This window comes from Sorex araneus, chromosome X (assembly GCF_027595985.1).
Source record: "Sorex araneus isolate mSorAra2 chromosome X, mSorAra2.pri, whole genome shotgun sequence".
In the NCBI taxonomy this organism is placed as follows: Eukaryota; Metazoa; Chordata; class Mammalia; order Eulipotyphla; family Soricidae; genus Sorex; species Sorex araneus.
The window spans coordinates 188,156,467-188,228,555 of NC_073313.1; the positions used below are offsets into that span (position 1 = coordinate 188,156,467).

Here is a 72,089-nt window from a genome sequence, read left to right on the forward strand (position 1 = left end):
AATTTCAGATAACAGAATTTCAGGTCACAACTTGTACCAATATTTAAAGTGAATCAGTAATTATTACCAGTAATATGAACACAGATTAGCCAGTAGGTTTAACAGAGCATAGAATTTGCAAAGGTAATGATCCTATAAGGTTAACTTTATCTCGACTAATGTGTACAGGAAGTAAGTTATGATTATAGAATATTCTTTGGAAATAAATGGACCTGAATAAAATTCTGACTCTGAAAAAAAAAATATACTGCTTAATCTTAGCAGAAGTCTCTGAGATATTTCTTTTGGATAGGAAGAATATAAATTGTTACAATCAAAGCCACAAATAAAAAGTCTTAAACATGCTCTTAACCTTTGATCCAGCAGCTCTGTTCACCAGAATATAAGCTAAGAAAGAAATGTGAAATGCAGATATTTATGTTTATATGGTTTATCACAATAATATAACTAGCAAAGAAAAGAAACAACCTAGCAATTTAAGCAAATTAAAGTTTGGTTATGCTTTTGTATGGAGAAAGACTGTGATATAATGGTGCTAGTGAGAATGCAGCATTCCAAATAACACGTTCAGTAAAATTTCAATAAGATATAGCCAATCTCCACAAATGCAAAGAGAAGACAAGAAGCAAGTGTCCCTTAACATGCGACAGCTTCTGATGTATCATTAGGGTTTGTAATTTTTTTCTCTTCTATTTGATGTTTTCCACATAATCATAAATTGCTTTGATGGGGAAAATTTAATTTGAAATTTAAAATCTACCTCTCTAAAATCTACATAATTGTGCCTGTACAAATTCACAGCTGGAAGAGAGTCACTGCAAAGGAGGAATCTTCACACTAGCTCCCAAATGAACCCAAGCACTTCCCAGGGACTAATTCTACCTAGCAGTATTGGAAAGAAAAGAAAAACTTTCCAAAACTTGACATATTCACCTATTGCTTAGGGACACTTAATAGCTTATACAAGTCATATATTATACACGTATGGCAGAGCTGAGTCCAGAAGTCCTGACTTGCACTAGTTTTTGTCACTTTTCCTAGCCTTACATTTCCCACTTTTAATGTTGACTTTTGACAATGCGGGATTCCCCATAATAAAATAGTGGGTCACTTTATTTAAAAATGGTATTTCATTTGAACCATTATTCTTAAAGCCTTTATTTTTTAGAAACAATACAGGAGTTTAGGCATTTTCCTTGTGTCCAGAGGACTCTTGTTTAATCCCAGCTTCATATTGTCCCTTAAACACTGCTGGAAGCATCCCTGAAACAGTAGCTCCCGAGCACTGCCAGATATGAGTCAATACACACACAAATATCTACCTACCTGAGAGCACATTATCAGTAACCAAAAGAATTCCAAAGAGGATTTTCTCCTTTATTACAAAGAACAAAAGTAGAGTTCACCTTTGTTTTGCATAAGGTAGCCATTCCAGAATCAGTGTACTCCCAACAGTGAGAGCAAACTTTCCCATGCTCCTTCTAGGAACTACTTACTCAAGTCAGGTGATCCCTGTGGAATTCCTGCTTTTGCTATAAAATAGTATGGTGTTATGCATTAAGCGTGATTTGGTATGATTTAGCAGGCTTCTTTGAGGGACTGGAAATACTCTACAATGTTTCTATATAAACTGATAATAATTCCTTCCTCACTTTATGCAATTTCTGTACCCTCTTCAACTGAGTACTTTTTACTCTATTAATAAGTATCAAGTGCAGGAAGAGGCTGTAATAACACATTTATGTGCTTTAATGTCAGACTTCTAACATATAATCTATCTTTATATAATTCTTTTACTTCTGAAACTAGACCTCTCCCTTAAAATTGAAACTTCCCTGGTTAACTCAAAACATATAAATCATCCTCAACTTACAAAACCACTACTCACTATTAAACACTATTTACTTTCTTTGGAGAAAAGAAAAGTATGAGATCCATACTATAAATCAACTGTTTTATGAGGGACAGGAGAACCATATCATTAAGTAACTTCTATGTGTAGACTAAGAATAGCAATTATACCATTAATGATTGCTAGTCTAATGTATTACAACCTAACTTTGAAGTTTGTCTCAATTTCATAAATCAGAAAATTGAAACACAGAGATGTTAGGTCAAAGCTAAAGGTTATCCAGTCTAGAAGACTGAAAAGACACAAATCCAGATGGAGACTAAAATCTTCAGTTACTTGAGATGCCATGAAGCAGTCACACCTGCCTGACTGAGGCCTGATACTTTAGTTGTACAGGGGCCAGATACTTTAGTTATATAGTCAATGTATAGTCAATGTCACTTTCTTCTTACATATGACCTTGCTAGTTTATAGAGCAATTTACCTTTGCAGTTTAGACAGAAAATTAGTCATCAATTCCATAAGAAATTCTTCTTACACTTTGGTACTTTTGACTTGTCCTAACCAGAAAAGTTAATTGAATGAACCCCTTATGAATATGTGTAAAGACTAGTCAGCTATAAGTGAGTTTTTGAGAAACTTTTCATTAATAAGGTACAATGATTTGGTTATCTGGGGAAGAGGAAGTTCCTTTAGTTTTTTTCCAGCACCCGGTTGCACTTCAGATCATTTAAGCTGCTTTTTGGGCTCCAAACACAAGGGATTGTCCCTATCATTTACCAATCACTTATATCACTTGTCATCCTGTTGATCTTCGATTTTCTCAAGTGAGTGCCAGTAATGTCTCTATCCGTCCCTGTTGCGTGCTAGTGTAGCCCAATGATATCTGCTTGCTCCAGGAACAGGAAGAGAATCAAACCTTTCAGTCAGGGTTTTGACGAAGAAGTCTGACCATTTCATTGGTGGGCAGCCATGCAGTTTTTTGACATCCCGTGGAATCTAGTCGGTAACAGCTCTAGTCCAGTGGTCATCTTTGAATTGCATTACGTGTCTGGCCCATCTGATTTTTGATGCCTTGGCAAACAAGACAGTGTCCCTGATTCTTGACCGTCGAAGGAGGTTGGAACTCCAGATTCCTTCTCTCACTTGAGTGAAACATGATACTCCTAGCATGGCTCTTTTGATTCCTCTTTGGGAAACCCAAATAGCGTTCTCATCCGGTTTGTGTAGGGCCCAGGTCTCTGAGGCATATATGTTAGTGCAGGAAGAATGGTGGAGTAAGAATGGTGGAGTAGAAAAGATGTGCCCAGAGCCGGAGGTTCTTTGTCCTCTTAGACACTTTGACGCTCTTGAATGCGTTCCATTCTGCTCTCTTCCTCCTGCGCAGTTCTGGTGCCAAGTCATTCCTCATGCTGAGTTCTCAACCCAGGTACACAGAACTGCTGCATTCAGAGATGTTAGTTCCATTGAGAGCAAATGGAACGTCAGGGACTAGTTCATTTTTCATGAACATTGTTTTGCTGAGATTCAGCAGCAGTCCGAACTTTCCACACTTGCAGTCAAAGTCGGCCAGCATTTTTGCCACTTGGCTAATTTTGGTGTTATTAAAATGATGTCATCAGCAAAGCAGAGGTGGTGTAGTTGCCAACCGTCTATCGTCACTCCCATTCCTTCCCATTCCAGTTGTCACATGATGTTCTTGAGGGTGGCACTGAAGAGTTTTGGTGAAATGGTGTCACCCTGCCGACCCCTCTCTTCCTTGTAGAACGGTGAGATTCTGGTGTTGAATCCATAATAGAGCTCGTGGAGGATCTTGATGTACTGAGCTTAAACACCCTATTTGGCTAGGGCTTCAGTTTCAACAGAATCAATGGCCTTCTTTACATCTATGAACGTTAGACAGAGCAGCATCTTGAATTCTCATGAAACTTCAATGAGCTTGGTCACTGTGTGGATATAATTGATCGTGCTGAATCCTTTTTGGAACCCGGCTTGCTCGCATGGTTGTCCTTCGTGTAGTGTTCTGCCTATTCTATTCAGTGAACAACCAATATGCATTAAAAAACAATATGACCAATATATGCATTAAAAAACAAAAAAGTTGACCTATTAAAATAATCACAGTTAGCTTCTATTAAAGTGATTGTTAGCTTCTTTTTTTTTCTATCAGTTTTATAGACTTTGTTTTATAGACTTTGCCTCACCAAGCTCTGGAACGTGAGTTTTCTGTCTCTATTTTATAGACAGGAAACCAAGGTATGTGAGTTTTCTGTTTCTATTTTGTAGATCAGGAAACCTTCCTTAAAAGTTTCCACATCTGGGGCTGGAGCAATAGCACAGCGGGTAGGGCATTTGCCTTGCACACGGCCGACCCAGGTTCGATTCCCAGCATCCCATATGGTCCCCTGAGCACCGCCAGGGGTAACTCCTGAGTGCAGAGCCAGGAGTAACCCCTGTGCATTGCCAGGTGTGACCCAAAAACAACAAAAAAAAGTTTCCACATCTGGCCAAAGGCACTCTGTGAACTAGTTCATTTCAAATCAACATGTGTTTATGTCAGATAGGAAGTTTAAATAAAGATCTGTTAAGTTAATGACAGGTTCCTCATTGCTAAAATGTTTGTAAAGTTATGAGCTTGTCCCAGGTGTGTCAAGCAAAGAGTCCTAATAAGGATGCTAGGAGTTTGTCCACTCTGGGTAGAGCCGGGCAGAAAGTTTGTATTGCACACCTCTAGGGGGCAGCCTTGCACTGAGGTCCGCAAATAATATTTGCACTGTAAATAATGTTTGTGATACAGACAATTGGAACTGGGACCTCCCTCACACACCCTCCTCCTCTGCCTGCTCTCCCTGAACTGTTGAGTAGAATCCCATACAAGTCCGACAGGATGGAACAGACTCGGCAAATGCAGGGTGCCCTGGGACTGGGATTTGAAACAAGGGTGACACTCTCCACCCTCTGTCTTTCTCCCAGGATTGGATTGGAATGGAGCAAGGGAGGAACATAATAATGCTACATATAACATAGCACTTTTTGTGGGCATTGTGGGTGGAATATATTTAACTAACCAAACTGCCAAAAATCTATGTCCTGTTTTAATTGACTAAAGTGTACACTCGCAAACTCCACTCTGGGAGCCTCACAAAAAGGGGATCCAACACATTGCAAGACTTTTGCCCAGAAATTCTTTTTATTTTCTTTTTTTGGTTTTGTTTTGGTGTTGTTTTGTTGTTATTGTTTGCTTGTTTGTGGGCCACGCCCACTGGTGCTCAGGGTTTGCTCCTTATTCTGTGCTCAGGGAACACTCTGGGCAGTGGTCTGGGGACCATATAGGGTGCTGGACTTCAAATGCATGTCGGCTGCTAGCAAGGCAAGAACCTTATATTCAGTACTACCCCTCTTCCCTCAGAATCCTTTTTTTTTTTTCTAAGAATCATTTGCTAAATGTTAGCCCAGGCATGGGGACACGGGGGCCCTGAGGGGCCAGCACTGTGGCGGGAGCTCTTCCCCAGCCAGAGACCGCAGGGCTATGGAGCAGTCAAGCAGCCACCAAGGTTCAAAGACTTGTCTGTCCCAATGCGATTACGGTGGCGTCCCTGGCATTGCTGGGGCCAGCTTTCCTATCACCACATTTGGGAGTTTCTCAAATACAGGGGAAATTCTCAACCAAGTTCTCTATATCTGCTATTTGCAGATGGAAACAGAACAGAGCGGGCGGGAGCAAAAAAAAAAAAAAAAGTGATTCTTACGCAGCGAAGTTGGAGCAAAGAAGAGTTCAGAAGTGGGCGGGTATGTGTGTTTAAAAAAAAAAAAAGGAGGGGTGGAAACCCCACCAGCCCGGGCTGCAGAAAAACATAAATGAAGTCTGCCTATCTCGGCCGAGTCCCTCCCCTCGGCCCCCGCCAGACCCGAGTGACACAGGTGCCGCTTCCTCCCGCTGCCGCGCGTCAGGGCGGCCAGCGCGACCCTTGCCACTCCGAGGGAGCCCCCCTGGCGTCCTCCCGGGCCGGCGCCCGGCACGGTCTGCGATGAGCGGTTCCAGCGGCACGCCGCCGCCGCCCGGACTAGGTGAGTGTGCGGCGGGGGGCAGCGGCGCGCGCGCCCGGGGGTCGGGGAGCCCCAGGCCTGGCGGACCCCAACCGGGGCGCAGGGTCGAAGCCGAGCCAGGGCGGTCCGGGTCTCTGGGACGGTGCCCGGATTTGGCCGGACCAGATGAGCGCTGGGTGCTCAGAACCGGGACGCCAGCCCCGTCCCTGGGTCTCTGGATCTCGGTGTCCCCTGGGTCCTTGGGTGTCTGGGTGTCTGGGTGTCTGGGCTCCAGGTCCTGAGTACCCCGCACCCCCCCGGATCGCGCCGCCCGGACCGTGTGCGCGGCTCCACTCCGGCCGGCCGGGACAGGGCCGCGGGCCAGCTCGTCCGTGCAGCCGCCTGTCCGCTCGCTTTCTGTTTCTTTGTGTGGCGGCTGGGAAGGCTGGAAGGGTCCGGGGCAAGAAAGTTTTCGCGCTGAAAGAATCGAGAATGAAGGCGCGATCTTCTAGGAGAGTCGGTTCCCGCGGTCCGGAGAGAAGAAAAGCGCGCAACAAGTTGTTTTCTGGGCAGCGGGGTTGGAACGCGGGGCTCACTGTGAGGCTGACTTTTCCCCCTACTCCACACCCCCCACCCGCCCGTCTCAGAGCCCAAAGCCCCCAGGCCCGAGGCTAGGCAGGTCTCAGGAGGATCTGTGCGCCCTGACCCTTTTGGTGGTTTGTTACTCTTCATGGTTTTCTTTTTAAAAACTAGCACATGTTTTCTGGCTGGCAGGAAATCACATACCATGAGATTCTTTGTGAGAATGTTTCAAAACATGAGTGGGCCTCCCTCTGTCCTTCCGCTACCATGTTCTGTAGCAAAAAGAACTAACGTTTTGTAAAGAAAAACTATATATACATATATATTTATATATACAAATATATACAATATATACATACATATATGTATATATTCCCACCCTGGCTGGAGCGATAGCACAGCAGGTAGGGCATTTGCCTTGCACGCAGCTGAGCCGGGTTCAATTTTTCTGTCCTTCTCAGAGAGCCCGGCTCGCTACCGAGAGTATCCCACCCGAAGGGTAGAGCCTTGAAAGCTACCCGTGGCATATTAGATATGCCAAAAACAGTAACAAGTCTCACAGTGGAGATGTTACTGATGCCCGCTCGAGCAAATCAATGAACAATGGGAGGACAATGACAGTGCCCACCCTACACAGCTCCTTCATTACAAACTGTCACCCAGGGGAGAAGAAAACCTAAGTCTAGAACATAATCAAGTTAAGCAATTAATATGGTAATTTTGTTGACACCAACACATGTTACATTTGGGGGTCTAAAATGCAGGTAGTTGTGAGCCTCACCTGGCAAACCTGAGTGTGGGTCTTTATTCCCACGTAATGGGCTCTGAGTGTGCAAAGTTCATGTGCCCTGAACGTGCAGAGACAGGACGCAGGGGAGCGAGGGCCTCCCTGCTTGTTTGGGGATCTTATGGCCCAGTATTAGCCAAGCGCCAGAGGCAAGCCAACATCTCTTAGCTCCAGTTTCATCATCTACAAAATGGGAATAACAGGATGTTCCTGCTTGGGTTGTAAAAATGAAGCACGTAAAAATTGAGCACGGAAAAAATGCCCAAGCACAGAGACGAGCACATACAAAGTATTCTTTAAATGTCAGATGACTGTAGCGATGGAACAGCTTATGGGGTGCTTGCCTTGCACACTGCCAACCCAGGTTCAGTTAGACCCTACATGATTCCCTTTGCACCACCAAGAGTTATTCCTAAGCCCAGAGCCAGGAATAATCCCTGAGCACAGCCAGATGGAGTCTTCAAAAGTAAATGAAACAAAGGTCAGGCATATCTATACTCAGTTACATGAGACCATGATTCTATGAGCTCATAGACCTTATTGTGTGTGTACACATACGCATGTGTGCATGCTGTTGCATGCACATGTGTGTGGGTGTCGGGGAGAGTATGTCAGGGTTGCAAGGACAGAGCCGTTGCTATCATCTTATGCAAGCCTGAAGCCACTCTCCTATCCAGAGAAGCTCTCCTACCCACCCCAGAACCTTGTCCCCACCCCCACCCCTTAGCGTTCTCCATCCCAATTTCAGACTTTGATCAATAACTGTGAACGCCTCCCTTCCAGAACTGATGGGGACAAAGCATTTCACACCGGATTACCCCCGAGAAATTGATTTATGGCAGGATCTCTTCTGTGAGAAAGTTGTGTGCCCTCTTGCTTGCTGCTAATGTAGGCAGGATGTGTCTATATCCTGTCTCAGTTTACATGGTTGCTCCTCAGAACCAGAGCTTAGAGGAGCCGAGGTTCTCTCTGCCAGGCCTGCCTTACCCAGCTGGACTCAGCCTACTCTCATAAGCCTGCAAGCCACAGCTATTTTGAATGAGTCATGCACGGAAATCTATCAGGGCCTTGCCCTTGGATGGAAGGGGTCAAAGCTCAGTGAGAAAGGAGATGGCCAGGTTTGGCAGCTTTGGATAGAATTGTCTCTGGCAGAAGCAGAAAGGATTGCATTCTATCCCAGATGAAATTCTATCTCAGCCATTGCTTAACCCCTCCAGATATCAGTGGTGTTGAGAATCACAAGGCTTTGGCATAGGCAGCAGCTAGGCTTTTCCAAGGGTGCCTGCAGTTGGGCTGCTATTTCTGAGGATTGTGGTGCACCCTGGGAAATAGGGAGGTGGGGTACGAGGCCTTCTGAGTTGGCAATGGGAGCACTTTCACTCATCTACAATGAGTGGGAGGAGGCCTCTCACAGGCTGGAGGAGTTTGGGCAAGTCAGTCCATTTGTGTCTTTGGTTGACAGATATATACACGCTAATTGCCCTTCTGATGTCCCAACCAAAACACCGTTCTGAACCCAAGTGAACCCAACGGGCTAACAATAAAACAAACAAATGAATTTGAACAAAGAACAACGAGTTAAAGTAAGACAACATCACACCTCCAGAACAGTAACTTTATTGACATATAAGAATTCTTCCAGAAGTTTATAGGTATACATGATTATTTTTTATTTTACATAGTGAAGCATAGTTTATATTTTCTACTTTGTTTTGCCATTTTTCATAAGGCTGTATCTTAAAAATTATGCCTGATCACCATATGCAGGCTAAGTCATTCATCTCAGAGTATGGCTGTTATGAATATATGAATAAATTGGCAATTTGATTTAGCTAATTCCCCCACAATTGGACGCTCAGGTTGTGTACAATCATTGTTTGATTTCTTTTTTTTAAACCAGACTCAGCACTGCTATGACAACTCTAGTAAAGTAGAATTTTACATGCTTATGTTTTTGTACCTTTAGGATAAATCCACACACAAAGCTCCAAATTTAATTTCTGAGACACTGAATTTGTCCATTTGAAATGTCAGTCACTGCCGATGATTTGCCCTCCAATATGCACATGAATTTCTGACACCATTTGCCAATGAGAGTTCTTACCCCCACTTTCTCACTCACACACTCACAGTGTTGTCTTTGTGTTGGCCCATCCTGATTGCAACAGTAAGTAAAGTCATTTCTGAAAGTGTCTTTGTAATTACCACTGAAGCTGGTCATGTTTTGGGATCTCCCTAAGGTATTGTGTTTCTTTTTTTGGAAAGTACCTTTAAATGGCCTTGGCCCTTTCTCATTTCATCAGTTCCTGTCCCCAAAGAGGAAATGTGCCCAGAAATTAATGGTGTACCCTCCTTCTCCTGGCTGGCTAGAGGTAGAACAGGCTGGAGAACACTAAGTGCTGAAGTCAGGCCTGGGTTTGAACCCCATTCCTCTAGGGAGTCTGTAGAGCCCCACTTTTCTCGTCTGTCTGTGGGGATAAAATACTAGTTGCTCCACAGAGATCACGTGATGAATGAATGCACAAGAGCCTGGCATGGTGCCCAGCATTGGTGGTATTGGTGGTTGGGTTCCTTAACAGAATTTATCAAAGCAAACCTGGCCTGCAGGTGCTGGTAATCTCTATTTTCCTTGAAAACAGCTGGTGCTTTTGCTTGTCTAATGTAACAACAGCAGCAACAGTACTGAGGTGCTAAGCCCTGCGGTGGCCGGTGAATGGGTCACCCTTTCACAATCTGGCACCATTAGGCATTTTTCCATACAAGTTTACAGTTGGAATATTGAGCCTTGGGGGGAATGATCTACCGTCAGGCACCCAGATCCTGAGGGCACCGCCAAGCCATGAGCACAAGCTGTCGGACTCCAGGGCTGGCAGAGCTGCGATAAGGCCTTTTGCTGGCATCTGCCCTTTCTGTCACTTACCCACAGTGAGGACCGGGCCCAGGAAGTCACCCCTGTGGTTTCTTACTCAGAGACCATGTGAAGCACAGGTGTTCAGACCCCGTCAAGCAGTCAAGCACCCAACAGCTCTGCAGGTGAGCCTGTGCCACCCTCAGTTCACTGCTGCCCAACACATCAGGCTCCCTTTTTGTTCCCTTTTTTGTTTTTTGGGTCACACCCGGCGATGCACAGGGATTATTTCTGGCTCTGCACTCAGGAATTACCCCTGGCGGTGCTCAGGGGACCATATGGGATGCTGGGAATCGAACCCGGGTTGGCCGCGTGCAATGCAAATGCCCTACCCGCTGTGCTATCGCTCCAGCCCCCACCAGGCTCCCTTTTCTAATCTCAGGCACAACTCTCATAGGCCGTCTAGAGCTTGGGTTGTTTCTTACGACTTTCTCTCATAGACCCTCCTCATGCTAGTATCATCCTGAGTCTCCAGCTTCATCTTTTCAACCACCTCTGATCTGTCTGGGTACCCACCACCAACACACACGCACATGTACATGTGCACATACATACTCACACACATCCTGCTCTGTCTAGTTCTTATCTGCTTGCTAGACAAGATTGAGTTTGTGCACACACACACACACACACACACACACACACACACACACACACACACACACCTTCCCCACTGCTTGGGCCCTCCCTGAACACTGACAAATTGTCCACTGTGGTCCTGACAGATTCCTTGATCTGCCTGATTTCTGGAATTGATCTAGACTTCTTCCAACTGTGACCCTGTCTGTCCCCCGCACTCCCCGGCACAGGAAGTGACCCTGTATAGAAGACCAGAGGGCAGCATTCCCAGGCCCATGTCCATCTTAAACCCAAAAGCACCTTTTTAGACTCATGCTCTCACTAGTTCTCAATCCAGAACTTTGCATATACATGGAAATCCAGGAAGCATAAATTAAAATGGATAGTAAGTCAAACCAAAAACAAACTTTAAGGACACAGTGATGGGCTCCAGTCCTCTCCATCTGGCTCTTTTCACCCTCCAGCACTGAATCATATTTAATATCCTTCCCACCCCCATTCCCACCTCCCTCCTTCCCTAGGATTTTCTGTGCAAGATCACTGTACAATCTGCACTGCTGAGGAAATTATGGTTCCTGTCCTCTATTATTATAAGTTTTAAGTTTTGTATGTTCTTCCAGAACAAATGTTAGCGTCCAAAATCTTATCCAACAATAAATGTTTCCTCCCAACATTAAGAGGGACAGTAGTTAACAGTTCTGAGACACAGGATCCTGAAAAGACTGAGAACTAATCCTAGGACAGTGGAACCATGCTTTACCCCTTATCTGTGCATTAAAAAGTAGTTTCTTTTCTCCTAGGGAAAGGAAGGGAAGAAGGGAGGGAGGGAGGGAGGGTGAGAGGGAGGGAGGGAAAGCAGGGAGGAAGAGAAGGAGGGAAGAAGGAAGGAAGGAAGGAAGGAAGGAAGGAAGGAAGGAAGGAAGGAAGGAAGGAAGGAAGGAAGGAAGGAAGGAAGGAAGGAAGGAAGGAAGGAAGGAAGGAAGGAAGGAAGGGAGGGAGGGAGGGAGGGCATACTGAAAGGCAAAATAAAATCAAATCAGACTATCCCCACAGCCCAAAAAATATGATTTTAAAGAGACAGGGCAAACTTCCAGACAAAGCCGGTCAGGAGAATGATCAGACAAACCAGGATTAATAATATTTTAAGACACCGAATACAGTGTTTCTCTTGTTTCTCTTGTTTCCCTTCTCTAGCAACCCCCTTTGGTAGTTGAAGCCTGACCTCTCTTATTGACAGAAGCCTCTAGCATAATATTTGGGGCTTGGTAGATATATGTAAGCTCCTTCCAGGTCTCTGAGGAAAGAGAGCCAATGTGAGCAGTTGTTTGTGGAGGGAAACGCTGACCAGTTAACTGCACTGGCCCCACCACACTCTCAGAGAAGCCTCGCCTCTGGTTAGTGAGCTGCTGCTGGCTGGCACAGCCTTGCACAGGGCACACTTAGGGCTCCTTGGACTTTCTCCTGCCTTCAAATGTGACGTCCCTGGCCCTGAACCCAAGAATGGGTCACATCTTATCAGTAACTGTGTGCGTATGTATTCTCAGCAGTCTTAAAGGGAAGAAGAATATGTTTTTGCCAGATGAAACCCAGATAAAGCCGTCATGACTTCCTGCCTTTTGTGTGTTGGGCCTCCATTTGTGACTTCCGAATTCACCCACTCTTGCCAGAACAGAACACAGACTTGAGCAAGCAGAGGCTTCAAGGCCAGTTTCGCCTCCTATATTTAAAAAGAATTGGTTAGCCCCAGTACACTTTGTGTTGATTTACTAGCAAGAAAGAAGTTAGATTAGAACACCGGGTTTCTAGTTTAAGGATTTGTTTTGAACCTGAACCCATTCTGCTGGGTTGCGCCTCTTTGTTTAGCTCATCATCCAGAACGAGGCTGGCTTCTAGGGCATAATGTCCCTGATGTCAGAGAGGGCCCATCCCTTAGAAGGCCCCTCACATATGCCTGTAGCTATCCTGAAGGTCTTAATATTTGAACGAGGACCTCACATTTTCATTGTGCACCATGGCCTACAGTTTTAAAGCTAGTCTTAAGCAGTAAAGAGAGATAACGATTATTTCTCCCTCGGGGACTTGTTCTAAGGATTAATGATATTATTATAGATAAAAATTATGAGTGTAGTGCCTGGTTCGTGTTAAAAGCTGCCACATACTGAGTGTTTGATTCCCTGGCTCCTGAATGATGCTGGCACCCTCCCTACCACCCAGCTCCCCTCTAATCTTAGTCTTATCTGTTTGCCCACTTGGAAACAGAACCTAAGGACTGGGTAGGACTATGTACCAAATTCTCTTGAATGATAGCAAAGACTTAAGACCCAGGAGGGATTTTAATAGCGTCTTAAAAGCATTTTGGAATCTGATCCCTCTGAATAATGAGATCCGACTCTAACATACTGGTGTGGTATGGAGGGAAGCTGACCAGAGGACACATATGGCCTAGGCCCATTATCTGTCACACTAGCAGTGTGGCTTGGAACAAATCTAGCCACTGCTGCTTACCTAGCTGCGGGTGGCCCATCCCATCTCACCTGAACACCAGTCCCTTAAGAAAAGGTATTTCAACTGCCTTGTACTTGAACTGGCAGGAAGGAGTGGGGAAAAGGATGAAGGGAGAAGGGAAGGGAGAAAGGGAGGGGTAGACAAAGAACATGCAGGTCCAGCCTGGGTAGGGAAAGGCTGATTTCCTGAGAAGACTATTGCCCCAGTATTCACCTGTGTCCTCTTCCAATTCTGTGAAAGACCCTGGTTGTCCTTGGTGAATAATCTGCTCTTAGCCCAGCTCATTGATCTCTGTCCTTTCAGTGCTCCTTATGTACCCCAAGTGGTGATTGTGTGGAACCCCTGCTCTTCTCACCTTGTGTGCTCCACCTTTCCGTGTCCCCTTTCATCAGTCATTTCTCTGTTTCCCTTGATGCCGCCGTCTGTTCAAGCTCCCCAGCAGGACACTCTCAGACGCTGAGGCTTCCCCGCCTCCCGAGGACGCTGCCTTCTCACTCCTTCCAGCTACAACCCCAGGCACAGGGCCTGCCTGTGGAGCACTGTCCCTTGGTGCTTCTGACCAGGCCTCAGTCCTCACTCTTCTCAATAGTCCTCTTAGGCTGCTGCCAAAGGTCTCGTGTTAGTAGCATTGATTTCAACCATGGCTGAAAATCTTGACAAGGCCTTTTATTATTTTTCGTCAATTGTTTTATTCCATTTCTACCAATTCTACACACTATTCTGGCCTGCTCTGCTCCTAAGGTGACTGGCTCGCAGACTCTGAGCACAGCAAGCAGCCTTCACTTAGCGCAGGTTATCTCTGCCCCTCTGCAGCAGCCCTCGGAAGCTATTTTTGTCTCCATTTTGCATGTGTTGAAACTGAAACATGAAACTAAGAGGCAGTGTGACGTACAGAGAACCACAGCTACCCCCTCATCCATACTTCCTGAAAGTTTTCTGGGACGAGCCTAGCCTGGACATTAGGCACAGGATTTAGGGCCCACAGTGAATGTAGAGAATCGCAAAATATATTTGCTTCTCTCTATATATTTTGAGAATATATATATTCTCTTCACTCAGGAATTACTCCTGGTGGTGCTTGGGGGACCATATGGGATGCAGGGGATCGAACCTGGGTCAGCCACATGTAAGACAAATGCCCTACCCGCTGTGCTATCACTTCAGACCCTATTTGCTTCTTTTAAAATGTCACTGTCTGTCACTGTCATCTCGTTGCTCATCGATTTGCTCAAGCGGGCACCAGTAACATCTCCATTGTGAGACTTATTGTTACTGGTTTTGGCATATTAAATACACCACGGGTAGTTTGCCAGGCTCTGCCGTGTGGGAGGGATACTCTCGGTAGCTTGCTGGGCCTTCAGAGAGGGACGGAGGAATCGAACCTGGGTCAGTCACATAAAAGGCAAACGCCCTACCCGCTGTGCTATCACTCCAGTCTTATTTTAAAATAAGAAGGAAAAAAAACCAAATGAGCTTCCTGAGATTAAGTGTTACCACTGTAACACTTTCTGCTGTTACCACTGTAAAAGGCAAGTTTTGCTGTTTTGCAGAAGGTAGGTCCCATGAAAGACTAGATGGATGTCTATGAGGGTCAGGCTGTGGCAGTGGCTCAGCGTTGCCAAGGCTGGGGGTCTGGAGAAGGTAGGGATGCCCACGGTTCCTGTGCTGCCATTGTTGACTCTGCCCCTTGTGCTCTAACCTCCTCCACATGGCTATCCACCCTCTGGTCCTCACACGTCCCCCCAGCAGTCTGCCATGACATGCCAGGGACCTGGGCAGGGAATTGCAGTCCAGCAATCTGCCTGCCTTTGACCTCTGTCCTCCAGTAATTCAGTCCAATTTCAAAGCCCTGAGGTGCCAAATTCTCTCTCTCTCTCTTTCTTTCTCTTTCTCCCTCTTTCTTTCTCTCTCTCTCTCTCTCTCTCTCTCTCTCTCTCTCTCTCTCTCTCTCTCTCTCTCTCTCTCTCTCTCTCTCTCTCTCTCTCTCCCCCTCCCTGTCTCCCTTTCTCTCTCTCTCCCCCTCAACACTGCTTTTCTCTTACTATCTTGGCTTTGTCCATCTTAAAATGAGACTAATATTAGCTTTCGAGGTTTAAATATAATGTTTTATTCCTTGTTTTATAATTACAGAAGGAATTTATTTTTTAAATCTTTTTAATGTTTTGGTTTTGGGGGCATACCTGGTGGTACTCAGGAGCTTCACCTGGGTCTGTGCTTGGGCTCATGATGGTTTTTGAGGAACCATGTAATGTTGGGGATCAAACCCAGGTCTCCCACACACAGAGCATGCATTCATCTCATTGTGCTATCTTTCTGAGTTCAGCAACTTATTTTTATTGTTGAATTATATATTTATATAAGACCACGATTAAGGACATAGAAATCTTCTCTCTAGGACAGAGGTGACTTTGAAGTACTCAGAGGTTAAGCAGATGGCTGCCTAAAGACAGTTCCGAGGGAGATGCAAGCTGATAGAATGGTGGGAATTTCCCCTGGTAAAGTAGGCCATCCAGGGGCTGGAGTGTTAGCACAGTGGGTAAGGTGCTTGCCTTGCACTCAGCTGACCTGGGTTTAATGCTGGCTTCTCATTTGGTCAACCAAGCCGTGCCTGGAGTGATCCCTGAGTGCAGAGCCAGGAGTAAACCCTACGCACTACTGGGTGTAGCCCAAATATGAAAAACAAAACAGCAACAACAAAAAGGCCATCCAGTGAGTGAAACAGAAAGAAGAAAGGGAACGCCTGCCGGGGTACATGGTCACTCTGTGTCTGGGTGCAGAGAGTAGGATGTGGGTCCAACCATGGGTGCAAAGTGTGGGTGGTGGTGAACAGCACTTGGCAAATGCCTCTTCAGTTCTATTCCACACCCAAGGGGAAGGATTTTCTTGGGACCCAGTGAATCCTAACATTACATGAATGTCAAAAATCACTAATTCCAGTTTAGAAATATAGACACTGAGATTCAAAGAGGTTGTTGTCTCAGAGAAGCACTGGAACCCTCCAGCCTTAAGTGGGGACAACGGGCAAGGGGTACAGCAACCTGAGCCATCAGAAGGGGCTGCCCATAACCGCCTTTCTGCCAAGTTATCTGTGGTACTGAGGTGACCTCCAAAGAAAAGCCTTTCTTACTCCCCCTCCCCCGACTCCATCACATGTGCTACTGCCGCCCTACTCGCTGGCCCCCACCTGGTAACCAGCAGCTGCCAATGAAATGCTCACAGAGACACACTGGGCCACTTGTTGACGGGGTGAGTTCTGCCAGCCAAGACCAACCTACACACAGGTCCCACGTTCCCCCTGGAATCAATGAGCAGCTGCCTCTCGGGGTCACCAGAAAGGCACAGGGAGAGAATCCTGCCCCCATCAATTCCTGGCCAATTCCTGGAATGCCTCCACCATAGAAGGCCCCCCGGGATGGCTGCTGTGTCTTTTGTTAAATATCACCAGTCATTGGGACTATTATTCCTGGGGGCTTTGCCTTGTTCTGACCCCTTTAAACTCATTTCTTCTCTTCAAGCAAGAGTTACTACTCTCTCTTTGGATAGGGAAATGAGGTGAATCACACCGAAGAGAAGTGATTTATTAGAACTCACCCAGCCAGGTACAGTTTAAGCCTCTCATTCCTCTGGGGTGAACATATCTGCACCACAAACTCAACCATTGTGTTCTTAAGAGGAAGTGAGGATTGGAGTGATGTTGAGGAGTCAATACCAAGACTGCAGATGGCTGAGAGAAAAACTATGAAACTGGACCTTCCCCACCTCCAACTCTTCTTTACAAGAGTGCCCATGCATCATGTATGTACAGAAGGCCACACCCCCCCTGTGGGTAAGCAGCTGCTTTCCACTTACCTGCATTCCACAGCAACAGGCCAGTGTCATGGCAGGTTTAAGAGAAGCAAGTGAAAATTTAATCTGACCTGCACCGAGGCAGACAGATATGAAATCCATGGGTCCTACCTGTATCCCAGAGATAGCTTGAAGCAAATGTAAGAACTACGACTACCACTGTCTGGTCTCACGCATGTTTATGTTATGTTTTTTCTATGCCATCATTTCCCAGGCATGCTCCAATTTCTCTGCCTCAATCTAGAAGGTATGCCATCTGTCTGGCCATTGGCAATATCCTCCTTATCTAAAGATATCACCCAAGGTCAATGTGATGTGGAGATCAGATCATTCTACCTATGGCATTTTGCATAGACCATGCATCAAGTCTTTCAATCAAGATAACAATCTATTAGAAAGTCAATGAATAAAGCTAACTGTTGCCCTGATAAGTCATATTGGAGATACATAAATGTTCCAGTAGTTAATTCATAACCAGTTCCCAGATTTGACCCCTATGCACACTCCTTTTTGCTTCCAGACTATCACATGATCTGGGATCTTTTACCAAGTATCAAGTTTTCCACTACCTCTTGTGTAAGAAGTCTCTTGAGCCTGCAGCCTTTCCATGCAATTTTAATAAATTTGGTCCACCATGGTACAATCTGATGCATCTTTATTTTAACTCAAGGGACACATCTTTTGTGCAAGTGTCTGCCCAAGAAACACAGGGCACATGTCTCCTTCCGCTTAGTTGAAATGGACAAGGGCCTGGTCAAAGGATACTGAAGTGTGTATATGTGTGTGTGTGTGTATGTGTCTGTCTGTCTGTGTGTGTGTCTCTGTGTGTGAGATTTCTGCCCTCAGAAGCATAATTGAGCTGTTAGGGCAGCAAGACATAAGGGAAATTTATCACAAGACTTTGGGTATCAAAACAATTTCCAATGTCTTATTGTGATTAAATTTAAGTAGCTAAATAATTATCTGGACATTAAAAAATGTTACCATGTATCCCTGAGATGTACATTGATATCTGATATTAGCCAGATATAATGATCTGATAACTAATATTCAATTATGATGATTTTCTACTTTACTGGGCTTAGTTTTATCTTGATAAGAGTTTATGCTTAAAGCAACAAGTTGTCAAAGATATGTGTTGCTCCTTGATAAGATTCGAACTCCATGTTGATTGTGGAGAATATACAACTCTGAGGAATGAGTTAAATGAAGAAAGGTCACAAGAATATAAAAAGGGAAAAATGCCAATGATCTGAGTGCCAGCTGTGTGCAGGACTGATCCTTCTTGGTAACTACTAGCACTGTTGGTTAGCGGTTCTCATTCATCTCAGGCCAGCATCTCTCTCTGTAAGTGACCCGAGGGGCAGCACCCTAGGCTTAGGAAGCAGAGCATGGCCATGAGCGGCTAGGTTGTGATTCAAACCCAGGTGGTCCACCCCTGCACAGTTCCACCATTCATGAACATAAGAAACAGGGAGTCCCACTGGTAAAACAAGGTTTTCTTTCACAGAATGAGTAAAAGAAAATTGATTCAAATGGGCTTTTTAAGCTACATTTATTTATATCAGCCTTTGGTGATTACCCCTAGGTCATTTCCCAGTTAAGAACGGAGAGATTTCTAACAAGACTTTTCTTTTAAGCTATTTTTAAATGATTCATGTAAGAGCGATGCTGCCTGTCACTCAATAAAAAAACAAACAATGTTGGAAAAATTCAAATGCTTTGATGGTCCCACAGTCAAAGCCAGAGGGATCCATGGTTTTTCCTTTAAAGTTCAGACAGTCACCCTGGAATCCTCTTTTCCACTCATGGGCATTTCTGGGTGTTTTATTTTCTGAAGCTTTGGTCTCAATTTTCTTTACTGTCCTTTTCTCCTGCTCTCTGAGGCATCATTATCTCAGTTCCTGGCCCTAGTTTCCTCTCCTTGCCCCAGGCCTGTGAGGACAGAGGCTGACTGTCTGGGCAGCCAAAAGCCTGACCTCTCACTGCCCTGCCTCCTGAACCCTTCGTGGTCCTTGTCATTCTCTTTAGTGTCTTTCACTGAGAGGGATCCTCCCCAGGGAGAAATCAGGAGGAATGGAGGGAAGCAACATGAGAATTCTTTGTCTCTGTTCATAGTCTCCTGAGCTTCCAGGTCCCTTCTGGGAGTTTCCTTAAAAACAGTAAGTCCTTTGGCATGCTTGGTCCATGCCCTTCCATGTAGCCTTACCATGGCCGCTTGGACTTTTGTCCTGTTCTGGGACCCAGTCTCTTGGGAGTCGAAGACTCCTGAGGTCTCCTCTGAGACAGGGTTTTAACAATGTGAGCAATCACTCAGAGCAGATCTCAGAGCCCGGTCAGGGAGATCCCAGACAGTCATTACTACCGTGCGTCGCCTTGTCCTGGAGCAGGTTTAACTCCAACATAGGACCCCACCTCCTCTCCCCGACACCCCCTCACCAGCTGCTCTCTGGACTCCACTGCTCACCGCAGAGGACACACTTGGAATAGTGATTTCATATCTTTAGGCCTCCAATTCCTTAATGCCTATGTCCACACCAGCTTATGAGTATTCAAGATAAGATGAGCCAGTGTGTGGCTGATGTTGTAGATGTGGCCACAGTACTCGACAGCCGGCTAGCAAGGAACAGGAGCATTGCATGGGTTAAAAGTCTAGGCTTCAGTTGGGACAGACCTGGGTTCAGACACAGCTCAGTCACTCAACAGCTCCATTCCCACAAGTACTTTCCATGAGAAGATGCAGGTAGAGACCCAGTCCTAGTGTGGAGCAAATGCCCAGTTGGTGTTGATCTGGAGGGAAGAGAGAAACTCGACGGCACAGAGGCTAAGTGTGTGGCAAACTAAGACCTGCAGGGCCAATTGAACCCAGGCATGTTTGAGTGGACAGCAGCTGTGCTCATTTGTTTACATAATGTCTTTCATGGGACAGTGACAGAGGCCATCTGGTCCACAAAGCCTTAACTATTTACTAAAGCACTTTAGCTAAAATATTTGCCAACTTTTATTTATTTATTTATTTTGGCCAACTTAAGTCAATAATAGAAGCTCTAATGGCTGCACTTAGAGCTAGAAGCCACCTGCCCCATTACACCTTCCTCCAGGAACACCACATCATCATGGTTGATGAGAAGCCACAGAAAACAGACCTGCAGGAAATATCAGGATCCAGGCAGCAGTCAGAAAGGCCCTTTACATGGTCATACAGGAGATACTTTATTCCAGTTACTTGATCTACCTCAGTCCTTGGTCATCAGTCCTAGATGACCAAGGGATGCTCCAAGTAAAAAGATTTGTCTCCAAATACCAGTGATAGGCCATGTGTACTCAACCAGATCTTACTGAAACTTCTCTCCCAAATCAGGAAATTATTAGCCCATATTAAATATTTGGAGAGGAGACTCATGGAAGCAGTGTATCCACATTTGAATAGTGATAAGACAGTGGGTCCGCAGCTATGCCTGAGTCTATGCTAGGCCCCTTTGCCATCGGTGCCAAGTCTGTGGCCCCAGAGTCAGATACTTTGAAAGTGTGTTGAGTACCAAGTGTATGTCAGAGTCTAGTCAAACCTTGGAGAGCTGACCCAGCCAGCTATCAGAAATCCCCAGGGATCTGCATTCTATGGAAGAGGGAAAGTGATCACAAGGTACGAAAACACAAGGGAAGGTGGTATGGTTAAAATCAGACAACTGGTTAATGTCTTCTGAACAACATAAATGGTGAATTGGCACACTCTAGCTATTTAAATGCAGCTGCTGTAGGCAGAAGGCTTTGTCCATCTTTTTTTCAGCAGCATCTCAACATTTCCTAGTGGGTTTGAAAACAAACTCAGGAGAAAAGTGTACAACAGAAGGTACCATGTGCTAGTAAGAACAATGAAGTCAGGAAGAGAGAGAGGGAAGCTGAAGATAGAGATGCTGTTTGCAAGAGCATGGCCAGAGAAGTTTATACTGAGAGGGTGGAGAAGGGAGGGGGCAGGATATTTGAGAGAAGACAGCAGGGAGAACACCTCTTGTGCAAAGGCCCTGAGGCAGATGCAGCCCTGGCTTGACAAAGGACCACTCAGGAGCCAGCCCAGCTGAACAAGAAGTGGGAATCATCTTTAGATATTGTGAAACAAGTGAGGATGGTTGACTTAGAAGTGACGGAATAATCTCCCACACCTGTTGAAGTCACAGAAATCCCAGCATCCTCCTGAGTTTAGGAGCTCTGCCCTCCAGAATGCTCAGAACTGTGTCCTTTAGCATCTCAGCTCTACTCTTGGTAGGGGCTGAGAACAAAGCGTGGGTGGGACATGACAGATAGCAGGTGCTGAGGAAACTACGGGACCTAGAAGAGGCCGTAGAGACTGGAGAGAGATTACAGGGAGTAAGATTCTTGCCTTGAATGAGCCTGACGCAGGTTTGATCTCCAGCACCCCAAATGGTCCCTAAGCTCTGCCAAGAATAGGCTCTGAGCAGAGTCGAATATGGGCCTCAAACAAGCAACAACAAAAAGAAAGTGGTAGCAAAAAGTACCTGAAATGGAAAGTGAGGGAAGGGAGGGGAGGAGCTTAGTGTATTTTTTACTTTTTTAGTTTGGGGGCCATACCCTGCAGTGCTCAAGGGTTACTTCTAGGTCTCCTCACAGTGCTCAAGAGTTATTTCTGACTCTGCACTCAGGAATCACTCCTGACAGGCTCAGGGGATCATATGGGCCGTGGGGGATTGAATTAGGGTCAGCCATGTGCAAGGCAGGTGCCTTGACCTCTGTACTATTTCTCCAGTCCTAATTTTCAGACTTTAAAGATAGATGTCTTAGTTGTTATACATGTGCACACATGTTCATGAGCTCATGCACATGCTTGTGCATACACACACATACACATACACATGCACACACACGCACACAGACACACACTTATTTCCAAAACCTCTATGAAGAGATGTAGTACAGAGATTAAGGCACTGATCCCGAGTCAATCCCTAGAGCATTTGCCAGAAGCACACCTATAAAATTGCTAGTTGCTTCTCTGGTTGAAATTTTTATGCAATGCAAAGCTCATGATGTGCTCTGCAGAAAAGGAGTGAATATGAGGGGGTCCTTGTCCACGACACTTTTAGTCCACAAAGCATTTAGATCCCTTGGGAACAGCTAGGAATGACGACACCTAAGTCAGCGTCTGCAGAGCTAGAGGATGTCCATGGTCCCCCACACCTAAAATTCTGGGAGTGAGGGAGTGGGGGGGATAGCCCAGCAGATTGTAGCACAGGCATGTGAACAAAGGGAGTATGTAGCCCGTGCTCCTGGTGTCCAGCTACAGTCTGGCTGGAGAAGGAGTCCTGACAACATGCTCGGCCTCACCTAACCATTCCTAGAGAAATGAAAATAGAACCTGGAAATGAAGGCTCTATATCCTCCTGAAATCAGAGGGCCCAAGAGACCAGTGCAGTCTTGAGCAGCTCAAATGAGACAGAACCCAGGATTTTATCTCCTCAGTCTCTCCCATGTCAGATACACAAGTAAATGCGACTTCTCCCACACACACAAAAAAAAGACCCATGAACCATCAGGCACATAAGAATGGAAGGATATCTGGCAGACTCTGCATGCTTATAGGTGCACACCATTCTGCTCAGTCTGATGAGCAGGCGAGGGGCCCAATAAAGCACTGAAACCCAGAAGGGGCGGTGCTTCTGCACTGTCTCCTCACCTCTCCGAATCTAGCTTAAGTGGCAGGTTTTCATTTCTATTTAGCCGTTCTGTTTGAAGTCGGGCCCCAAGGCATGATTCTGTGCTGGCAACTGTTCCTGTGAACCTAAACACATGACAGTCCTTATCTTGCTCTTCCCCTGGTGGCCTGGGGCGGGAGGCTGCGGGTGAAGAGGGTGAGGACTGTCTGCGCACCGGAAGCTGCGCAGTCTGCCTCGGCACCCTGGGAGGAGAGCACAACTAGGACGGGTTTGGAGGAGTCTGGGTCCTCCTGCCACTTTGTGTGTGTTCTGGAAAGGGTATAAAGTGACTGTCCCAAGAACAGACTAATAGCACACAGCAGAGCCTGTATGATGATGAGTCAGATAGAATCTGGTTTCACAACCTCTGCAACAAAAATGCAGGCAGCACAAAACGCCTCTATGTTTTATGTGCGACCATGTGAGGTAGAAAAATGGCTTCTTGCTTAAGCAATATGTGATTTTCCAATGAGTGTGCAGGCATGTGTGTGCGCACACACGCACACACATGCATACATACATGTACGCACGCATGCCTGGACATACACACATGCTTTACTGGTACCAACCTCTGAGAATTTGCCTCTAACTTCAGTGCCAGTTTCTGTTGAGTGCTAGAGCCTGCTTGAGGACTCTCAACAGCTCCTTAGACACATTGACACTCTTAGCCGAGCCTCCTTCTGCAGCACAGAGCTTGGCTTCAAAGGGGTGTGAGATTGGGGCTGGGGGACGTGGAGCATTGGTGCCCGGGTGCCAGCTTGGCTGTGTCTAAGTGGAAGGAATTTCTGTTTCTTCAAGGTCCTTTTCCCTCCTCTTTTATTTGAGTAGATGGAAATGTGTCCTTCACCCAGACCTGCCTCTGACCAGCTTCTGAGAAAGCTTTATCTTATTTATCTGACAGCTGCAGAGGGATCTGGGCCTTGTGCTGGGCGGGCCTGGTGCCGATAAGGGGGCCCTGAGCATCCTAGCAGCTCTCTCAGACCATCCTCAGAAACAGGCACAGTTTGACCCAGGAGGCTTCTTGGCTTTCTGAGGACCAAAGCAGGCCTCCTGCAATAATATCTAATGGAAATTGATTTGTTTGGCAAGGAGGATTGTTGAAGAAGACGATGATGCAGAATATTGGGTCTCCAAAGGTGATACTAGAAAGCACCTTTCCTGGGCACAGAAAGATTTTGTTTTCTCTTTGAGTCCATTGAAAACTCCCCAAAGATGAGAATGGCCTGCCTGCTCTCTCTTTAGGCAAGGGTAGACTGGGTGAGCTGAGTGTGCCTTTGAGCAGATAACTTAGCCTCTCTAACCTTACTTATCTCATCTGTAAAATGGGCTAATCATCCCTGTTGCATGGAGGCCCTGTAGCCTGCACCCTGCCAGGGGCACAGGAGGGTGGGCTGCCACCACCTGGTTCAGTCCCACCCTGGGATGCACAGCCTGGATCTGGCAGAGAGGGAACAAGAAGTGAGTGCTCAGCAGTAGACCAGTAGTCTCTGGTCTGGACTTAAATCCTGGCAAGGTCCTGGGGAGGTGACTGTTTGGCTAGTCCTCAGTCTTCTCATGTGTAAAATAGGAATGAAACTGCTACAGGGCTGCCAGGGCTGCCAGGGAAATGCCAGTCAGTGAATGAGTACTTGTGATTTGCAGTTATTTTCAGGAGAGCAGGATTTGACAGTTGAGTGTGAGAGGATGGACAGGGTACGCCCTCCCCCGAGCTTGGAGCACATAGCAGCCAGCTGACTCCCCTCTGCCCCAGGTCTGATGTGCACTTATGATGTGCTGACTGCCCTCTGCCCAGGCTCTGATGCCGTGGATGCTCCCAAACCACACCGTCAGCAACTTTCCTTGCAGAGAGAGTTAGATGCAGGTTCCCTCAACCTGGGCCTATGACAGGTGCCTTTCTTTAAAGATACACCAATCAGAAGTTCCACAGGGGCCAGCAGGGAGGGTCTGGTCTGCTCATTCACATGAGCCCTGATCATTCCCGTGGTTCCTTCAAGGTAAACCTCGTTGGAAAAGTTGCCAGGCAGGCCACAAGCCCCAGCAGTCACTGGAGCTGATAAACCAGGAAGAGCCAGAGAGAAGAGCGACCAAAGGGAGGGCAGCCAGGCAGCCTGGCTGTCTGCCCATGAGAGCCGGCACCTGAGGACTGCTGGGGATGGCTCCTCGCTTTTCTTTCCTGGAATCAGTCAAGGCATCATCTGCAAAACTCCAAGGGTCAGAATAGGGGTGTACACAGAAGTTCCTGGCTGTGTGAGGAAGTAATTGCAAGATGTGATTTTAGCAGCAAGCAGCTGCTAAGTGTCCAATTCACATAGTTTAGTGACGATTGCAAACGCCTACTTTCAATGGAACTTCTCTGGGTATTTATTTCTGCTGTATTTCAGTCTTTGGCTGAGAGGAACTCACTCAAAAAACTTTCGGTGGCCATTTTGTGCAGGATACTTGGTTGCAAGATATCCAGACATGCAGAGGAAGATACCACAACTTTCCCCGTATTCCGAAGCATGTTGACTTTTATTTGATGAGCATTGACACAGTAGACTGAAATCACATCCTCCCAAGAGGCCAGAACAGATATCACCTAGGGGTGGCCAGGAACTGGTGTGGGGGTCAAAGTGTGTATATTCAGCAGAGAGGCCCAGCGGGCATTTTGGCAGAGTGAAGGGTATGAATAGAACCTAGAGCAATGAAATTGAATTGGAAGTCACAGGAATCTCCTGGAGACAGGAGTGTGAAGGTATAAAATGACACTGGGAGAGTTCCGCTGGCTTGAGTCTGTGCTCTGAACTCAGACCTGGCACATTCCAATGCATTCCTTCAGGTGTGTGCATGCAGGACCTCCCAGTGTGTGGACACAGCACTTTGGTGCCATAGAGATAACAGAACTGCTTCCCAGTATGGCTGTGTAAGCTGTTGAAGAGCGGGGCTGTCTGTGCTGCTGGCACGTGAAGCTTAGAATATGCTTTTAGTCAAAATTTTGCTGTTTATCTGAAATTCCGATATAACTGGTTCCTTGTGTTTTGTCTGGCCACCCGAGGAAAAATGGGAGCTAGCGTGGGTGTTTTTGTGTAGGGTCCCCTGTGATTTGCAGCTGAAGTTTAGAACTAGGAGCAAAGAAGTTCCAGCTGGGAGCTCCTTCCTTCACCAGTTACTCAAGTTCCAGACTAAAAAACTCTTTATTCTGGGAAGACTGAGATTTCCTATCTAAAACCACAGCCGCAAAAAAGCTTTACAAGATTCTCTCCGTATTCTGGAAGCCTTCCACTATGCTGGAAAACCTATATTTTTAGCCAGATCTTAAAATCGAAAACACATCCTAGTTCTTAAGATTTTAAGTAATGTCTTATGACATTACTATATAATTATTGTGTAATAATTGTGGAAGTGATTCAGTGACTGGATGTATTTTTATATGAAATAATGAATCTGTATCCATTAACACTCCTACCTCTGCATTTTTATCATCTCCTTTAAAAAAAATCTTTTTAAAAAACTCAATCACTGTGAATCTTACAGTCTTCTGCTGTGTGAATCACACCCCTGCTAGGACCTCAGACCCTTACTGTGGGCTTCCTGCATTATCTGGCTTTGTTGCCTTGTCTAGTCTGTCTGCTTCATACCCACACCCACCTCTCCATTTCCATTATTTTCTGTACTGTGTTGAGCTGATTGATCCTTTACAGTGGTTGCCAAATTCTCTTCTAAACTTGCTTTTCTCTTCATTCTTGTTGTGTGTCAACATTTCTAAAGAATCTCTTTTATAATCTTTCACTTTCACTTCCAAATAGAAAAGACCCAGTTTTTTTTTCTTTTTTTCTGTATAATTCAACTGGGCTGGAGCGATAGCACAGCAGGTAGGGCGTTTGCCTTGCACGAGGCCAATCTGGGTTCGAGTCCTCCGCCCCTCTTGGAGAGCCCGGCAAGCTACCGAGAGTACTTCGCCCATGGCGTATTCAATATGCCAAAAACAGTTAACAACAAGTCTCACAATGGAGATGTTACTGGTGCTTGCTCAAGCAAATCGGTGAGCAATGGGATGACAGTGATACAGTGATAATTCAATTAATCAATTGCGGGCTTACCTGACTGTGCTCAGGGACTGTTCCTGGCTCTGCGCTCAGGAGCGACCCCTGCCCGTGCTCCGGAGACCATATGCAATATCAAGGTTTCAAACCAGAGCAAGTATCTCCATCCCTATACTATCTCTCTGACCCAGAAGACTCCATTCTAATCTGATCTTTAAGACTTTTCATTGCTCATTATTTATCAAAAAGATGAATAACAAATTTTATCAATTTTTTAAAAGTAGATATGATGAACAAATATAAGACAAAGAAAAGGTAGGGAGAAGAATAAACTCAAGATATGTTACAGATATAGTCATTCAGGTTTTTTTCTTCTTTCCCATAAAACCAAATCTTTTGTATTTTCCAAAATTATTTGAAAGATATGAAATTTAAAACTTGCATGTTTCCATTAGGAATTACCCTGGCTTGGTGCTGGAACTTTGGTGGCATGTGAACCAGAAAATCCAATCAAGATGTTAAGATATATCCTTCAAATTCTGCAGTACTGAAAATTAATGACAATAAGTACAAAAGGGAACAGCACAAGAGTGACTGTTTTAAGTGTACTCTAGCAACTTGAGACTTCTCAAAGCCTCTCCCCTGGGCATGCATGTTCCCAGAGGCTGCTCCAAGAATACAGCTTTGAGGAAATGACTAGTGTACACTGTGTTATTGAGATGAACAGAACTGCATATGGGACTAACTAAAATTACAGGCGCTATACAACTTCTGATACTCTGCAGGAAATGTTACAGAAAATATTCTCATCTTGGGACGGCCTAACAAAGTCTTCCGAGTTCCCTTGTTTGTTTATTTTAAACTGTTACTGATGGAGGAGAATGAAATCATCTCTGCTACTAAGGACACAGTCACTTGACATCTTGACTGTTTTTAAACTATTTGGTCTATCTGGGAAGTTTGTCATCTTGACCACTCAAATACAGCTATTCCTATAGCTTATGTCTTTTTTTTTTTGGTAACTTTTTTTCACTCTGTTATTTAGTATGCTTAAGAAATTAGCACATCAGTTTGACAGAACAATAAATTATGTTTGTACTTTCCCTTCTCCCCCTAAGATTATGGATGAGATTCAAAACTGCTCTTGAATTCTACGGTCGCTGATGAGGAAAGCTAGACAAAGCCCACTGTCCTTGGCTACATTAAAATGGCAGGAGTGTGTCCTTAGTACCTCTGGCCATTAGACAATGATCAGCTGACGGGCTTTAACTCGACCACCTACAGAATTCTGGAGTGAAGTGAAGTTTGTTGGCTTTCCTTTGATTAGTCTCCAGGGCATTTATCACTTTCAATGAAAGCAGCATTTAATTTAGATGTCAGTTGATTTGTGTCATGGGATTTCGACGGATGGGACGAAGAGTTATGCATGTGTTTGTGGCTTCTTTGCTTTTAAAAGATTAATGTTGGGGAAGTATAAATCACAAGGCCTGATCAGGGGGCTGGGATGACAAAAATAGAAGCACGCCATGATGGATTGAGCCTTACTAGAGAAGATCTTCAACAGCCCAGGAAAGGGGGGAGGGGTGTGCTGTGAGGAAACCTGGCTTCTTCTCCCCGAGCAAATAGGACAGAGGCTTGAGCTGAGCACAGGAAGCTTCCTGGCTCTGTTACCAAACTTGAAAAAAAAAAAAGTTGGTGAATTGGTGACTTCTTGGAGTCACTATGATTTTCAGAGAACAGTGGAGAAAGCAGGACTTAAGAATCTCAATTATCCTAAAAGAGAAATAATCATAACCTGTCCCCCAGCCCCAGGTTGTAGGAACTGCCCTTCCTGTGCTTGTGTGTGCACCTTTGCGTGAGTCCATGTGTGTCTATGTGTCTCTCTGTGGGTTTGAATATCTGTGTGTCTATATGTGTCTCCATGTACATCTATGTGCTCTGTGTGTGTGTGTGTGTGTGTGTGTGTGTCCTGTTTGTCTGTCTTCCTAGGAGACATGCAGCAGTACCTTCTCTACATATGCATGAGCTGAGGAGAGAGGATTCAGTTGCAGCTGGGACTAGGCATTTGATGTCAGGACACCCTACTCATCTCTTTGGCACCATGAACCGTGTTTTAGAGTGCCATGAATCACTCTAGAACATTTTTTTTTTGCAAAAAGCAGTTTGGTTATGTGCATGTCTTATTCCCCAACACCCCAGGAAACTTGGTTCCCATATTGAGATCCAAATACCCACTGTCCCCTTGCCCCATTTTCAAGCAGTTGTCCTATAGAAAAACAAATTACAGAAAGCATCACACGCAACCAACTAGAATGCAGGGCAGATAGACTCCCACAGAGTCCATGTATGTCCTTGTGTGCCACTTTTTATAGTGCCTGTGACCCATATGCAAGTGGTGGGACTCAGCACCCAGCTCCCTTCTTGGCTTGGGATGAAAAGGACCATTCTAGGGGCAGAGAAGGAATGATACCTACTTTTTTGCTCCTGAGGCTTCTTACATGCCTGACTTCTTTACCACTTTCTTGGTTTGTAAACTATAGGTTCTCCCTCTCGGACCTCCCCTTAGCAGGTTCTGTCTGACCTCAGAATGCAAACTGTGCCTCATCTGTACCCTCATGCTGGGCAGCACAGGTGTCCACCCTTCCTCATGCCCTCGCTGTCCTGACCAATCTCCTGACACCTACACTGCCGCTTCCGCCTGTCAGACTCAGTGAAGGAAGGAGAAAACCATTTTCCACATCCTGTTCACCCACTGATGAGCCTTCTGGAAACCCAATAACAAAGTGTGGCTAACTAAATCATCATTATTTACACATGCAGCCGAATCGAGGACATTTAGTCATGCAATTAGGTACCTAATTATGTTGAAAATGTAATTATATGATTTTTTTAAGTGAATTAAGTCCTCCAGAGAAGTGGTAAGAATTAAGGCATGTGATCCAGCCAGAGAGCAAGACCCACTCAGCACACAGTGGCACGACCCTAGACAGCAGAGACCACTCTTGAATCCCACCTGAGTGTGTACATACGCACAGACACCCACATGTACACACACACACACACTTGCCAACTTTGGTTCTGCGGCTCCACTACTGTACGATGCCTGCTGCATACCAGGAGCTTAATAAATGACAGTCATTAATATTATTGAAAGCTCAGTGTACGTCTGCAGAGTGACTGTTTAATGGCCAGCTTGGAGACTCTTAGGGGGGTTATTTATTTAACACGGGAGAAGCAGGTGTATAGAAGAAAAAAAAAACATGATCAAAGAGTCAGCAGAGACATGCCAAAGGCTACTTTATGCAGCATCACTTATTCATTCCCTCTGCATGTGTCAGGCATCAAAGTATGAAATATAGTCCTTGCCCTGTAGTAGCTCCAAAATTAGTGTGGAGACAAAGAGCTACAGAGCGTTTTAATGGTGATTTGAACAATTCGTTCCAGCCTATGGGTGAAATCCAGCCTTTGGCCTATGTTGGTAGCTCAACTTGCTTTCATTTTTTGCTTCATTTTTATATGTATAAAAAGTTAGAGAAAAAAACAAAGCAAATGACAAATAAAATAGAACATGGAGTGGAGAGCCATATGTGACATGTAAAGTCCAAAACTATATTTGAGAAGACTTTGCACCTGTGGCAGAAATGGAGGAAGCTATACAGAAGTCCTGGGCAGCAGTCAGGGCTGGCTTCCTGTAGGAGGTGACATCTGAGCTCCACAAAAGAGCAAGAGTTTGGTGAGACCTAGATTCTCCCTGGCAGGTTTCAGCACTGCCTCCCAGGAGCTTCCTTCCAAAGAGTTGGCTCACACACAAGAAGTAAGGAACTGGTAGATTTAGGAGATTCTTACCTAAAATGAGTAGTGCTGCTGGAGTTCAGAGACTCTGAAATGTCCTGCAGTCGATCTTGAACGAGAGCTGTAGCAACAGCAGCACAGGCAGCCATCAGCCAGATGGTACACTTGACCCTCAGTAGCTGGCACAGTGCAGGAAGAACAAATAACTCTTGCTGCAGAATATCGCCTCTGATATTTCCTAGCTGAGCCTTTTATCAGGATTTTTTTGCACACCTTGGTCTCCCATATATGCACCTTCCCCTGCAAAGAATCCCCAAGTCAGACATTAAACAGTCACTCCACTTATTCACACCAAGGCTGCAACAATATTAATGGCTGTTTCTTCTTCATGACAGGGGCAGTGGAGAGGGACTTCAGTGGGCAAAAGGCATCATCTTTAGCCTTTGAATTACCAAAGACTCTATTCTAGGTCTGAACAATGTGTGAGAAAAGAGGACATAGAACTTTGAAAACATCAGACTTGACCCCAAACCCAAAGACCCCCTCAATGCCTGAGACTTTCCTTCTGGTCTTTCCCATCCCAAGAAGACCTTCCCTCCACCCAGTCTGCCCCCTCTCCCCATATTTCTGCCCACTGGCACCAGGGACTACATGACCACCCCCTGACCTCAGCCTCTTCTTTGACATTCACCATTTCCTGAAGGCGCGGGAAGAGCTCACCCTTCATGTGTAGAGCCATCAAGCTGTCCTGTGCCTGCCGCCCAGTGTGCTCTGAAGTACCCTAGAACATTAGACTCAAATAGGCTACTTTCTACTGGGACACTCCATTTTCCAAAGTTGCTAGAGTTCATTCTCTCCCTCATCTCAGCCTGAATACCAACATCCCGGCTTCTGTCCTAGAATACTCTAGATGTGGGGGGATTCCACAGCAGACATTTCTTTCTTACAGTTCAGGAAGATAGAAGTGCAAGGTCAAGACCGCAGCAGATTGGGTGAGGGTTTTCTTTCTGAGTTCTCAATGGGTGTATTCCCCTTGGGTGTAAATTCTCTGTGGTCTCTTTTAATAGAAGCACTAATCTCTTTTATGGTGTTCCACCCTTATGATCTAAGTCTCTCCCTATGACTCATTTCACAAGAAAATGGTGGTATGAAGAGGACACAAGCATGCAGTAAGAGGTAAAATCCAAAAGACTTTCTCCTTTCCTCTTCTCTGCACATCTTCATAGCACTCATCACCCCCTTGCCAGGATCATGGATCCTCAGATGTGTTCATGGTTGCTCATTCCCTCTTTAGAACAGAACTCCAACTCACACAGTTGACAATACACAACAGCTGACTGCAGACAATGCGGATAGCAGTCTCCAGGGCTCGGCAGCCTGGCTTAACTGAAACCGTCAGTTAGCCGCTCTCACTTCCCCTTTCCTGGCCCTGGCAACCACCCTTCTACTCTCTGATTCTGAGTGGGCTCTTTTACATTAGTCATGAAAGTACAGTCATAGACTTTGCTCTTCTAAAACTCATTTTCTTAGTTGCTTTAAAATGGATGTGGAGGTTGGAGCGATAGCACAGCAGGTAGGGCGTTTGCCTTGCACATGGCCAGCCCGGGTTCAATTCCCAGTATCCCATATGGTCCCCTGAGCACCGCCAGGGGTAATTCCTGCGTGCAAAGCCAGGAGTTAACCCCTGTGCATCTCTGGGTATGACCCAAAACACAAAAAGAAAAAAAAAAAAGAATGTGAATCTAATGCTTTTCATTAGATTTGCCTGTTTCTTCCTGGAAGACCCTAGAAGATACTTAATCTACCCAGGATGTGGTCCAGAGGCAAGGTCAGTTGCACAGAGTGTGGGTGATGGCATGGTCAGGAGGAGAGTTGACGCATTCTTATTGCAGGATTATAGGGCCCCTTCCTCTTCCCGGCACTGCCTCTTGCTCATTACAGACCCCCCTCTCCAGGTCTGCTCCCCAATACCTCCCTGTTATAGGCACAATGGTAAGAGACCAGAATGAAAATTACATTGTGAATGTGTGGTTGATTTAAGTATTATGTGCTGAAACTTAATGGGGAAATATAGAAAAAGAATTTACTAACTAAATATTGTTACAGCCCATTTATATTTCTTTTTCTCCCAAGTCAAAATGTAAAACATTGGGGGAAGTCCCAGCTGGCACATAGAGTTTCAAGACAGATAATGTAACTAAGAAGAGAGTCAGATAACAAGCTGGGGCCAGGGGCATGGTGGCTCCCAGCAGATGCAAAGACATGGAATCTGGGACTGGGCTGATAAGCTGGAGAGGCTGTGGGGCAGACAGACATACAGCCGTGGAGGATCCCAGCAAGGAAGGCCAGGATGAACATTCAAAATCATTTCCAGCACAAAAGTGCTGTGATCCCAGAAAGTGATAAATGTAAACTCACTACTAGACTAGCACTATAGCACTGTCATCCCGTTGCTCATTGATTTGCTCGAGCAGGCACCAGTAACGTCTCCATTGTGAGACTTGTTACTGTTTTTGGCGTATTGAATACGCCACGGGTAGCTTACCAGGCTTTTCCCTGCAGGCAGGATACTCTCGGTAGCTTACAAGGCTCTCCAAGAGGGACGGAGGAATCAAACCTGGGTCAGTCCTATGCAAGGCAAACGACCTACCCGCTGTGTTATCACTCCAGTCCAACTACTAGATTACCAATAGATTATTTTTACTCTCTAAACTCCATCTTCTGTGACTTTGAAAGAACATTCTGCAACCTTGAGATACAATCCTAGCAACCCCTTGGTTACAAGAAGAAGCATTGGTGAGTGTAGGATCCTTATAAATTCTTCTCTCTGTTTGAAAAGAGAATTTCACCCAATTTAGTATACCTATCTGCAAGGCAACTCCCAAAGGAATCATTGCTTCAAAAGTTCAAATGCCATTGCTTCTTTGTTCGTTTTAATTTTTGTTTTATCAGATCACTGTGAATTACAGAGTTATCTTAATAAATACATAAGTGGATATAGACTCCAAAAATATAGGACAAAATCACTTATGGAAGATTAGTGATTTCTCCCTCCAGCCCCCCCCCAAAAAAGCAAGAGATACGAATAAGGATCAATAAGGATCGAGAGTAGAGCTGCAAGATGGAGGAGGCCTAGAAGGAAAGCTGAGTCTGGCACTTCCATTCTAAGGCCCTTGCCCTGGACTGGAATCTGAGGGACAACCAAGGACTCTCTTCAGAGAATTCTGGATGTGGGACTCTGAACAAAATGAGAAAATTAGAAGGGCCCTTTAAATCTTCAGAAATAGCTTTAAATCCAGGTATTTTGAGAAGTCAATTAAATAGGGCACCAAAATGATCTTAGCGCTAGAGAAGTGAAACCTGCAGGCTGGAAATCCTGAGATTTCTTATCCTCTTTCTCTGCCTCCTCCCTGAGAGCTTTCCAAAAACCCCTCCTGATAAAGGGTTTCTAGGACTTTTGAACTCGAGGCACATCTAGAATGCCTTAATCTGCAGTGATAGCCCAGGAGAGGGTAACAGGTTCACTGAATGAACACTTTCTTTTCCCATTGTGCAATTCTACAATGGAAAGGAAATTGCGAACATGAAGCATATCCTTATCAGCTTAAGCAAAGGCTGTGTGAACAAAGACTCAGATGTTTCAGAGAGGACAGCTCAAAGACAGTCCAATATGCCGTGTGAGAGACACAGCCAACCACCAATGGTGAGGGAGGGCAGGAGGAACCTCCATGGGCCTTCGACTCTGAAGCTTTGAAGTCTCCAGGGGATCAAAATAATCAGAATAACTGATTCTGAATATTTATGCCATACCTTGATAAAAGCAGCACATTTGTGGTGGATGATTTGGAAAGTGTAAAAAACTATACATTTTAGAATAAACAGTACCACTCGTAATCCCCATTCACTACCCAAAGTCACGAATTCAAAAGATGGAGCATTTTCTTTATTCCTTTACTAGGATTTCTGAATATTTAATATAATTTGTATGTGTAGAGTCCTGTTTCTTTCCCCTACACAATACTGTAAGCAAGTCTTCCTGTCACTAAAAACCCCCATGCACCACTTTAGTAACTGCATAATATTCTATAATATGGGTGTATCATAATTTGCATAGCCAATTTCCCACTGCAAAACTTTTAAATTGTTCTCTTATTTTTATTTAAACTATTTTGCAACACACACTTCCATCATAAATTTCTGTTTTCACTTATTTATCCAGGATCAATTACTTGAACTGAATTTTTTGATTCTCAGAGTGAGTGGTGCATTTATCAGATGTCTCACACACGTTTGAGGGGTCCATTTTTGAGAATATGCTTCGGCCAAGACCATGTTCAACACTGATGTCTGATGTCAGTTATAAGAGCTAATATTCATATTGCAGACCCACCCTGCACACTGCAGAGTGCTCACCACATACTACCTTTTAAGGATCCTCTTCAGGAGCACTGTCACATTTTACATTTGAGTACTCTGAGGTCTGAGAAACCACAGCATACTACTAAATGGTCTAGCTGTGATTGGATGGTGGGGGGTGGGAAGGTTGTTGTCTCCATACCTCTACAACATGACCCTCCCTCTACTCTCACTTTTCGACATGTCAGCTCCAAGCCTGGCAATCTCAGTCAATGTGCTAGTCTCACATATACACATGTGGATGTTGGACGCCGAGACTGGGAGCTAGCAGCTTATTGTGCACCCCAGTTCTCCCCATGGAACTGGGGCTGGACGCAGGCATCTCCAGGACTTTCTGTTTTCCAGCCAGCTCTGGTAAAGCTCGTATCTGGAAGCAAATGCTGATTCAGTTACCAGTCTCTCTTGGTTTTCTGGAATTAGCTCTAAACATTCATTTCCTTCCCCATTTTGGTACAGGGATATCAGCCTTTGGAGAAGCACTTTGCTGTTGCCTCATCCGAGAGCATAAATAAATCAGCAGGAATTGTCTTCCCTTCCACTCGTCCCACTGAGTCACTGAGCACACAAATCACATGAAGGGAGTAGCTGCAGACTCTGTGGGATACCCAAAGAGCAAAGCTCAGGAGGCTGCCACCTGGTGATTCATCATCATCAGGGCATGTGTGTCACTAGCACAGCACACCACAGGACTCTGGTCATTTTAGAGCAGGCAGGAGTGCTGGCGGAGGTAATAGAGTCTCATTTTGCTCCAGGGCTGGGTCACCAGTCATACAACTTGGCTTCACGAAGAAAGGATACCAAGCCCAGGAGCTAAGGCTTTATTAGCATGACTGACAGGTCATTGCTGTCAATCTTTCTGAATTCTGTTTGCTGAAGTCTCTGCTAGCAAAAGCGTGTGTGTGTGTGTGTGTGTGTGTGTGTGTGTGTGTGTGTAAGCAGGAGAACTGATCTCATGGTGGATAAGCCCCTCTAAACCATTATGAACTAACTGGTTCTCAAAAGGGCTCCTGAACCAGCAACAGCAGGAGTAACATAACCTGGGACTGTGTTCAAAACACAAATTGTTGGGCCCACACCAGATCTACTGGCTCAGAATGGGCTGGGGACAGTGATACAGTGACTGGTAACTCTGCTGTTTCCTAAAGCTTGAGAACCAACAATTTAGCTCTCAGGCTCACAATAGCTCCCGTGGGCAGTACCATCTCTGTTTCACTAGTGAGGAAAGGCAGATATAAAAAGTATGCTATCTTACCTACGAGAGATGACCCTGGCCGTTAGGTGAACTCCTGAGAGCTGAGATGAGGTGTGATGCCATGTGAGGAGACTAGAATGTGTCCCTCCTCAGGACCTCAGCTGATGGTAAGGTCATGAATCTATTCCCAGTTATCCATCATTCAGCACTACCAAGTGCTGCCATATTCATTGTTTCTTATGGACTCCAAAGAAAAAATGGAAACATAGGATATTTGTCCTTTCCCAGGAAGCCCCACATGGATAAACACTCATTCCATGCTGGGCTCACCATGGGTCCACTCTAGCAACTGGGCAGAGAAGTACCTGGTGTACACAACCCCAAATGTATGATCATCTAATCTTTGATAAGGGAGCAAGAGATGTGAAGTGGAGCAAGGAAAGCCTCTTTAACAAATGGTGCTGGCACAACTGGACAACCACATGCAAAAAAATGGGTTTAGACCTTGACCTGACACCATGCACAAAAGTCAGATCAAAATGGATTAAAGACCTCAACATTAGACCACAAACCATAAGGTACATTGAAGACAAGGTCGGCGAAACCCTCCACGATATTGAAGATAAAGGTATCTTCAAAGGTGACACGGAACTAAGCAATCTAGTAAAAACAGAGATCAACAAATGGGACTACATTAAACTAAAAAGCTTTTGCACCGCAAGAGATACAGTGACCAGAATCCAAAGACTATCCACAGAATGGGAAAGGATATTTACACAATACCCATCAGATAAGGGGTTGATATCAATGGTATATAAAGCACTGGTTGAACTCTACAAGAAGAAAACATCCAACCCCATCAAAAAATGGGGCGAAGAAATGAACAGAAACTTTACCAAGGAAAAAATACGAATGGCCAAAAGGCACATGAAAAAGTGCTCTGCATCACTAATCATCAGAGAGATGCAGATCAAAACAACCATGAGATACCACCTCACACCACAGAGACTGGCACACATCGAAAAGAACAAAAGCAACCGCTGTTGGAGAGGATGTGGGGAGAAAGGGACCCTTCTACACTGCTGGTGGGAATGCCGGCTAGTTCAGCCCTTTTGGAAAACAGTATGGATGACTCTCAGAAAACTAGAGGTTGAGCTCCCATTTGACCCAGCAATACCACTGCTGGGAATATATCCCAGAGAGGCAAAAAAGTACAATCGAAACAACATCTGCACATGTATGTTCATCGCAGCACTGTTTACAATAGCCAGAATCTGGAAAAAACCCGAATGCCCCAAAACGGATGACTGGTTGAGGAAACTTTGGTACATCTATACAATGGAATACTATGCAGCTGTTAGAAAAAAGGAAGTCAAGAATTTTGTAGTTAAGTGGATGGGCATGAAAAGTTTCATGCTGAGTGAAATGAGTCAGAAAGAGAGAGACAGACATAGAAAGACTGCACTCATCTATGGTATATAGAATATCAGAGTGGGAGACTAATACCCAAGAACCGTAGAAATAAGTACCAGGAGGTTGACCCCATGGCTTCACGGCTGGCCTCACGTTCCGGGGAAAGGGCAACTCAGAGAAGCGATCACCAACTATATTGTAGTTGAAGGCCATGTGGGGGAAAGGAGTTGCGGGCTGAATGAGGGCTAGAGACTGAACACAGCGGCCACTCAACACCTTTATTGCAAACCACAACAGCTAATTAGAGAGAGAGAACAGAAGGGAATGCCCTGCCACAGTGGCAGGGTGGGGTGGGGGGGAGATGGGAGTGGGGAGGGTGGGAGGGACGCCGGGTTTACGGGTGGTGGAGAATGGGCACTGGTGAAGGGATGGGTTCCTGAACTTTGTATGAGGGAAGTATAAGCACAAAAGTGTATAAATCTGTAACTGTACCCTCACGGTGATTCTCTAATTAAAAATAAATAAATTATAAAAAAAAAAAAAAGAAGTACCTGGTGTACAGTTCACGTAGTGCAGTGGTCCACCGCCTACCACGATGATGTTTTATGGATTAGTGTTACAGAGAATTCTTCTAGCATCAGATTGGTTGGCAAAAGAAACAATCATTTTAAGAATGTAGGTATTAATGAGTCATCAAAAACAAATTATGAGAATTTGGCTCTCAGTAGGGACAAACAGGACTGAAATTCTGAATAAGCAAATGAGTTGGGATGCAAGGAGACAGAAACGTGACTTGATGTTATGAGCAGTGGATGCTTTATATTTATTCTGAAATAAGATTCCTAGATGGTGAGATCATTTCTACTGAAAACCCTATCCCCGGGGAATACCCATGACCCATGACCATCATTATTCTAGGAAGTGAGATCTCTCCTTCCCTCCTTCAATTAAAGGAGGCAAGAGTTTCCCTTTAGCCCCCAGGGTCTCTTGATCCCAGTTTAAAGTAATTTACATGTCAAAGTGAGGCATCCTAAGGAGGCAGGCTGAAAATCTTGGGGGTGGGGGAGGGGGAGCCTGATAATAATCTTCCTTATCTCCACTGCTTTACCAAGGAAAATCAGCCAAAGAAGATTCCAAGCAAGCTTGCCAAACTAAGGAGAAGGAGGTGCACAAACACGGGTCCCAGGATTTGGGAAGGAAACAGTATAAATGTCCTAGTAGAGCAGAACTCCCAGGAAACGGAAGCAGAGGGGTGCCTGGAGAATGAGCAGTGTCTGAAGACTGCTGAGCCCGTTTAAGGCTGATAGGTCCAGGCATAGAAACTGGACTGGTGAAGAGGGGTGGATGAGGCCCCTCCACACCCCAAGGGACCCAGCCCTGGGAGCCAAAAATCTGCAGAACTCAACCCCTGCCATGCTCATGGCCACTTTCCACACCACAAGTGAACCTATTCCTGGACCACGTGGCATCTCATACCTCACACCACTCATACTCCAAGAGCAGCGCACCACATTTGATAGGGTTTAAAGTTGAAGACAACCAATTTTAAAGGGAAACATATGTTTACAGACATAGATGGGCTGGAGCGATAGCACAGCAGATAGGGTGTTTGCCTTGCACGTGACCGACTGGTTCGATTCCTCTGTCCTTCTCGGAGAGCCCAGCAAGCTATAGAGAATAACCCACCCACACGGCAGAGCCTGTCAAACTATCCGTGGCATCTTCAATATGCCAAAAACAGTAACAACAAGTCTCACAATGAAGACGTTACTGGTGCCCGCTTCAGCAAATTGATGAGAAACGGGATGACAGTGATACAGTGATACAATGATATATCTGTAGATAGATAGATAGATAGATGGATAGATACCTGGACACAAGGCTCAACCTTTAACAGCATGTTAGTAATTTCTTATAGACGGGCTTAATGGCCCCTGGGTAAAATACAACAATCTTCACACACTTTCCTCTAGGGAAACTCTTTTGGAGCATTTTCAGCAATTTATTCATAACAAACAATATAAATTAAAATTATTTTGGTTCTGCTTTGGGGCAGGGGCTGGGGTTTGGGATGGAAACATCCGAAATACGGTGGTGAGAAGGTGTAATGGTGGTGGATTGGTGTTCGAATATTAAATGCAATCAAATATTGTGAACGACTTTAGAAAAGTAAAATAAAATTTTTTAAAAAGAGAGAAAAAAGAAACTGGACTGGGTTGGGGGAGAAGCCTAGATGGAGCTGCAGAATGGCTGTGGGGACCAAGTTCATCCCCAGGCTACTGCTTGCCCGCCTTGAACAAAGCAAGGAGCTGAGGAGCATCGACAGGGGAACTGGGCTCATGCATAAAAGCCTTGCAGCAATTCCCTACACAGACCACATGACCATGAGGTTGAGTGCACCCATCTGCAAGTGGCAGGGAGATGCTCAGTCTATTTCTCTGAAGCTTGGATCCTGCCGTTGTTCAGAGCAAGCGTCTGTCTCACTTCCAGCCTATCTTCCTGGCCTTTCTCCTCAGCATCAAGTCCCACTTAAAGATTTTGTTCTTCTTTCACTGGAAGGATCAGTTGGCCTGATGAGGAGACAGGTGCAAATTAGGCATTGAACAGCTGGCTCTCCTCTCCTGGTTGGCAAAAGCCACACCAACTGTTTCAAGTCTAGACTTTCTTGTACTTTTAAGAAAAAAATCTCCATTCCCTTTCAGTGGCTTGAGCATTGTCTTAATCCTGAGCTTTTTCACTTGCCTGCTGAGACCAGACACCTTCTTTCTGCCCCAGCCTCACAAGATGTGGATCAAGCCCCAGAAAGCTTACCAATTAAGTGCCCTCTTCCCAAGAGACAACCTAGCAGCCTGGCTACAATCTTCTCCTCTCCTTCTTCCTGTTTATTTCAAATTGAATTTTCCTCGAAATCCTCAGAGTGTGTCCACAGGAAAGGGACCATAGTTCTCCCCTCCTTCCTCAGTACCATGAGTCAAAGGAGGACATTTGCTTTTAATAAGCTGAAACCTATCGTGTTCAGTCTATAGTCTACTTTCGACATCTTTCAACCTGATTGGGTCCTCCCAACATCCTCTACTTGGTTTTCCCTTCTCTATTTGAGCTGCCTTTTCCCCCAGCAAGTGACAGAATGGCCACTAAATACCTCTATTGCAAACTACACCACCCAAAAGGAGAGAGAACAAAATGGAATGCCCTGCAGCAGAAGCGGGGTGGGAGGTGGGCATGGGGTGGAGGTGGTGGGACGGATATTAGGAACTTTGGTGGTGGAGAATGGGCACTGGTGGAGGGATGGGGGATGGGTAAACAATCATTGTATGATTGAAATGCAAACAAGAAAGTTCATAAGTTTGTAATTTTACCTCACGGTGGTGATTCACTAATAGAAAAAAATTTTTAAATCAATAAATAAACCCAAACCCCACACAATCCTAAGGTGACAAGTGCTCTCTCCTAAATTTGCCACTTCCTAGCCAATCCTGGGCTCTCAAGATTCACTTTTCATAATTTCCTCTGCTAACATCATTCTGGGCTTAGGAAATACCATCATCCTTTTTTGAATTTTTAACATTTCATCTGTCATAATAATAGATATTATTTATTATTTCAGATGTATAGCATTACAATTCAATACATTACATTATAATTCAATACATTACATTGTGATCACCACCAAAAGTCAAGCCTCTGTCCTTACTATTGATTCCCTTTATCCTCTTCATTCCCACCACCTACGCAATGCTTTTTCCCTTTGTAATCAGTATGCTCTCTCTAACAATTAGTTTTGCTTTGCTTTTGTGTTCTTTGCTTTTTTCTTTAGCTTTGTGTGTGTGTGTATTCTAAATAGAAATGAAATCCTACAGTGTTTGCTTTCTCCATCTGATTTTTTCCCCACTTATTAACACCCTCTAAGTCAGTTCACATTGTTGCAGATAGTCGTATTTCATTCTTTTCTATAGTTAAAACAGGGAGTATTATTTCATTTTTAAAAACACTCTTTTTCAAGAATAGAATCAAAGCATTCATTCCTTTTAACTTAGATCCTGCAGTCCAACTGAGGCAGAATGGATATGGTGTTGTTGAAATAAGATTCCGTTTTAAAAAATAAATAAATTCATAAATAAAGCTCAGAGAGAAGAGCAGAGTTATAAAAGTGGAGAAAACCAAAAATAGTTACTTTGGTTGTTAGTAATATCATCATCTCCTTTTTTCCCATTCCCCTTACTATGAGCTCTGCTCCAATGCTATTGCCTAGGTATAAAAATTCCCTGTGCAAGATTCCATAGTGTACACAGGGGAGGAATTTCCTTTCCTAACTTTCCACAAATGGCTTTTGATGATGTAGTCTTCCCCAGTTTAGTGAGCCCAAGGATGCAGTGAAACTATACCTCCTGTCCTCCTAGCCATGTGGGTCTCAAGCTTCAACCACTACCATGCAGTGACTTGATGTAGTTGATGTTGCCATCTCCAAGACTTTGATATTCACTGCATTTATGTTCCTTCTCTTATGCAGTGATATCCAGCAGGGATGAGGAATAGTGGCTAGGGAAAGGGAAGCATGGCTGCATATAGTCACAGCTGCATGTCTCAGTGGACAGCCACACTGCAGGGCATTTGAGTGATTCTGGGATTGGGACACGGTGTTTTTAATGTCACACAGCAGGACCGTAGGGAATTTTTACCTTGAGAGTGGCAGACATAATCTAGGATGTTTGTAGGAATACGAGAAAATTTTTTCATAATTTTCAAGGTGATTCTTGAGCTTTTGGAGCAGTCAAATTAATATTAGAGAGATTAGTGAGGGAAAAGTGAAATGTAAAGAATCAACATGAATGTGTATTTTAAAGAAAATAGAACAACTTGAGAGTATTTATTCAAAGCTAAAGAATTGGGTAGGTCAAGAGGAGAGAGGAGGAGAGAGGCACTCGCATGACAAAACCAGGTGCTTTGTAACTAGACATCTGCTCTGGTATATAAGTAGTTTCTCTCCCAGAAACGTTATTTCTGGAGATAACTAAAACTAATACCCCTCAATTCTTACTCCTCGAGTTAATGAAGGGAGTGGTAAGAGATTTCTCATGCGCATGCAGGATCCTGATTGATCTGTGCTTAAAATAATACTCATGTCAAAATAATGTGTCTTGGGAAGGTTTGTTCTGGACATCTTTGGGAAGCCAGTTCTTTGTAACCCTATTCACATGGACATTTCTGGTCAGGTGTCACCTTATACTGTAAATTTGGTATGGGAACTAAGGCAAGAGGACAAGTGTGTTATTCATAGATGGCAGAAGCAACCACATTGCAGGATTCTAGTAGATTAGGCCCCTGGCATGCCAAGAGCAGATGCCTAGAGTCTGGGTGCTGGCATGGATGGCCAGGTAGCATAACAGATGCAGATAGAGGCTCTCCAGCCCCCACAGATACCCTGCTAATGGCACTAGTACTAGGAAATTTCCCCCACGTCCTACTCTTACTGTGACACTCAGTCTCTACTACTCTGGCCCACCCTTTCTTCTCAGTGGACCATCCTTGGAGTCTACTGAGGTCTAGTAGACTAGTATTCTCCTCCAGGAAGCCTTTCCTGAGAACTAGAGAACAACCCTTTCTGAATTTACCCATGGATGCAATTGTCCCCTGTACACAGTAAGCTCCCTGAAGGCAGAGCCTTAACTTCACTAAGAAACATATTGTTGGGTATAGTGACTGCTAGAGAAAACTTGCCAATAGAAGGAATGAGAAACAATCTCAGGTATTTCTTCTCAGGTGATCAAAATCTGTGAGTACTGGGGATTATTCTGAGGGGGAATCCCCTCTTTGACCCCCAACTCCCACCCAAGCACTTTATTTTTGGTTCACATTCACACCTGATCACTCAGGGAATGGTGATGACTTTTTCCTTTTGAAAAACTGGATAGTGGGAAACTGGAAGTCGGGTTCTTCCTCCAACAACTCTGAGGATGAAGGAAAATCCATAAGCAATGGCCTTGGAGGAATGAAGACAAGCCTTTTCAGGGGAAAGAGAGAGACAGAGACAGAGAGACAGAGAGAGACAAAGACAGAGAGACAGAGACAGAGAGACAGAGATTTCCCAGCATAGCTCCATGTATCCAAGGAAGGTGGCCATGTATCTCTGAGGCCAGGACACAACCACCACTCTCCATCAACCTCTGAGAAGCAGCACCAAGAGTCCAGAATCCAGCTGCTCTAGAAGTTACACAGCCTGTTAGCTGTTCCCAGCTGCCAACTATAGCACAGAATTAACCTTTGAAGAGGGTAGCACTTGTGTCTTGACAGCCAGAGAAGAACTTACCACCCCATGGACTTTGAGTATAAGAAATGATTTGGCTGCTGGTAAATGTAGGTTCTACAGGATAAAGGCCACTGTCACACAGCCTATAGACCCCATGAGGGTATCTAAGGATACACAATAGCACTATGGAGAATAAGTAGGGTCTTTTAAAAACAAAGATATATTTATATTTATTTTATGGAATTACACTAATTACAAAGATAAAAAGATATTTATGACTGAATTTCAGGCATATATTGTTACAGCACTCATCCCTTCACCAGTGCCCACTATCTCCCACCAATGTCTCTGATATCCCTCCCACCCCCCAGCCCAACTCAGTGGTAAGCACTTTCCCCTCTTACATTGTCATAGTATTCCCTTCCCTAACTTATCCCTCCCACCGTTGCCCCAGTGTCCAGCTTCCAACTAAAGAACAGCTCTCTTGCTCTTCATTTCTGTTGCCATTGAGAATTTGATATTCCCTGTGAGATTTCTTTATATCCCACATATGAGAGAGATCATTCTGGTCTATTTCTCTCCCTCTGACTGATTTCACTCAATATGATATTCTCCAGATCCTTCCACGTTGCAGCAAATTACATGACTTTATCTTTTTCTTAAGGCTGAGTAGTATTCCATTGTTTATATATACCATAGTTTCTTTATCCAATCATCTCTGAATGAGAGATGACATCCCAAGTTAGGATATTTTCTTTTTCTTATAGATGGAGAGATTTTCGACAAGTTGAGTGACCTCTTTCATCACTCATATCTGTCACTTAAAGAAAAACTTCCTTTCTGCAGACTTTCTGTAGTATTAAATGTGGAGTTCAGTAGCACTTTCTCTCAGGGCCTGAAGCTAGTAAACGTACAAAGGACAAAGTGTTCCCCTTTGTCTTCACATCACGGGACCAAACCTGCAGGAATAGCATCACTTCCATAGTCAGGGGAACATCCTTCCCACACCCAGATTTCCTGCGATTCCATGAGCACATGGGCCTGCCTTCCTGCTCCCTCCACGTGGTGCCCTGGGAGTGAGAGCATCTGTGAGACTCAGCCTTTCCCTTCCTGTTTCTGGATACCCCAGCTCACAGGAAGCATCTGTTGTCCTGAACTTGGCCTCGGGGCCAGGTCTGCAGCCGGGGGCCACACTGGGTGTTGAGAATCCCAGTCATGTTGCACAAATTGGCCACTCCATTTTCATGAAAATTGTTTGGCTTTGTAACTGTCCACCCAGCTTACTCTTGTGGTTGGGTCTCCTGAACCCAACACGGTAGAAGCAAGGATTTGGTTTTCCTCTTTCAATAGTGGTGTTGTCTGAATTATAGTCTCCAAACATCGTGGTGGGTAAAACTCTCAGAAGAAACACTCTTGACATGTTGACCTGTCCTTCTGCTCGTGATGGAAAGTTGAAGATGAAATCTCAGCTCCACGAACCATTGCTCTCCCATCTGCACATGATAGATCCTGAGGCGAATGTCTCTGTCTCCATTTTCCCTCCTGCTTCCCTCTTTGTCATTCTATCTGCCTCTCCCCTGTCCCCTGTCTCTCCAGCCCCCTCATCGCTCCCTCTCATTGTTAACTAACCGTAAATTGACACTTACCCTTTAACAAATACTACTGCTAGTGACTTCTGTGTAATAGTTCCATTGGGACAACACGGGGGGTGGGGGGGTGGCTAGTGCCTATCCTCTGTGGACTTGAGTACTGGGAATGAGCATTTTTAATAAGTGCCCCAGAAATGCTGCTGTTCAGAGAACCATACATATCTTACACCACCCTTGCTTTCCTTGATATGTCCAGAATTCTTCCTTTGTGCCAGTTCTAAGATCCGTGGTAATTTATGTTGAAGGCTCACTGCCTTGGGATCTGTCCCACGGTACATCTTGCAATTTGATTCCACACAATTGGACGGGTTCATGGCAGGAGAGTGGTAGTCCTGTCTACTCTGCCCCTCATTGGATGTGGACCCAAAGGGTGCCTAAGCTATCCCCAGTCCCACTTCCACCGCCCCGCACCACCCCCATGTTTTCTAGCCAAGACAACCTCTGGTATATAGCCAGCTTACTCACTGGGGCATACCTATCCAGTCAACACACTGACCAGATGCAATCGCTATACTCCTCACTCTCCTGCTAACAGTACAAGCCAGAGAAAGGAGTAACACTTTTGTGGGATTTAACTTCCAAATCTGTGAGGTGGGAATATAAAAACTAATAACTGAAAATTGCTATCACAGAGACTAAATTAGTTAAAACATGAAATGCTGAGAATAGTGCCAGACACATGGTAAACAACTTTAGTCACTTTTTGAACAATTTAACAAAGTGAATAACAATCTTTTCCACTCCTGGCTATGGTGAAGAAGTTGACTTAAGGCCCAGTGACCTTTCCGCCAGACAATCAGGGAGAACTATTCTTGAATTAAGCCTCTAACTGTCCAGGCTGATTTCAGTAAAGCATTTATTCTTTCTTACTGAAAGAATTGTGATGAGTGACTAAGTGGCTTAGGAGATCTAGAATGCCAGCATCCAATTTTACTCATCTGTGTCTGCGTGAATTTAATTCATGCTCCCATGCATTCCGCAAACATTGATTGAGTACCCACTGTGTGCTGGACACTCAATCACCGGCTACACGTCAGGGCTGCATCAGAGTCTGACAGGCACAAAAACTTCCTGCTGCTTCTGACCCACTCAGGCTGACTTTGTGACTCTTCCTCCCTCCTCCTGCCTGTCTCTGATCTGTGTCTGCTCTTCCTTCTGCTGACCCAGGTCTTGTTTACTTTTCCCCGTCCATCCCCCTACCCCACTGCCAGCTCTGTGGCTCCCTAGCTTGGCTTCCTTTAGACTTCCAGCCTGGAGCCTCCACTTCCTTTCCACCACTGTCCCTCCTGGGATAAGGCACCAACCGCCCATTTCTTATCAGAAAGAGGCATCTGGCAGTCTTGCTGGAGAGAATGACCTCATGGCACTATAATTAAAAGAATTATCTGAGCGGAAATGACTGCTATGCAGAATTTTTCTCTGTTTTAATATGCATAGCCCTTATAACGGGTGCACGGGATTTTCTATGTTAACACTGATATTTTCATCGTCTAATAAAATCCTTCCTCCCATTTATCTCCCAGAGGAGAGAGGGGACATTCTGTGCAGCAGCTCAGGTCCCAGGGAGGCTCCTGCTCTCCTTGACCTCCCAGCCTCAGGTCAGGTTGCAAAGGCTCAGGAATATGGAGCAATGAGGGGATCCTTCCTGAAGAAGACCAGATACAGAGAATGATGGAGGGGCACAGGGAAAAACATCCAGACGTGAGTCCTGAGAGGTGTTTCTCCCATAGATAGAGAATACGTCCCAGAGGAGAGAGTAACCTCTAAAGTCCTGGTCCACTACGGGACGAATTGCATGACCATAGACACTAGACTCCCAGCCTCAGGGTTCTGCCAGGAAAATAGAGTAATAACACCTCCCACTTCCTGGGGAGGCTGCAAGGTGTTCCTGATATAGCAAACAGAAGGGGAGTAACTAAACCAGCACCTGGATGGAATGCACAGATGCTCCACAAATGGCCTGTTTTTACCATTACCCTGACACAAGTGGGGGCCCTCAGAGACTGGACGTGTTGGCACTCACTGCATCATGCACCTCTTCATGCCTCCCACAGGTATCTGTTGGTCTCTTCCAGGTGCAGGCCCAGCTCGCAGTGAGAGATGCAAATGTGCGCAGTCTGCATTTGACTCTGTGAGCCCCTGGCAAGAGGCCTGTCCATGCCCCGTACTGCTTCCTGTCCACCCCGGGCCCATGCGTTGTGCAGTCCTACATAATCAGTGTGCAGGCCAAGCCCACCAGGGCTCCCTTCATGGCAAGCCTTCCTCTCTCACTTCTGGCTCTTCTGTTTTTTCCACAGAGCTCGACCCAGGGAATGATTCCACTAAGACAGACATCGCCATCATCGCGGGTGAGCTGTCATGGGACTGTTGGATGGTCAGCGGGGCCAGAGGAAATGGACAGCCATCTGGGAAGGGAGAGGAGCAGGCTCAGCACCCTGCCTCCCCCCAGAGGATTTGTGCGGCCTGGAAATGCTGGTTCCTGCAAATGATGTCCAGCACAGCTTCCTGTAGGCAAGAATGAGAGAGATAGTGAGAAGGTCCACGAATCAGGGATGCTGTTGCACTGACCAGGCCTGCCTGAAGCTTTTCTCCATATCCCTCCTACTGGCTCTCCTCTGCTTGGGTCTCACACCCTGTCCCTCCACCCTCATAGAGATGGGAGGCAACCTGAATCTTCATTCTACCGAACACAGGCTCCGCAGGTCAAGGCTGTGAGCCCAAGCTGCTTCAGGAAGGGCTAAGTTTGGAAAGACCGACTTGGTCTTTCTTTCTTTTGAGATTCACCCTTACCACTTGCTTGTTAATAGCTCAGAGGACTTTTGCAACTAGAAACAGACCCAGTAGACAGCCTTCCTATTCACTTCTATTCATTAGACATTCTCCACCTCCTTAGGCTCTGAAGTGTCCTTCTTATAGCAATATTATAACTAGCATGCACACCCGTGTTCCCTTGACAGCAGTGGAAAGCGTAGAGACTATTCTATACAAAGAACAGATTTGCCCTTCCCATATTCTCCCACAGCTCTTCCCCAAGGGTTCTGAGATTAACCTTTATTTTTTGAAAAAGCTGTTGTCTCTTGGAGTGCTTTCCTCAAAGAGAATTTGTTCTGTAGTTCCAAAGTCACTGCCTGAAGTCACAGGACCCCTATACCACCTTAAGAGCCATATCCTTTAGTCCCTACTAAACCTACTAAACCTCTTTCCACTCACCCCACATTTCCAAACCCCTGAGTGACTTGACCACTATTGCCCAACCCCACATCCAACCTCCTGGCCTATTCTGAACTTTCCTGGCCTCAAACAGAAATGAAAAACACCATTCCCAGCAGCCCCCATCTCGGTGAGCTATCTATCCATCAGCGTACATCCCGCTTCAGTCCTTTGCTTGCCCCTCCCTTTGACCACTGCCAGTCTCTTAGCCCACATGTTTTCTCAAGCACAAGAATGGAATGGAGGGGATGGAGCAATAGCACAGCGGGGAGGGCGTTTGCTTTGCACGTGGCCAACCCAGGTTCGATTTCCAGCATCCCATATGGTCCCCTGAGCACCGCCAGGAGCAATTCCCGAGTGCAGAGCCAGGAGTAACCCCTGTGCATTGCTGGGTGTGATCCAAAAAGAAAAAAAAAATGGAATGGAATGGAATGATGAGCACAAATCCCCAGGGCAGGGGGAAGAGGTTGTCTTTTTTGTTGTCGGTTTCCCAAAGGAGTATGCAATAGGGCAACCACTGGGCCCCTTTCTCCCAGTTTTATCCCTTTAGCCTCATGTCTAGGAAGCCCCTCAGGTGGGGTTTTCCTGCTTTGAAAACCTGAAGTGGTGATTCCTATGATCCCTTAAGTTTTAGGCAAAGCCACATAGCTTCACTGTGTAAATTATGCAAGTGCTGCCCTGAAGTCCTTCCAGGCCAATATATCTTCACCTGTGAACAGCTGCCCCTCTTCACAGGGATCAGTTTCAGGATGCAATTTCAGCCTGTCTGCAGAGGGCGGGGTGGGAGGGAAGGAAGGAAGTCAGCGACGGAGAGGGAGAAGAGAGAGAGAAGGGAGAAGTTCTGGCAGGCACACACAGGCAGGGAGAAGAGAGGCAGGAAAGGAGTAGACCCAGTGACATTTTTTGTCAGACCTGACAAAATCCTCCTAGGTCCTACCAAAATCCAGCCCCCCACCCACCCCTACAATGCTCCCTCATGCTCCTGTCCCAGGGTACCTGGTCCAGAATCACGAATGTCTTCCACCCACAGGTGTGATTGCTGCTGTGGCCTTCGTCCTGATCTGCCTCCTCCTCATCATGCTGCACTACATGTACAGGCACAAAGGCACGTATCACACCAATGAGGCCAAGGGCACAGAGTTTGCCGAAAACGCCGACGCGGCCCTGCAGAGCGACCCTTCTCTCCAGGATGCCGGGGACAACAGCAGGAAGGAGTACTTTATCTGAGGGGTGCCAGGCCTGAGCTCCCCCAACACCTCCTCCTACTCTAAGAGAGAAAAATGCACCCAAGCACCCCAACCCACTACCTGTACCACGAGGCGAAACTTGAGAGCACCCACCTGGTTCCAAGCCATCACCCTGCCTGTGTGCTGACCCAGGGAGGAGGGAGGGAAAGAGTAGGACTCACATAGCTCCTCTCCCAGAGCCCCCGGGGTCAAATGACCACCTCAGAGGCCTTTGCTTTGCCAGAAAGAGAGAGAGGGTTTGGCTCTCCCAGGGCAGTGCATTGGCGAGCAGCAGGGTGTGACCGCCTTGCAGAGAGGGAGCAGGGCAATGGGCCTGGAGCACCTGGGAAGCAAGACAGGGAGTCATCAGTACGTTGATTGGGGATAAGGGCATCAAATGTCAGTCCTTGACATTTGGGGGGAAACAGCAGGTGCTGGAGCTAAAAAGGCACTTTTGTGTCCCATTGATCCAACTCAAAACAATTGAAAATAAATTTGAAATGTAATCGAGCATTCAGTCAAATGACATTGCTGCACTTGTCTGGGGAAAAGATGGCTGATGTCCAGGGCCGGCTTTTGTGGTTGCTGATAGAGTTTGTGGAGGGAAGGGGAGAGGGAGGCTGGGATCAACCACTTGGGCTCCATTTGCCGATTCTCAGAGAGCAGAAGGAGCACCAGAGCCTCACATTAGGGAGAGACAAGCCAGTGACCCTCATTCCTTTCCTCACACCAGCACTTGCTTCAAGAAAAACAACAGAACTTGTCTTGTTCCTTTAGAAATACATTGTCCCAGGGCAAACCATGGGTCAAAGTGTTGATTTTCTATTCATGGTATTAGAAAAATAAGGCCCTCTTAAACAAACTGAATCCCTTCCCTTCCATAATGACAGGAAGTGAAGATGACACCATGGTTAAAATGTAGACAGCAAGGTTCTGCTGCTTGAGTCTGTCCCATGGACCCACCTTTCTTAGTATTAAGACCTTGGGCTTGACCTCTATGGCCTTAGTGATCTTGATTTTCAAGTGAATATGACTAAGATACTAGTGGGTTTCAAGGCTGATGACAGGAACCAATATGTCAAGTGCTAAAAGACAACTGTCTTCTGATGCTAGTGTCCTATACTCAGTGCGCAGTGTGTACATTGATAAATGGATGTTCCTCATCACACCATTTCTTAGTGCTTCATGATTAGTGGCCATAATTTGAAATGAACTTGCTTACCATCCTCTTTTATGAGATTCTGAGATTTCCAGTAGCTTGGCCATCCCGCCAGAGCCAGGAATTTCAGGGTTCATCACTCTTAAGACCACTTCATTCATACATGACAGTCAGTGCGAAGGTCCCCATCATTCTTCCTAGAGATGTTATAAGTCCAAGATAAGCAGGAAATGACCACTTACCAAAGGGGCTTGATGGCATAATGCCTGTCAGGTTATTATGGGTAAGTATAGCAGAGAAGAAAAGAAACTGGTTAAAGAAGTTAGTGAAAAGGTGAGACATTTTTTCCTGGGCATCCCAAGCTCATTGACCTTCTCGTGTATAAAAAAGGGATTTGGCTATATCCATATTTCCCAAACAGTGATCTAGTAAACATGAATTTTTCAAAATGACAGCCAAGAATCCCAAACCAAAAGAATGGTCTACATATGAATCATTGTGTAAAATGACATATTACATGAAGTCAAGCCAATGCAAGACTTCTTGGTGTCAGTGTCATTTTTATTCAAAATTGTGCATGGAATAGAGGAAGTAATGCAACATTTCCAACATATATTTAAGCAGTGATCCCATTATTTCCCAGAATGCCTGCTACAAATTTGAAAGCCAAGAGTTTCTGGGAACATATTTGGAAACCACAAAACTACTTCTCATGTCTTTCCCACAGTGATATCACTTTGCTTTATGAGACTATGTGCGCATGTGATCATGTCCTCAAAATCTGTGAGATCAGACCTCTGTTAATGGGCACAAAGAAGACCCTCAGAGCCCACCATAGACATACCCTGATTTCAAGGGTCAAGGGCAGGACAAGCCGAGGACCTGGGGACTGTCTTGCATTGGTGCCTACATGGGGAAGAGGAGTGTGGTCTGATCCCTCCTCCCTCCTCTGTACAGACGGTGCTCTGAGAACTTGCCTCCCCCCACCCTCTCTCTCTCTCCCCTCTCTTTCCTGCCTACCCTAATGTTCTGGAAACTGTGTTGAAGTTCAACAAACTCCTCAATCCACAGGATCTCCAGGCCATGCCTGAATCAGGTATAGTGGCGACATAGAAGTCACAGGGTTGGGTCTACCATCGCGGCCCAGTGGATATGCCAGTGAGAAGAAAACTGCTTCAGGCTGGTATCCAATCTATGGCACTTAAGAGAGGAGCCACTTGATGATGTGTATGTGCAGATCACACCCCTGCATCGAGAATTTGCTATTAAGAAAATAAACAGTGTCCCTTGGCTTTCCTTTTTTCTTGGAGCCTTCAGTGTCATTGAACCACTATCACATGCAGCAGGCCTGCGACCAATGTTGATTGATGTAATTAAGCATGAATGTCCACGCACCAGGATCAATTCCAATATGACTGGGTGTAAAGGCCACTTCAACTAGCATTTCTCAGCTACCAGCAGGGGATTGAAGATTCCATTCACTTCCGACAATGCTGACCTAGCACCATATTCTACAGGTTAAGGGCACAGAGATCCCAAATAATTTCTTACTTCAGACCATTGGCTCAAGCCCAGATTGTTAGTTATTCTTCTGACAAACTGTAAGTCATGGGTTCCCAAGAGTCCCTCTTCACTTGTGAGAAATAAGTTGTGAGAATAGTGCACAGAACGTGGGAAGCCCATGTACCCACTAGATGACCAATTTATCATTACATAGAATATAATATGAGAACAGGCAGATGGAAGAGAATGCACAGGATAAGATATAAAGGAAAGACAGAGCTTCCACGGCCTCTCCATGTACACCACTCTCCCCAAATCTTCACATCTTCACCAACCCTAAACTTCTCCAAGTCTGTTCTCTTGAGTTTTTCATAAGGCTTCGTTAAAATAATGGTATAATTGTAAAGTTAATGTCCACTGGCAATTAACCTGTACCTCTAGGTCCTCTCTGCTCTTTACAGTTGGGGGCTGAGAATAGGGCCTAGAACTGGAAGTTCATACCTTCTAGCATTAGGACACATTCTCAAGGCTGGTAATCCCTATCCTATGGTACTTCCAAAAGTCACCTCTTTGTAAAAAGTTCATCATCATCATCATCCCGTTGATCATCAAATTTTTCAAATGGTCTCAGTAATGTCTCCATTCATCCTAGCCCTGAGATTTTAGAGGCCTCTCTTTACTCGTCCTTTCCAATGGTGCCTCATTGGAGGCTCTTTCAGGGTCAAGGGAATGAGATCCAGCATTGTTACTGGTTTTGGCATATGAATACGCCATGGGGAGTTTGTGAGGCTCTCCTATGTGGGCAGAAAACTCTCCGTAGCTTGCCAGGCTCTCCCAGAGAGAGAACTAGGCCATAAGATGTTGGGAGCTTGGTTTTAAAGTCTCTGGATGTTGGCCGTTGGTGGGATTACACAGCGCCAGGGGCAGTCCCTGGGTGTGACTGCCTGGCTACTGGAAGATGGGGAATCTGGGCAGGAGAGGCCCAGTCCCTATCTGAGCAGGCTTGGTGGTCTCAGTCCCGGAACCCACACACCTGGGTTCCCCTGCCAATTCCTTCATGTGTGAGGCTCATCTGAATGTGTGGAGAGGGGCCTTGAGCATGGCTGTGGCTAGGCTCCAGAGGTCTTTGGCCAAGGAAGCTCTGCTTGGGGCAAGGGGCAGGTGGGGAACTGAAGCCCACTCTCTCTGAGGGACCCCGGGGAAGATATCCAGGTGCTGGGGCAAGAGTTTCTCTGTCTGGATCTCTTCCAGGAGCTTGCTTTTATAGTTATTAACATTTTTTTAATTTTGTGTATTGTGGCTTACAGCTGTTGTCAGTAGAATTTTATATATAAACTAAACTATTCTAGCACCACACCCTCCACCCAGTCCCTCTTTCCTCCCCCAGTGTCAGTGTCCCTCACCACCACCATTACCCACACCATGCTAAACTGTCTAATGATGACAAATGCTCATATCACGTACATGACATAGATCATTCTACAGTTCTCCATCTCCTTCTGACTAACTTCACTCAGCATGAAACTCTCCAGTTCCATCCACATGGCAGAAAATTCCATCATTTTCTTTTTCTTTTCTTTTTTCTTTTTGGGTCACACCCAGCAATGCACAGGGGTTACTCTTGGCTTTGCACTCAGGAATTACTCCTGGCAGTGCTCAGGGGATCACCCGGGTTGGCCACATTCAAGGCAAACTTCCTACCCCTGTACTATCGCCCCAGCCCCTATTTTATTTTTCTTATAGCAATGTGTTATTCCATTGTGTATATGTGATACATTTTGAAATTTTTTCTTTTGTTTTGTTTCCTTCATTTCATTTTCTGAAAACACCATGATTTACAAAGTTAATTCATAATTGGGTTTTAGACATATACAATGTTCCATTACTGATCCACCAGCAGGTTTAAAATTCACCTTTCTAACACATCAAAATATACCCTTATTGTTCTCCACAGGAAAATCTCAAAGTTTAGGGTAGCTGTAAGCCAAGAACTCTAAAAAAGACCAAATATATCTGGGAGATATAATTTGGTCATCGAAGTGACTCAAAAACATTCCTATTGTGACTGGAGTGATAACACAGTGGGTAGGGGATTTGCCTTGCACACGGCTGACCCTAGTTCATTTCTCAGCATCCCATATGGTCCCCCGAGCACTGCCAGGAGTGATTCCTGAGTGCAGAGCCAGGAGTAACCCCTGAGCATCGCCGAGTGTGACCCAAAACGAAAACAAAACAAAAACAAATCAAAGCAAAAAAAAATTTCTTATAAATCACAATGTCACAGTAGTTCTCCAAAGATCAATCAAATGAAAGAAGGGAGCTAAAGAAATAAGAGAGGATAGATAAAAGGGAGGGTGGGGGGAAGAGGGAAGAGGTAACAAGTGCACACAAAATTCTGGCTTCTTGCACTTGGTTTCTCCTTTTATCCTCACAATCCCCCTTCCAGTGGATGTCCTCTTGCTCCCTTTAGACCAGAAACTCTGGCTCTACAGAGATACTGTAGAGAGATTAAAGGAGTTGCTGGAAGCCAAGGGGGCTGTGAGGCTTGTGTGAGTATAGAGGGACTTCTTTCTAGCAGCTGGGAAGCTGAATCAGCAGGATCTCTTCACGAAAGCACACAGATCCACCAAGACTCAGAGCTGCAAGACTTCCCAGGTCTGCTGGCCCTGCCCAGGGGCAACTAACACTCTTGTTTCTATTGTGGGCTTGTCTGGACAGAGCTCTGAGTGGTGGCAGTTGGCAGCTGAGTGGAAGCTATACTTTGCTGAGTTTGATAAACTGATTAAGTTAGGTAAAATCTGGCAGAGTGATTAGCAGAATGATAAAGAAGGTAAGTAATTTTAAGTTCATCACATCTCATCCATCCTCGGGTACCCAAGAATCATTCAGAGCTCTCTCATTACAGTGATTGAGAGAAAAGTGGTTAGCTCTCATATCCTGTCAAAGCATCCCTATCAGCCCTTCTTGGATTATGTGAGCTTTGAAAACAGTGTTTAATCTCGAATAGTCATGTCCAATGATGAAACTGATGTGAGTTGCATAACTTCAAGTGTGTTATTTTTTCTTAAAACATGAAGCCTACAGGGTGGTTCCTGGGACATGACAGGTAGCAGAGCCAGAGTCTCCCTTCTCTGAGCTCTGGTTAGCACACGAGTAGGAAGGAGATAGAAAGGTCCTCTGCCCATTCTGACCAAGTTGTTAGGATGTGTTGAAGCCCAAAGTCTCTACTAGGAATCTTTTCCCTTTTTCTTGCAATACTTTGTTGAAGTATTGAGAAAGATATTTTGGTTGTTTATATAGAAAGAGTCTCTCCACACCCTACCTTTGACTCAGATATATTTGACTTACAAAATAGGTTGGAAAGTTTAAAAAGACAAGTGAACAGGAGTTCTTGGTAGCTAAGAGTAGCTATGCCTGGGGAGATAGTAGAAAGTTCCCTAATTTGTTTATTCCATTCACTATTAATCACCTGCCATTGAAAGACTATTCTCAGAGGGGAAAATGTGCTTCTGCAAGCTAATAAAGGATATATATATATATATATGTGTGTGTGTGTGTGTGTGTTATACATGTGTGCATATAAATATGCATGTGCATATACTCAGATACATTTCAAGCTTTATTGATTAAGATGAGATTATCTAAAGGAAGTATAACCAAAGACAATAAGATCCCAAGGGGATCATGCTATTGAGTGTGGATTTGAGCATAATTCCCTGGTAGTGCACTTGATAATGTGTCAAAATTTTTGTAAATGTTCACATTCTTTATCACGGAAATGCTACTTCTAGATCTCTCTTCTGAGAAAATATGCCAAACTACACACTAAAATCCAAGTTTTTAAAGGTCCATTATAGCCCTATTTATGCCAAGGAAAATATAGAACTTTTTAAGTGTTTATTATTAGGGGGCTGTTAAGGGAATTATGATGCCGACATGCAATTAGGTATTCTGCAGCAATAAAACGATGTAACAGAGAATTTTTAATAAGTTGAGGAAATGCTTGTGATATAATGTTAAGTGTAAAACATTAAAATATGCAATAGAATTAGTGCCAACTAAAGCCTGTTTAAAAGGCACAAGAGAGGCTGGAGCGATAGCACAGCATGTAGGGCATTTGCCTTGCATGTGGCCGACCCGGGTTCAATTCCCAGCATCCCATATGGTCTCCTGAGCACCACTAGGGGTGATTCCTGAGTGCAGAGCCAGAAGTAACCCCTGTGCATTGCCAGGTGTGACCCAAAAAGAACAACAACAACAAAAAAGGCATAAGAGCGGGAAAGAAGAGCTCAGGGCTGGAGTGCATGCCTAGCATGTGTGAGGCCCCATGGTCCATCCCCATCCCTTGCAAGAGCCTCTAGCACTGCAAGTATATTCCTCGAGCCTCCAGCACCACTGGACCCAAGCATGAAAGCACCCAGTCTTGTGGGACAAGTACTACCAGCAGAGACCCTTAAGTCCCCTGAGCATTGTTTTTACAGACCACCCACAAATAAATTAAAAGGAACAGAAAAGATGGGGATGCCAATGCATGTTTAGGATGCTACTTAAAAGAGCTAACACCACGAGAAAAGTTACTCCAGAAATTAAGAGCACCTTATGGACTCCCCTCACCCTTTAGAGGCTGTGACTAGAGCATCAATATCAACAAAGGTCTTTGTTTCTTTGCCTCAGGATTTAGCATTCATGGGATCCCTCATTTTGCTAGAGGTCCTTAGTAGCCAAACAGTCCCCTGAGAGCTCACACTAGAGATCTCCATCTCCATCTCTTTTCTGAGGCTCTTCAGCTGACTAATAGGTATGAGTCATGGGCTTCTGATACTTCCTTCCTATTAAATGTCTTTTAAATTTGCTACCAAAAGCACAAAGTCAGAAAGGCATGTGTAGACTAAACTATCCTCATCCAATTGACACTGCTGCAAGTGCCGATTATTTTATAGCGTGTGTCCCTCTAAATCTTGGCACTGTAAATTGCTTCAAAATTCCATTAGCGAAGCTTGTCTATCATGAGAGACATTCTTCAGAAATGACAGAATGCATGAGTGTCTCCCAAACTACTAACCCCATCCATTCTATGAAAGTAAATTAAAAACTGCCCCTCCCTGAACAGTCTAAGCAACCTACTATTACTGTACTATTGGAATCTAAGCTCTCTAGAGGATTGAGGAGATGGGAGACGGACAAAGAGGTACCTGCTACTGGAAGGCATGGAAAAGCTTAGGTAGCCCAGATCTTTAAGAGGTAAGAAGACTGCAGCTCAGAGATGAATAAGGCAGATTTAAAGTGTGCACTCAAGGAGGACTATGACTCATTTTTCTTTTTAAGGAAAACATACTGTAGATTGTAGTAGAAGCTAAAGATTCATTTAATCCTCACAACAATCCTCTAAGTTAGGCAATATTTTCTCCCCATTATTAAGGAATTAAAGGGAGACATAAGGCTCATCCAGACTGCATAGCATGACATACTAGAACCAGGATCTTTCTTTTCTAAAGGGTCACATCCAGCAGTGTATGTTCTGTGTGGTCAACAGTACTCAAGCCACTGGTCATCCGGGTTACCCAGGGCTATAAGACCACCCCCGGGGGTGCTCTGAGAGTTTTTGAGATGACAAGCATTGAACTCAGGGCCTTGCATATGCCTGGCACATGCTCCAACACTTGAGCTATCTTTCCAGGTCCCAGAACCAGAACTTCAACCCAGGCTTTAGCTCTTGTTTATATATTTTCTTTTTTGTAAGAAACTGAATAATTTACAATGGAAGAACCACACCAAGTTTCTGATTACTTAGAACCTCTGAGTCTACATCATGGCTCTTAGTGCCCAGATACCTCTCCTAGGTGGGATTCTCAGTCATTCTTGCCAGTATTCAAGTGTTAAGTCTGTCAAGAAGGCACTTATTCTTTCCCAAAGATCAAGCAAATACATTCTCAGAAGCACCCAAGATATCTATTCCTTCCCCTCTCCCCTCCCTTTTTTTAGTCAGGATCTCTGTCCCCATCAGATAGGGCAACAGAGAAAAGAATGGCATTTTCAGAGCTCTTATCTGACTAGAGACACTTAGCTCTCAGGAGAGTGGAAACCCTTAAGAGACTGTGTTGTCCTGGAACCAGGTGGAGTTCTTAATTCATGGGACTTGGCAAAGAACAGTTTCTGTATCCCTGAGAGGGTAAAGTCTACTGTACATCATGGGAGGAGAATGTGTCTTCATTCCAAATCACAGTTTGTGAGGGGAACCCCCTACTATGTAGAACAGACTTTACTTCTAGACAATGAGAATATTGCAGAAGTGATGAGAGAGTCTGTAGGAAAAAAATGTAAAAGTATCAACCTTAAGGATATCCATCCATTTATATGCTTATTGCATGACTTCATTTTTAATGGTGGTTACATAGTATTCCATTGTGTAGATGTGCCATAGTTTCTTTAACCAGTCATCTGTTCTCAAGCACTCAGGTTGTTTCCAGATTCTGGCAATTGTGAATAGTGCTGCAATGAACATCACAGTGCAGATGGCTTTTCTGCAGTGTGTTTTTCAGCCCTCAATATATATTCCCAGAAGTGGCATTTCTGGGACATAGAAAGTTCAACTTCTGCTTTTTGAAAAATGCCCATGTTGTTTCCCTAAAAGGCTGGACCAGTCAGCATTCCCTCCAACAATGAAGGAGAGTCCCTTTCTCCCCACATCCACACCAGCACTGGTTGCTCTTGTTCTTTTTGATGTGTACAAGTCTCTGTGGTGTGAGATAATATCTCATTGTTCTTTTGATTTGCATCTCCCTGATGATTAGCAATGTAGAGCATTTTCCCCTGTGTCTTCAGCCATTTATATTTCTTTTTTGAAGTTTTTGTTCATTTCTTCTCCCCATTTTTGATGGGGTCACATGTCTTTTTCTTGTAAAGTTCAAGCAGTGCCCTGTATATATTGAATATTAACCCCTAGTTATTAATAAAATGATTGGGCTCATTTGTGAAACATATATATACATATATATTAAAAAACCATGGTATGAGACTAATACCCAATAATAGTGGAAATTAGGGTTAGGAGGAATGGTTCACGGTTGGAAGCTTGCCACAAGTGGTGGTAGGGAGAGGACAGGTAGGATAGAGAAGGAACCACTACACTAAAGATAGTTGTAAATGATAAATCTGGACATGAACTGAATGCTGAAAGTAGGTAAAGTGACAAACATATTCAGCTTTCAGTACCTGTACTACAAAACATAAAACCCAAAAGGAGAGAGAGAGACAGAGAGAGAGAGAGAGAGAGAGAGAGAGAGAGAGAGATAAAGTGCCTGCCAGAGAGGTAGCTGGGGTGAAGGGAGCAGGGGTGAAACTAGGAACATTGGTGGTAGGAATTGTACTGGTGAAGGGCCAGGTGATAGAACATTGTATGACTGAAAACGAATCCTGAACAGCTTTGTAACTGTGTATCTCATAGTGATTCAATAAAATATATATATATATATAATTTAAAAATATTTAAAACTGAAATATAATAAAACACATCTCAAAATGTAATCAAGTAAAAATTTATATATGGATAAAACAGTAGCCTTAAATATTACGTAAATATTATGTAATATTATGTAGAAAAGCTATAGCTTTAAGAAAGAAATGTTCTGGCTAAGGAATAACAGAATATACCAAGAGAAAATTCAAAGAGCTTGCTAAAAATCTAATAAAAAGTAATGGGCTGGAGTGATGGTACGGAAGGTATGGCACTTGTGCTGCATGCAGCAGACCTGAGTTTGATCCCTGGCACCCCAAGCACCACCGGGAGTAATTCCTGAATGCAGAGCCAGGAGCAACCTCTGAACACTGCCAGGTGTGGCTTCAAAATAGAATAGACAGATAAATATTAAATGAAAATAAAAGGAATGGAAAATTATGTAAAAGATTGTTCTCTAAAAGGAGCAATTTTAACATGTCAGGCATGATTCAAAAAAGAAACATGAGAGAAAGTAATTCAGTACTTAAACTAAAAACATAACTTTATATTTTTTTCAAGTAAAAATTTTAACAAGCAATATGCTTTACAAGTTTGTACTTTACACATGTGTCCATAATAGAGTTTCAGGCATAGAGCAATCCCACACGAGCGCCAATGTCCCTTCACCATTGTGTTTAAGGTTCCCTCCCATTCTCTAGTCCACTTCCTTAATAAACACATTTTTATAATTATGGCGATTTGGGTCCCCATACTTACAGTTTTGTTGGCTCTGTGGTTTAAACATAATACCACTCCTCTATGCCACCTATGTATCTTAAGCCTCTGACCCTTGCCCATGACCTCCCATGCACAACTTCGTACTCAGCTACCCCCCACAATTCCAAATTTCTCTAATTCCCTAACCTTTCTATTTCTATAATCTAGGGCCAATGCCTTGACCACCTTCCATACCTTACATTCCCTTGTCTTGTTATTCTATATGCTTAAGTTAAGTGAGATCAGACAACCTTTGATGCTCTTATAATTTATTTCACTTAACATAACATCCTCATTTTCCTCTGAATTGCAGCAAATTTCATGACTTCATCATTCCTGGCAGCTGTATAGTATTCCATTGTGTATACAAAACAAACCTTAATTTTCTGCTCACCTGTTGGACACCTGAGCTGATTCCATATCCTAGCTATTGTGCTAATTGTTTCAATAAACAATGGTGTGCATATGCTTTCAAATAAAATTTTCTTTTGTATCTTAAGGGTAGATATCAAGAAAAAGAATTGCGAGGTCATATGTAAGCTCTATTTTTTTTTCTGAAAAATCACAATACTGAGAAAACATTTTAAATGCTACAGATTTTAAGACAATAAGGCTATTTTATTTTTTAAACTTTATTTATTTATTTATTATTTTGGCTTTTGGGGTCACACCCAGCGATGCTCAGGGGTTACTCCTGGCTTTGCACTCGGGAATTACTCCTGGCAGTGCCTGGGGACCATATGGGGTGCCGGGGATTGAACCCCAGTCAGCCGCGTGCAAGGCAAACGCCCTTCCCACTGTGCTATCGCTCCGGCCCTATTTTTATTATTATTATTATTATTTGCTTTTTGGGTCACACCCAGCGATGCACAGGGGTTATTCCTGGCTCATGCACTCAGGAATTACTCCTGGCGGTGCTTGGGGAACCATATGGGATACTGAGAATTGAACCCAGTTCAGCCATACAAGGCAAACGCCCTACCAGCTGTTCTATTGCTCCAGCCTTAGGGCCATTTTAAAAGCAGAAAATTTAGATTAAAATGTTCAAACTCCTAAGACTTATTAAGATGCTGGAGAGATAGTCCAGCAGGTAGGGAGCTTGCCATGAACCCCGCTGATCTGGGTTCAATCCCAGCACACATTTCCTATGAGTGATCTCTGAGCACAGAGCCAGGAGCAAACCCTGAGCACAGCCAGATTTGGACAAACTCCTACTCCTATCAAAATGTTTTTTAAAAATAATTAAAACTCTAGTGCTGAAGAATAAAAATGAAATTTGACATCTCCTATAAAGTAACTGAATCAATAGTTAAAATCTTCACACAGAAAACTACCATGTTGATGAAATTTTTCAAAGAACTATACTATATATCCAAGAGATACGTGATCTAAATTCCCAGATTTTCAAGAGGAAAAGAAATAATGAACTTACTTTGTGAATCTGACTTAACCTAAATACCAAAATCCAACAAATAGTTTCATAGAATTGCAGGCTATCTGTTCTTCATGAATATGGATGTAAAAAAAATAATCCTTGCTTCCTTATAAGCAAATTGAAGTTAGCAATAGCACTGTAGCACTGTTGTTCAACGATTTGCTCAAGTGGGCACCAGTAATGTCTCCATTGTGAGACTTGTTGTTACTGTTTTGAGCATATAAAATACACTACGGGTAGTTTGCCAGGCTCTGACATGCGAGCGGGATACTCTCGGTAGCTTGCCGGGCTCTCTGAAAAGACAGAGGAATCAAACTAGGGTCGATTCAGTTCACTAACTGAAGTTAGCAATACATAACAAATTTTATTCTGCATAACCTCAGTATCTATTCTGAGAATATGAGAATGCTTTATCATTTTTTAGAAATCAATGAGTAAAAGTCATTCATCAGCAAATCAAATAGAAGAAAGTTATAGATATCAATTAGATGAAGAAAAAGCATTTGATAAAACTTAGCATGTATTCAAATTTATAATAAAAAGTTAAGAAGCCAGAAATATAAGAAAATGTCTAAAATATTGTCAAATATCATATATAAAATAAGTTTTAATATTTTTCTAATACTAGTAAATAAAGGACCGACTATCATCAAACATCAGTATGCTGCAGCAGACATAGAAAGGAAAGGAAAAAAATGTTATAAAAATTGAAAAGAAGAACCAAAGTTGTTGTTATTTTAAGGTAAAATGACTGTCCACATAAATAACCTAAGAAATGTACAGATAAATGATAATATTAATAAGAGTTTTAAAAGGCATTTGGATATAAGTTCAGGGGCTGGAGCAATAGCACAGCGGGTAGGGCGTTTGCCTTGCATGCGGCTGAACCGGGTTCGATTCCCAGCATCCCATATGGTCCCCTGAGCACCACCAGGGGTAATTCCTGAGTGCAAAGCCAAGAATGATCCCTGTGCATTGCCAGGTGTGACCCAAAAAGCAAAAAATGAATAAATAAATAAATAAATAAAAATAAAAGGTATTTGGATATAAGTTCAGTTTTTTTAAATTGCAATTCTATAATATTAATAACTGCTCTTTTGTTAATATTTTAAAATGTTTTTTCTATGTCATTAAAATTGTTTCAAAAGGATGACAAAATCCTCCATAGAACTACATTTAATAGAGGATTTATGACCTTTATAGACAAAATTAGAGATTCAACTAAAAGACATGTAAGAACCCCAGGATTGCAGAATAATTCACAGCACTCAGCATACATAGGGGTTTTATCTCCTATGTAATGCCTCCAGAGCACAGTGGGATATAGGCCTGTAGGCCTACAGCATCACTGGAGGGGACTATGTCCCAAAGAAAAACAAGTACCTATGTATAAAGTGCATGTCAATCAACCCCAAAATGTGTTTGGAATTTTTTTCTTGGTTTTTGTGGCTCCATGCTCAGGGCCACTCTCTACATGTTTGGACGAGCCTCACACATGGGGGAGCTGGCGGAGGAACCCAGGTGTGAGAGACCTCCAAGGCTGCTCAGATCTGGACTGGGCCTCTTCCACCCAGATCCCCCATTTTCCAGTAGCTAAGCAGTCACACCCAGAGACTGCCCCCAGCGCCCGTGTAATCCCATCAATGGCCAACACCCAGAGACTATAAAACAAAGCTCCTCAATGCAGCCACGAGACATCTAATAGCCTAGTTCTCCCTCTTGGAGAACCTGACAAGCTACTGACAGTCTGTTGTTTACTTGGGAGAGCCTGGCAAGCTCCCTGTGGCGTATTCATATCCAAAATACAGTAACAGATATATATATATACATACCTCTTGGAGAGCCGGGCAAGCTACCGAGAGTATCCCGCTCGCACAGCAGAGCCTGTCAAGCTACACATGGCCTGTTAGATATGCCAAAAACAGTAATAATAGGTCTCATTCCCCTGACCCTAAAAGAGCCTCCAGTCATTAGGAAAGATGAGTAAGGAGAGGCTGCTAAAATCTTAGGGCTGAGTGTAATAGAGATGTTGCTATTGCCCACTCAAGTAAATTGATGAACAACGGGATGACAGTGATACAGTGATTGATGGCTCTGTAATTTGACCTGCTGATACTAATAGTTACATAAAAAACCAAGAAAGAGGATGGGCGGGACTCCCGGATCCGCCCTGTGCCGGCCGACATTTAAGCACAGAGCCATGTGGGGACGCTCCTTTGCGGCCCCGCGCGAGATCGACCCCGGAGGCAACTGAACCACTTTGGACACGAGCGGCGCCCCCAAAATGCCTCCAAACTGTGTGCTGGGAGCTTCTGGCCCAGGCGCTGCCAGCGAGTGATGCAATTACCAAAAGAATTTTCCTTGGACTTCATATAGAAATCCAAAACCGCGTGGCTGCGATAGCAGCCGCGCGACCTAATATCTCTTGATTGTCAGCAACGTGTAAATGTTCCTTTTTGGCAGGGCTTAACGTGGGGGGAAACTCCAAACAATAGTACTAAGTTTTTTGTTACAGGGTAAAAGATTGTAGCGATAGAATTTTAGGCAGAATTTTCCCTGGACTTTATATAGAAACCCAAAACAGCGCGGCCGCGGCAGCCTAATGTCATCTAATCATCAGCAATATGAAATGGTTCCTTTGTAATGGGTTGGACTTTGGGGGGACCATAATAGGGTTAAAGTTTGTAGCGATGTGTAATTTCTGGCTGTACTTTCCCTGGACTTTATACAGAAATTCAAAGCCGCGAGGCTGCTGCCATGGCCGCGCAACCTATTGTCATTTAATCATCACCAATATGAAATGGTTCCCTTTTAACGGGTCGGACTTTGGTGGGAAATCCTAACAAGAATAGTAAGTCTTTTGCTAAAATATTGAAGGCCACCAAAGTGGTAGCCATCTCTATAGACTGAACTAAGCCATATCCCCACGCCGGCTGAGAAGAAATATCCTTCTTTCTCGGGAAGAAACGCGGCGTGGCGTTAACCATAGTATGATGTCCATTAAGCTGACACGGACCTGGTGGCGTGGGAATGGGATACAAGGGAATAAATCATTATGTACTTGGAACAGCGGGACGCTGGTGGAATCTTGAGCGGGGGCCGATACCAGCGTATTACTTTTGGTTCCAGAAACTGCTTGCAGACATTCTACCAGACTATCAACTAAGCCAGAGCCCCACGCCGGCTGATGACGAGAAATAACCATCTCTTTTGGTTTGTTTTCCCTTTGTCAGGCAGCGTGGTGATTACTAAACAGGCGTGATCTCGGTGGCGCGGGACGAGGGGGGAAAAAAATAGAAAAGTTATGTAACAAACAGCGGGACTTAATATCTCTACATTCTCAGCAATGGAGAGCCATCAAATGCTTCCTTGACAGTGGGACTGTCTTCTCTTTTTTGGGGGGAAACCCTAGCAACAATAGTGAATTATGTGTTGAAACATGGACTGTAACCAAGATAAAGCGTAAACGAAGTGAAACTTATCACTTACAAGGGCGGGGACTGGGGGGGCGGGAGGGGGCGGGAGGTATAATGGGGTGGTTGGTGATGGAATATGGGCACGGGTGAAGGGAAGGGTGTTTGAGTACTGTATAACTGACATAATCCTGAGAACTTTGTAACCCTCCACATGGTGATTCAATAAAATTTAAATAAAAGATAAATAAATAAATAAATAAATAAAAATAAAATGGGAAAAAAACCAAGAAAGATGATCAGGCAAGCAAAATTAATAAAAAGATTTTTCTATTAGATTCTAAGAGTCAGTCAAAAATCTCAAAAAATTACATAATGAGGTATTGGTGAAGAGGAAGGAAGGAAGGAAGGAAGGAAGGAAGGAAGGAAGGAAGGAAGGAAGGAAGGAAGGAAGGAAGGAAGGAAGGAAGGAAGGGAGGAAGAGAGGGAGGGAGGGAGGGAGGGAGGGAGGAAGGAAGGAAGGAAGGAAGGAAGGAAGGAAGGAAGGAAGGAAGGAAGGAAGGAAGGAAGGAAGGAAGGAAGGAAGGAAGGAAGGAAGGAAGGGAGGAAGAGAGGAAGAGAGGGAGGGAGGGAGGGAGGAAGGAAGGAAGGAAGGGAGGAAGAGAGGAAGAGAGGGAGGGAGGGAGGGAGGAAGGAAGGAAGGAAGGAAGGAAGGAAGGAAGGAAGGAAGGAAGGAAGGAAGGAAGGAAGGAAGGAAGGAAGGAAGAGAGGGAGGGAGGGAGGGAGGGAGGAAGGAAGGAAGGAAGGAAGGAAGGAAGGAAGGAAGGAAGGAAGGAAGGAAGGAAGGAAGGAAGGAAGGAAGAGAGGGAGGGAGGGAGGGAGGGAGGGAGGAAGGAAGGAAGGAAGGAAGGAAGGAAGGAAGGAAGGAAGGAAGGAAGGAAGGAAGGAAGGAAGGAAGGAAGGAAGGAAGGAAGGAAGGAAGGAAGGAAGGAAGGAAGGAAGGAAGGAAGGAAGGACAGAGTAACAGACCCTCACATACATGGAGCCCAAGTGCTAAATTCATGTTGCACTTCTATGAGGAAAGCTTAACATTGAAGGAACACTAGTTTCCATACATCTTGTTCTTTATATGCTTCTCTGTCTTTGCTTTGGTGCTAGTCTGGGCCCAGATCTAAGGAGGGTGATTCTGGTGTCACTGATGGAGCAATGAGGACTGTTCTTCAAGAAGAATAACAGAAAATTGGGTATGGACTTCGCTTTAGAGGGAATGAATTACTGGTGACACTCCCAGAAACCCAATCCCATGGGAAATAAGAAGTGAGGTCTCCTGGTTCCAGCCTGCTGACACCTGCAGTGGCCCCGAATGGAAGATGCTACCAAGAATTTTCTGGAAAAATAGAAACAAACAGGTTTTCAGAATCTAACCGGGGCATCACAAAGTGAACTATAGAAGTTCTCCCTCCTGTACTTGGGACTGAGAAACAAAAGCTTGATGTTCACTGAACACAAGATTGAAGAGCTCTTGTGACCTGTGCTATATTGTCTTCCCATTTCTCTATGCTTCTGCCCAATATTTAACACTGCAAGCATTTTGCCACCTCAGGCTTCTTCCTCAGATGCCCCACCAATACCTCCTTCATGTCTCAACATCAAGTCAAAGATTAACTCCTCCACCCAGAGTCAACCTGTTCTTAGAATTCCTTCCCAGGTCACCTCAGGGCTGCCTCTCTCTGGGTACTCAATACCTCCATCAGTCTGCAATATCTCGGCAAGAGGAGGCTCTGGGATCCCATTGGGCTTAACAGCTTAGAAGCTAAGATATGGGACTGCAGTGCTGACGTGTGACGAAGGAAGATCAACCTCAGTCACCTGGAGCAGAATGCAAGTCTAAGTTTGGTTCTAGCAATACAGGTGGACAAGAATTCTGAGACAGTCAAAATACTCAGTCACTGTCAAACTTAAGACCAAGCCCCATAAAAAAATGCCCAGACCTCTTTCAGCTCTTCTGTTCACCTTCTCTAAAGGCTAAGGGATCATTAGCACAGTGACCAATACTAACACTATATTCACACTGAATTTGCCAATTAACAAATGAGACAGAGAAAGAAAATAAAAAGTAGATGACAGTGGGTGTTGCCAAAAAATGCTATTTAAGAACTCAAACCCTAATTCTAACATCTTTACCCAAGACATGAAGATAAAAGGAAAAATGCCAACAAATGCCGTAACAGCAATAATAAAAGGAACAAGAGCAAGTTATGATGTAATGAGGTAAGGGCTATCCTGGACACTTAATACACTGTATCTAATTGAATTCTCACAATAATACCGAAAATAAATATAAGTGAAATTAAGATACTCCAGGGCTAAATAAGAATAAATAAATAATAAATTTCCTGCCAAAAGTGACCCAGTTACAGAGCTAGAAAGAGGCAAGTACCGGAATTAGGGAACAAAATACACTGTGTGTTCAAGGTAAGATAAGAAAGTATGGGAAATAGTGTCTGACATGGAGGCAGGGGGAGGGTAGGAAAAGGGGGGTGTACCGGGGATTTTGGTGGTGGGGAATGTGTACTGGTGGAGGGATGGGTGTTTGATCATTGTGTGATTGTAACCCAAGGCTGAAAGCTTGTAACTATCTCACAGTGATTCAATAAAGTTAAAAAAAAAAAAAGAACAGAATAGTTCTCATTAGAATAAATGAGAGCTTCAGTCACTCCTAGGCTATTCTTACAACACAAACTGGGTTACTTTCCTTAGACTACAGAACTCTTATTTCTCATAGTTATGGAGAGAAAGCCGGGGCCAGGTTCTGAGAAGAGTCTGTCTCCTAGCACGTGCAGACCACTTTCTCATAACCTTGGAGACGGTCAGGACATATTGCACCTCCAAAATGCTGCTAAAATATAGTCTGGTAGCTATTTTAAGTTTAAGACACTTGAAAATGCAAGGGGTGTCTTTCTTTCAACACAATCTAAAAAATGAATCCTCCACCCCCTATAAGAAATTCAGTTGTCATAAGTATTGCTCATAGTTTATCAGTCCTGGAAGATTGATTCTAGAAGATACAGAGGATACTAGACATGAAACCCACACCTAGATAAACTTTGCCACCAAATCTCACACATTCCTTTGTTTCTTCTTAGGGCCTTTTCTGGCACTCCTCTGCTCCCTCCAAATTAATATATATATATATATATGAACTCAAATCTCACAGCTTTTTAAAATATTTATGGTTTTGCTACTTTGTTCCCATTTAATAATTTGTGAACATTTTCTCTTATTAATCTGTTTTACATTTACTTATAGCAATTTTATAAAGTATGTTTACCTTCAAAGCATCGAGGAAACCTATACCTTCATTTAACCCTAATTATCTCCCAAAAGCTCATCTCTAAATACCATCACATTAGGAATTATGGTTTCAACCTATAAATTTTAGGTGAATATAAACATTCAGATCATGACAGGGAGGGTCACTCTGTTTCTTAGTCTCAAGAATATCCCACAGTCTTCTTGTCCAATGCCCCTGTCTTCAAGAACCTATCCCCAGCTACTGTCTCTTGCAAGCTGCATAGCAACCTCATGTCCACGAACACTTTCTCCTGACCCCCACTGACTGATCTAGGAGAAGCTCCAAGTCTGGCCAATCACAGTATACTCAACCCCCATAACACATTGTAGATGACTCATCCAGAAAAAACAATGGACTTACTAGACTAACTCTGAGCTTTTGTGTGGGATTTTAAAAATTGAGCGCAGAGAACAAATACTCCTGACCTCTTGTTCTGGTACAAGACAAAGACACCCACGTGACAGAGAACAATGCTCTGTACAGCCATGTCCCCAACACTAGGCTGAGTGGAGAAAAGAAATTCTGCTTATCAATGAAATTTTATAGAGGACCAGAGTAATCTGGCCTCTATGTTTTGATGAAACATACCATGTCCTTGTGGAGAATTTTAAAGAAGAAATCAGTAAAGCCTCTTTCTCTGATCTTCCTTCTAATTCCATCCTAGTTCTCACAGTGAAGTCTTGCACAGGTTTTCTTAAAAAAATATTTAAAATTGGAAGGCACATGATAAGTACTTAGATTTATTTTTTCTCTTGAAAAGCCAAAAGAAATATTGGACCTTTACCTATCATGACTTCTTAAAAATCAGTGTCAGCTGCCACCATATGTGGTACATTCTTGTGTTTGACCACAACCTCATTCCCCAACACTTCCTGCCTGATGTCCTAGGTGTCATATGTCATTGCATCATTTTTCTTTATGGAAGATACAAATTTTATAGCAGGAGACCTGTTAAATTTCAAAAGGTTTGGGAGAATTGCCATGACAGAGTTAATAAACTCTTGGTTAGCTATCAAAATATATGCCAAAACATATGGCTGAGGATGTTGTTAGGAAGCAATTGATTGTCATATCTTAACACTATGCCTAGCTCATTCAGTGAAACATAGGTTGAAATTTCTCCTGCAAGAGATGCTCTAGAATATAAATCATCCTGAGAACAAATAATTCAAACTCAAGGTTCTGTGTTATTGACAAAAGGTGAACATTGGAATCTATATTTACATATGAAGAATTAAAATAATATGAGGATATGTTATAAAAAATGATCTTGGTTTATATTCCTTGGAAGTGTGTGGGAAGGAATGTCAAATTTCCCATTCTTAGAACCAACAATAACAACAACAAAAAATCTTCAAGAAATAGAAACAAACTTTTAAGTAATAGTGAATAGCCAAGAGGTCTGTTTTCATTAGCAAGATCTGATAGGACATGAATACTAATTCTTACATCTCATTTTTCTAGCAGTCACCCTCTCCATGTCTACAGGACTTCTTAATTTTTAATAAAAATGGAATTTACCAACACACTTTTTTTACATGTCATCTTGTGCTTTCTTATTTTTACTCAACCACATAAAAGTTACTGCATTCTCCTCCTGACCAGTTACAAATTTTCTGGGGGAGGTAAGGGAGGTGAGAGGTCAAAAGTTCCTAAAACAAAGTGTAAAAAGAGCTCTTCATTTAGTATTTAATATGCACAAAGAACAAGGTATTCCTTGGAGTATGATGACATGAGCTAAGGATACACAATCTAATTTAGGCCTCATAATAACTATCTGTAGACTGTAACAGTTTAACCTATAGTAAACCTATGCAGACTCTGGCCCAAGGAGGTCAGGGGCTCTGGATCTTTGGGTTTGCAAACTCATATTATGGAAATTCTTTTTCTTATCTTAAAACCACTAACTCCTTCTCATTAGCAGCATGTATTGATTTTAATGTCTGATGCTTTTTCCTAGTTCCTTTCTCAGACCAGCATTTAATTCTGTATGTGTCAACAAATGTTCATTGGTTGAATGAACTTTGACTCTCAACTTCCTGTAATTTTGGAATTTTTAGACAACTTTATGCTCCGACCTCTTTTGACACAAAATAAATAAACTAAACTGAATATTAAGTTCACACTAACTAAAATAGCATGAAATTGTATTCTAAGATCAGTAGTCCCTTCCAACGATATCATCTGTCCACATCAACCTCAATCCCTGTTCTTGTCATACAAATAAGATTGTCTTAACTTTTTCTCCAGAGCATTTTAGGAAGAAAATGGGAGACAAGTAGGTATGTGGCACAGAAAAGGGAGTGCCCCATTCCTTAGTAGTCATAATGATAGTAATAGATGTTGTTGTAAGGCCCTTTAGGGTAATAGTCAAAATAGGGATGAGTGGTGATGAAGTAGCTTTGGATTGTGATGAGTGCTGCTCATGATAATAGTGATAATAGGTTGTGATATATAAGACTTAGAATGATTTATTGATGTTAGTGGTGACAGTATTGGTACTGGGGTTACCAATATGGATAAGAGCAGTGATGATGGTGAAGAGTTGGGAGAGAGAAAAATAGTGGGCATTACATATGGGATATTTGCATCTAACTCAGGTCATTGAACCAACAAAGTCTCCTGGCTCTCAATGGATTTTCATCTTATTCACTACCTGATTCAGATAACCCCAGGGTATCCCCAATTCCAAGGATCTTGGCATCATCTCAGTCCTTTAGAACATTTCAAGTGATCCATTAATTTAGGAATACACCAAATTTCGGTATGGGAAATCTGATTAGATGGGGATCAAGGTGCTTACAACCTAGGAACACTCAGATACAGGGGCCAATTCCCAGAACTTCATCAAGCTCACCCTCTCTCAAGCTTCTTTTTACCTCCCAGAGAATAGAGAAGTAGGCCAAGGGACTAAACTGCTTACTATGCATTGTTCCCAGGCAGCTGACCAACAAAGTATAAATAGCTCAGTTAACATAGGCACCAGCTGGCAGGAAAAAGTTAACTGTATGCCTTTCTAATCTGGTGTGGAATGTCAGCACTGTGAATGTCA

At 44.2% G+C, this 72,089-nt stretch overlaps 1 protein-coding gene across 1 annotated transcript; it reads left to right on the forward strand.

Moving 5' to 3' along the window:
- Positions 1 to 5,644: 5,644 nt before the first annotated feature.
- GYPC (glycophorin C (Gerbich blood group)) lies at positions 5,645 to 52,428 on the forward strand. The gene is made up of 3 exons (XM_004608183.2): positions 5,645 to 5,920; positions 47,822 to 47,872; positions 49,765 to 52,428. The coding sequence occupies exons 1-3, from the start codon at positions 5,881 to 5,883 to the stop codon at positions 49,959 to 49,961; spliced, it is 288 nt and encodes a 95-aa protein (XP_004608240.1). The 5' UTR covers positions 5,645 to 5,880; the 3' UTR covers positions 49,962 to 52,428.
- Positions 52,429 to 72,089: the final 19,661 nt, after the last annotated feature.

What these genes read in the sequence shown, in the direction of transcription:
- GYPC (XM_004608183.2), top strand. Translation starts at nt 5,881, where the DNA reads ATGAGCGGTTCCAGCGGCACGCCGCCGCCGCCCGGACTAG. An exon ending in GCCGCCGCCGCCCGGACTAG is followed by an intron (nt 5,921 to 47,821) that starts GTGAGTGTGCGG and finishes TTTTTTCCACAG; the next exon opens with AGCTCGACCCAGGGAATGAT. An exon ending in AGACATCGCCATCATCGCGG is followed by an intron (nt 47,873 to 49,764) that starts GTGAGCTGTCAT and finishes TTCCACCCACAG; the next exon opens with GTGTGATTGCTGCTGTGGCC.